Here is a 72,089-nt window from a genome sequence, read left to right as displayed (position 1 = left end):
AAGGGAACGGTGAATGCGGTTTTATATCTATCATCAGGATGAATCTGGATCTGCCAATAACCAGATTTCATATCAAATTTACTAAAAATATTTGCCTGATATAATTGTTTTAATAAATCCTTCTTATTAGGTAATGGATACCTTATCCATTTTAAGGCTGTATTTAGTGGTTTATAATTAATTACTAATCTAGGGACGCCTCTTTCTATCTCAGCATTTTTATTGACATAAAAAGCTGCACAAGACCACGGACTTCTAGATTTACTAATTAATTTTTTATTTTCTAAATCCTGAATTTCTTTTTTACAATGGTCGATGAGTTCAGGGCTCATTTGAATAGGTCGGGCTTTAGTTGTAATGGACTTTTCATCAAAATCCTTCTCATAGGGTAAATCTACTATATGTTGTTTACGATTCCAAAATGCATGTGGGTGATCTGCACATAATTTATTTTCCATAAATGTCTTTAATTTACCAATTCTAATTTGAATATCTTTATCTTCTAGTTGCTTTTTAATCCGTTGAAGATATGTATAATTTCTCAAATGATTTAAGTCTTCTTCTTTAGATTTTATTAAAGAATTAATTTCCAAAGTTTTAATAGAATGAGCTCTTAATAAATTTAAATTTTTTCTCCTAGGTTTTTCAGTAAATTCTAACCTAGCTCTACTTCCTTTTACCTTGAATTTAATGCAATCTTCTTTTACAGAATATGGTGTAATTAGGTTAATGAATGGTGTTCCTAAGATTACCATATAATTTATCTGTGGTGAAAGTAAGAATATTGTTTTAATTTCTAATCCATTATTTATAATATCTGCTTCAATTTTACCAAGAATTTCTAATTTAGATTTATTAGCTGTAGTCAGTTTTTCATGTGTTTCTGACCAAAATCTATGTGGAATTAAATCAGATTTTATACAATTTAAATCTGCTCCGGTATCAAATAAAGCTATACCATTTATTATAAAATCATGTGAAATTTGTAAATTTAATTTTACTAAATATTTTCTAGATGTTATTTCTTGTAAAAGAAAGAGAAAATGTGGATTTATGTCTTCATCTTCATTTAGCTCATTTACTCCATCTGTTATTTTATCATCTGGTTCATCCGAAGAGGAACTAGATATCAATTGAGTTTCTAAATGTTTTATTTTAGCATCATGTACTTGTGCTTGATGTTTTAATTCTTTGACTTCATGTTTTAAAATTCTAAGTTCTTTATATAGGTCTTCTAATGATATTTTTGTTTCTAATTTTTTATTCTTATTTAATATAGTAGTTAAATCATAAGTATTAGTCTGAATTTTAGGTGTGATTATTTTTACTTCTTTATTTTCTTCAAAACTTGTAATTAATTTTTTAAGAAGTTGACTTTTAAGTTCAGTATCTGTCAAGCTATGTATTACTTCTAAAAGTGTATTCTGATCTTTTGTTAACATATTTACAGATTTTTCTGAAGAACTGGTTGTTGAACCTAGTTCATCAATTTGGTTTTCACTTTCTTGTACCTCAGAATCTGATGTATCAGAAGTAAGATACAATTCATGAATTTTATTTATCACATCATCTTCTAAGTTTAATTCATGCAATTTTTTATTGAACTTGCAAAATTTAGATGTATGTCCTTTCTTACCACATTTAAAACAAGTTAAGTCTTTATATGAAATCTTATTAGTCTTTTTGTATGGTTTTTTATTTTTATTTTTCATATAATGTTTAGTTTTATCTTTACGATAGTAGTCTTCTTTACTAGGTTTAGATCTATAATGTTTTTTATAGTGTTTTTTATAGCTTGTGGGTTTAGAGCATTGACCACTACATTGCTGAGTTGGGGTTATACTATAATCAAATTGTTTACAAAAACTTCCTAATTCTTGTTTAGTCTTTTTTAACTCATATTTTAAAGTTTTTTGAAGTTTTAAATCTTGACAAATTTGTAATCCTTCTTTCTGAATTATACTTATTAATTGGCCATAAGTTAATTTATTATATGGAATTGGGTTACCATGTTGTTGTTTAATATAATTCCTAACCCTTTCGCCTAAAAAATAGGGTAAACCAGCTAAGAATTTTTCTTTCCAAAAAGCTTGATTAGAATCTTCTCTTAACATTAATCGTGTAAGAAAAGTGGTTTTATATAATTGAAATTGACCTAAGTGTTTACATTTTAAATTACTTAAAAGTTCAGCATTTTTATCTTTTATATGTGATGGATCGCCTATAAAATGTAATGAAATGGTTAATATTAAGGTTGCAACTGCATCTTGAATAGGTTCACCATTTTCATCAAATAAAGGTTGATCCTGGTCATTTACTTGAACTGCATTTAAAATATCTAATTGATCTTTTTCAGTGAGATGGTAATCCCACCATCCCTTTAATTGTCCTGTAAATCCTGCAATGAGGATTTCAGCAACGGCTTTATCAGATATAGGTGACTGGGTTTTATAGGCATTCACAGCCATGGTCATTTGTTGCAAAATACTTAAGATTTTATATTCAGATAAGCCATCAATATTCCATTCATATAATGTATTAGCATTATAATGAAATTGGGATATGTATGGAGGTTTATCAATTAATCCTAAGTCTGGGGCCCTAGAGACTATTTCTCTATGGGTTATATTATTTACAAATTGTTGAGCACTATCTGTGTCAGGTTTACTATCTTCAGAGCTAGAAGTTTCTTCTAAAAGATTTATATTTCTAGAAGCATTAGTAGAATCCTGAACTACTTGGGGAGTAGATCCTGAACTTGCCTCAAGTTGACTAAGCTGGTGTTTTAAAGTTCCTATAAATTGTGAATTTAATTCCTTTTGACTAGTTTTAGATACCTGAAATGGTTTAAACATATGTGACTTTACTAATTCTTTACCTTTAGATTGTTCAAGTACTATGGGTTTATCTTGAAGTAATTGTTCTATCTTTTTTAATTGTGTATTCAAACAAATTAAACTAGCATTACTAAAATTATTTTGCTCAATTAATTTTTTATCTGAATCATTTTCTCTAGCTACTTTATATGGTGCACAAGTAATATCATTATCTTGGTATTTAAATTTACTAATGGCTTTAGGAGGAAAATCACTTTGAATTATCCTATCATTTACTATCCATTCTGGTCTTTTATCACGAATTGTTATTGGGTTAAGACTTTTAGTTGAATTATTTTTAATTAATGAGAACCAGTCTAAAAATCTAATTCTAGTCTGAGTTTGAAATTGATATTCAATATATTCCTGTTTTAAATCTTCAAAATTATGAGTTTTTAATATTTTATTAAACTTCATTAAATTCTTTGTTTTTGTTATTTCTTTTACCAAATCTTTATTAATTTCATCTTTAGTTAAAACATTTAGTTCTCTATTTAATTCACTAACATTTTCAGTGATGGCTGAAGCTGTTGGTGACTCTGGTGAAGTGTTTACTAAATTAGATTGTTGATTTAAATAATTGTCAACAGGGTTATAAACTGCCTGAGGGACTGAATTACTATAATCAACTCCTTTCATTTTAAATGATTGACTAGATGCAGGTATATCTGAAGTAGAATACCTAGGTTTTACTAAGGTTTGAATAATTGGTTTAGGTTCATTTTCTTTATATCTTGCATAAATTACTGAAGGTATTTTCGGCTTATCATCATCTATAATCTCAGAAGATGTTGCATAGGTATAATTCAATTTGTTTATGTTTTTGATTCCTCTTGTTTAAGAAATTATATATTAACCGGAAAAAAAAATATTTCTAGATCCGCTACTCAAGGACCCATTACTTGACTTTACTCATTTAACAATAGAAGCATTAGACAATTAATATTAATTCCTCATATCTTTAAACATGAATAATCTATAATATGAATTTTAGCACAATAATAATTTTCAATTTATTTATTTTGTTATTCATCAAAACCTTACAGATTACAACCTCGAGCCAACATAATTAATATTCTTTATAATAGGATTTCTTTAATGTACCAACTAAAAAATATATTTGTTATAACAAAGATAGTTAATTTCTTGTGAAATAGTTTTTACTAATTATAATATATATTTTTAGTTTGATTCATAACTGTAATACCCCGAATTTTTATTTTCAAAACTTTCGAATTTTTATTAAATCAAAATCTTGATTTCCAACTATATGGGCTATAAACACCAAACAATCTTAACTTGAGTCCAAAGTTTTGCGAGTTGGGCCCAAGTCCAAATATATTATCGAAATTTTCGATTTGAGAACAGTTAAAATATTCGAGAAATAATATAAAACCCCAGCGATTAATATATTTACCTTAAAAACAAATCTCCTAACGAATTATAGTTTAGTTTTATTTTTAATTTTATATTTTATTTTGGTTAATGGAGGAAATGTTATGGAACTTAATTAAAATAATCAAAATAAATTGAACCGGACCTGGAAATCAAATCAATTTTTTGGAAACCACACGAATAATCTGAAAACCAAGTGAAAAATCTGCAAACCGAACAAAAATCGAGCCGAATCATTGAATTAGACCAAACCGGTTCGAATCGAACCGGAATGGTCTAAAAGCCCCAAGATTTTTTTCTTTTCTTTTCCTTCTTTTTTCTCTTTTCCCTTCTTCTTCCTTGCGCCAACGCCATGCGCACGACCTCCTCTCCCCCTATCCTCCTTTGTTTCCGGCCACCTGAGCCGACTGAACCTCCATCGTGCAACCATTGAACGGCAGCGCCTCCCTCCCTGTCCTCATTTCTGGAAACGCAGCAACTAGGCGAGCTGCGATTCTCCTCTGGCGAGCGGCGCGGCGACCTCACTGCCTCTCCTCCTCTCATTTTTTCGACCACCAGAACCAGCGCCACCTCACCGTCGCGTCACCGCCGCAGATGCTCAAGCCTCCTCCTCCTCTCTGGCGAGCGCAGCAATGGCAGAAGTCGCAGTTCTGCTCCACCGCCAGATCGCGTCTCCTGCTCGATTTCCGGCGATCTCATCGTTTTTCGGCGATCCCCCGTTAGTAAGGTGAGTCCAAAATGCCTTCTTGTTATCTTTAGATAAATAATTAATGGACAAACTGAATTTGAATGAGCCATTTGAGATGATTGAAGATTTGGGTTTTGTCAATTGATAAAATTTGGGGTTTTAGTAATTAATTGCCATATTTTGTAGATATTGATCTCAAAATTGAACTTTACCGGAAGCATTCTTTATTTTCAGTATATTGTTGTTTGATCTCAGGCCTGCTGGCCGTCCGGCCACCTGGCCTGTGGCGATGGTGGATGTTTCCGGTGACCAGAAAGTGCTAAATAGGCAGAATTTTGCACTCAACCCATAGAGTATGACTATATTATTAGATTTGCAATCTGACATTGATTGATATTCAAACTATTGTTTGACTTGAATTTATAATTAGGCTTAGAAAGTATAAGACTGCAGAAAATTGGTTAATTAAGGATATTATGCCTTAACATTAGTTAATCAAGGATATTAGCTAAATAATTACATGAATAATACCTAAGAATGATTGTTATGAATCCAAACGCGAAAGATAAATTGAAATATTTGAAATAGTAGGTTTAATTCTTGCTAGGAATAGTTAATCGGTATATTTTAAGTTGTAAGTTAGATCTCTTAGTAGATGTATTCTTTAGATTTTAATTTAATAGATGCATTTGTTCGTAATGGCTAATATAAAATTTAACAAAGGCTATAAATATGTGGTTATTATCTTTAAGCAAGAATGAAGAAATGAAAGCTTGATAAAGAGTACTATAATAGTTAGACACTACGAAACTATCAAGTGAAAGTAATTGAAATTAACTTAATGATATAAGTTTTATTCGATTATATATATATATTAAAGCTTTCATTTGTTTGGTAATTAGCTATAGAAACTAGTTATAATTATTTGAAGTAAATAGTGATCGTCATTATCATTGGAACATGATTATTGTAAATTAATGGTTGAGTGTTGACATTGTTGTTTTGGAAGGAGGATGGGGTTTTAAATTGATTGGTTGCCCGATGGATGGGCTGTGTGTATTGATTGATAAATATATATAATGTTATTGTGACATTTAAACAGGTAGATAATCCTATTTTTAGGGGAGATGCTGCCGAAATTTTGATAGAACTTAGACTAATTTTAATTAACAACATAATTAATAAGTTTATTTAGATTAGTTCTATAATTTGGTACATAATAAATATAGTGCTTTGATTATTTATTATCTTTATTATTCATTTAATTATTTACATATTTATTTATTTATTTTCATTATTATTGTTATTATTGTTATTTATTTTATTATTGTTGTTCATTGTTAATACTATTTATTTATTTATTTATTTGCATTGATTTTGGATGTTTAATTGTGCATTGCATTACGATGTCTAATTGATTAATATGTCTGCATTTGATTGCAATGTTTGATTAATTGTGTTGTGATATTGCTGTGCTTTGTTTGTGTGGAATTGGGATGAAGTGGGTCACCATGGGTTTGTGAGGACGGTCGATAAAGCATGGATCCTGATTATGATGAATTATGAAACTGGACCGTTGGCCGGGTAAATGGGAAATCGGCGCCCCCGTGTGCACCTACTGTTGTGATCTATATGATATGTAAAACCACAGGTTGGCTTCTTTATTGGGCGCACCTGATAATCTAGATTTGATCGCAGCCTGCAGGGTGGCCTCCTGTTGTGAGCGCCTGATGATCTAGATTTGATGGAGACGACCGAGTTGCCTCCTGTTGGTATGGAAAAGAAAAGAGAGAATGGAAAAACAATGAGAGGGTTGGCCAAGTGAGGATTAGACCGGTCGGCCAGAATGGGGGATCGGCTCCCTGGTGCACACATGAGAGGATGGGCCATGTGGGAGGACGGCTCATCGGGGGTTTCGGTGACGCCACAGACCAATTTCCACGTGATGTGATTATATGAAGATGTTAATGATTGTGAGTGCTAGTATGTGCCATTTGTGTGACTGGCTGCGTGAGCATATAACTAGTCGGATGACTAGATTGATATGTGTACACATTTGTGTGACTGCGTGTGTTGTGCAATAATTATTACTCCTTAGAAAACTCACATGTCTTGTTTGATTTTTCAGGAAGTAAGTTTTTCTTTAATTCGATTTAGGCTATGTTTCTTCGGCGCAGGGCAATAGAGAAATTTCTTAGTTCCATAAATATTTTGCTATGTAACTATATGTATAAAAAAAAAACAATATATACCAAATAGTTAGTGACTCCGCAGTTGTAGAATGTGTGTACAATTAGTCGTGTATTAACATAGACGATATAATTATATGAGCCCATATTTAAAAATGTGATGTATTGTTAATTGGGCCCGAACTGTGGAATGTTGTAGCTGATAAATTTGGGCCGAGATTTAATAAAATCTTGAGGTTTATTTTCCTATAAATAAGGGCTGAATGTTTAAAATTATATTGAGATAGTAAATTTTTAGTGTTTTAGGTTTACTATGGGCCTCGGGAGCCTTAAGTTTACCTGGGCCCTAGTGCCGGTCCGACCCATGAAATTGGGTCGTGACAATAACCTATCAAATTAAAAACTAATTAAAAATAATTAGTTCCACTATTGTAAATTAAAAAATTATAACATAATACTGTTAGGATAAACTTTTATTGTTTAAACATAATTATTTTTATTAAACTATTATTATTTAATTACTCGTTTAAATTAAATATTACCAAGAAATCAAATTGATTTCTTATATTCTTTACCATAGTAAAAGTACATAAATACATTTAATACAAATATAATTTTTTATTTTATCGAATTAGATTGTTTTTCTTACTATATTTAATACACCATTTTTAATATATTATATAATTTCTTATTTTATCAAATTAAATTCTTACTATATTTAATATACAATGTGGGCATTTATTATTTTGCAGTGATGACTGCATATTATATTGTGAACCTAGAAGGAAAAAAAAAAAAAAGATGCAAGAGGATATGAAAATAAGGTATTGGAGAGAGATTTTTAAAATTCAATATTTATAAATAGACATTTAACCATATCAACATTCACACTTTTTATTTCATATAATACATCAGCCACACAGTCCACGTTAGCATTGAAGATACTCTTAGTTGTTTAAAACTTCAACTCTTTGGTTTGTTTTTTTCTTTATTTCTATATATTGTTTCTCACTATTTTCATAACTATTTTAAATATGATTTTTTTGATGATGGAGAAAAAAAATAATAATGATAAGAGGGATAAAATTAGGCGTGAGCATTCAGCCAATTCACCCAGTTTGAGTAATATCTTTAATCGAAATAAATTTTTTATTTAACCAAATTTAGTTGAACTAATTTTTTAACGGAATTTATTGAATCATTTTGGCTAAATTAATTGTGATCATTAACCGCACCAAAGTTAAATAAAATAAAAATCTAATTAACCGATTGAATTTAATCAAAATTTGTGATGAACTGACTTTAATCGGAATTTTTAATCACCTCTTAATCAAATAAAATTAAAATTAAAATTTTTAATTTTTTATCTACTTAATTAAAATGACGTAGTTTTAGAAATCGGTTAATTTGATTAATTCGGTTAAATTAACTTTTAACCGAATATTTAATCGATCACCGAAAATCTAATTTTCTTTAACTGAACTTTTAACCAAATATTTATTCACTGAATCGAATTAGCTGAACCAAATATTCACCCCTAAATAAAATAGTTAAGAGTACTATTTTAACAAATTTGTTTTTGCCATTAATAAATAATGATATGTCAATAACGCTATCCATTAATATAACCAATCAAAATTAAATAATACTTATTTATTTGATCAATAAAATTAAAATCTTTAAATATATTATATTTTTACCATATTTAATATATATTTTATAGTATATAACCAATCAAAATTAGATTACCATTATTTTCTAGCCAATAAAATTAAAATCCATAAATTTAGTAAGGACATTTTTTGCGACCTCAATGTTCTTTCTCCATTCGTACTCTTATGTATACTAGTTTTTTGTATGACGTACATTGCATGTTGGCTATACTCGTTATATATTTATTTTTTTATTTACATAATATTAAAGCATAGGTTTTGTTTAGATTAAAATAAATACAAGTAGTTAATTTGTACTTCTTCCATCCCATCTTGTTTGTATAGTTTGACAAAACACGTATATTAAGAATTTAGTCAACAAAAGTTATTTTTCCTTTTTTTACCCTTAACTCATTAAGATATTAATAAAAGTCCTTCATTTAATAAACAATCATAGATGTTATTATGAGAAAAATAATTATTTACATATCTAAATTTAGAAACCTTACAAATATTTTGGATCATCTAAAAAATGAATAACAAGAAAACAAAATAAGACTGAGGGAGTTTTACATTTTATCATACGAACTACTTGCAATGTTATTTCTTATATATTTAATTCTATGTTTATATAATAAAATGGACAGAATTATGTTCAACCTAATCTCTAGACTTAATCCTTTAGTGCCTAATTTAAAAATACAGATTTTTAAAATCTTAATAGATGCCCAAAAAGAAAATCAAATTATTACTCAATCTCCAACTCTCCGTCCCAACCCCAAATCAATATCTATATACAATTATAATGAAAAATAATAATAAATTATTATTTACTGATAAGTAAAAAAAAAAAAAAAGAAAATGGATAATGGAAATCACTTTGGCTACAATTGCAGTATTACTTACCCAGTGCATCAGAGAAAGGAATATATGCTTATACACACAAATTCTTGAAATCCAAAAATAACCCAAACAGAAATATATATAGGTCTATTTTTTTTCAGTTTCCTAAACAATATTTTCTTTTAAGTCAAACAGATTTATGATATAAGAGAAAAAAATGAAGAAAATTAAAAATATTTAATCATCAATTGGCTATCTATTTTTTGCAAAAGAGATATACATCTCTTACTAAATTAAAATGATAGTAGTTATAAATTATTCAGTAACGAAAAAGAAAATAAAAAATTATTATTAAGAATAAAATTCTTCCAAAACTCACCTAAACAAAAAAAAATGTTTCAATATATATAAATATATATTAATAAAATATTATATATTTTTTTAAAATTAAAATTTTCAATTGTCTGTCGTCTCAGATTTAATTATGTAAATTCTATTTAAAAATTTACTTTTAAAAAAATATATCCGATCAAATCTTATAAACATAAAGTCAATCAGGTAGTGGTCTGGTTGGTCTTCTCATTTATGTTAAGAGTGGGAAGTTTCGAGTTCGAGTCCTCTGATCACAGTTGTTTTCACCAGTTTGGTAAGCTAAGGGGTAATGTGTAGCCCATAATGTTATTTCGGCTCATAAAGACCTCCAATGAATTTAAATCTTTCAAACATAAAAAAAAAGGAATATTAATAAAAACAATATACTCCTTTTTTTCTCTCCTAAATAAAATATTATATATATTTTATTTGAAAATTTATTTTGAAAAATATATTCAATCAAATCATACAAACATAAAAAAATATATATTTTCTTTCTTTTTTTTATCTATCCCCTAAATAAAATATTTTAAATTATAATCAAAATGAAATATAAATAAAATATTAAAAAAATTCAAATTTCTCATTATCATATATATTTATTAAAAATAAATTTAGTAAAAATAAAACTTAAAATTTTGGAATGAATAATTATTTATAGTATTTATTTATAAAATAATTTTATTTTTGATTCATTAGGAAATCTAAGGGCCTAAATAACACTGCGAGATACACAACAGAAATAATCTTCCCCTAGATGGTGAAAACACTTACGGTCGAGAGGAGTCAAACTCGAGATCTCATGGGAAGACAATCAAGCCACATATAATTGGCTACTCTTTTTGTATTGCCCACAGTATTATTTCATCTTATAAATGCCTCCAATGAATTTAAATCTTACAAATATAAAAAAGAATATTAATATATATATATATATATATATATATATATATATATATATATATATATATATTTATCTCTCCAAAATAAAATATCATATATATTTTATTTAAAAATTTATTTTTAAAAAATATATCCAATCAAATTATATAAACATAAAAAAGAATATTAATAAAAAGAATATTTCCTTTTTTTTATCTATCCCCTAAATAAAATATTTTAAATTATAATCAAAATGAAATATAAATAAAATATTAAAAAATTCAAATGTCCCATTATTATATATATTTATTAAAAATAAATTTAGTAAAAACAAAATTTAAAATTTTGAAATGCTTAATTATTTATAGTATTTATTTATAAAATAATTTTTTTTGATTCATTAGAAAATCTAAAGGCTGAAATAACACAGCAAGCTATACAATAACAAATAATCTTCTTCTAGACGGTGAAAACACTTGCGGTCGAGAGGACTCAAACTGGAGACCTCGTGAGAAGACAATCAGACCACACATTTCATCCCATAAAGGCCTTTAATGAATTTAAATCTTACAAACATAAAAAAGAATATTAATAAAAATAAAAAATATTTTTTTTCTCTCTCCAAAATAAAATATCATATATATTTTATTTAAAAATATATTTTTAAAAAATATATCCAATCAAATCATACAAACATAATAAAAGAATATTAATAAAAAGAATATATTTCCTTTCTTTTTTTTATCTGTCCCCTAAATAAAATATTTTAAATTATAATCAAAATTGAAATATAATAAAATATTAAAAAAATTCAAATGTCCCATTATCATATATATTTCTTAAAAAATAAATTTAGTAAAAATAAAACTTAAAATTTTAGAATGCTTAATTATTTATAGTATTTATTTATAAAATAATTTTTTTTTGATTCATTAGGAAAGCTAAGGGCCGAAATAATATTGTACGATACACAAAAAGGAATAATCCTACCATAGACTCACCAAATTGATAAAAACACTTGCAGTCGAAAGGACTTAAACTCGAAACTATGTAAAAAAATAATCAGACCACACATGGTTGACCTAAAGAATAATTTTTATAAATATATTCAATTTACTATTAACATTTAATTTTCTAATTGGCTATGATTAAAATTATTTTAAGATATCTTAAATTTCATCAAAAAAACTATTGGAAATCCATTGGAAATCCATTATCTCCGTTCCCACATTTATATATAATATAAATTAAAATAAAAATTAAAAATAAAATAAAATCATAGATTATACATACGTACACAAAAGCTTCGAGCACTCAAGAGTTCAGAATTATGCAAAATTAGGGCAGTGAACGTGCAAGTCAAATCCATTATTGAATTCTATATTCCTCCACCACAATAAATATGAATTCTAACATGTATACAGACATGTTCTAGCACACGTATATACATGTATACAGATACGGGCCTTAACATTGAAATTAGCTAAAAAAAGAAAATTTTGACAGATAATAGACCATGAGCACAATATCGTATCCAAAATTCATATCTAAATGGATTTGACTGGTAAAAAGAACCAAAACGGTAATCTGGCATAATTCTTTTTCCTCTGTTACATTTTTTTTTTTCTTTCTCCTTACATTTCTGCATAAGAGAATAATACACAATAGCAGCAATGCAATCAAGGGCCTGTCACCTCTGTGACTTTGACCTGAAAATGCATCTGCTACTCCAACTTTTATCAATATGTACAAACAACATATATCCACTGAGATGTGAGGCACACCCGTGTTGCTCCCACTATCAAAAACTCCTCCGGTTTGTCTGATTCATTTGAATTGAATGATACAATTGAGTTCCCAGAGAAGCATTTTAACTAGATAATATATAGGTTCTCCTTTCTTTTGTTATAAATGTAGTACAACAGCTAGGGATAGTGACATTGCCCACCGAACTATAGGAAAAGCTGCAGAAGCTGCAAAATTCTAGATATTAGTTTGCTACAGATATCAACACAAATATTATAACTCCGTGCGGTTCTAGTAATGCATGATCTTTACATAAAAGAATTTCCATAGGAAGATATAATGATGTTTGAATATACGCAACAAATTTGTAATAAACAAGTTGGCCTATGTGATGGCAAGCACGAAATAACAGAACAGATCACACAAGCATCATGGTTAATTATCAAAACATGAGCAAAACTTGAACAGAAACAACTTTTGGAAGGAATTTAATTAAAGAATTCACCTAGCATTGAGATTGAAACTGTTTTTCCCAAAAAGCACCTATTCTCTCTTTGGTTAGGACAGAAAAGCAATTACAGAAGTTGTCAGAAAGAACTGTTTGGCAATGTAGTTTGCTTCGAAACTTTTATGATCATGCGAAAAAATTTACATTAAAAGCAAACTTTAATTAATTCTAATCAAAATATCCAATGCGGTGCATTTTCTCAACCACAATGTCAAACATACCCAAGTATCAATTTCAAGCAAAAGAACATTACAAGATCATTAAATTACTCACATGAAAATGGTGATCGTGATGGTAATGGTGAACTGGTATCAGGATGCCCTTCTGATTTTGCCTTTGATGGTGGCTGAATATGAGCAAAAACAACATTTGGTAAAGGACTAGAAGCAGGAATTGTATGGGAGATTGGCACTGGTGTTGGTGACACTGCTGGTGGACCAACATAGGGTTGTGGCAAGGGAGTAGAAGCAGGAGTAGAAATGGGAGGAGAAATACTGGGTGCAACTACGGGCGTCAAAGGAGACCCCTTTCTCCCTTTCTCTGGATATCTCCTATTATGCCCAAGTTGACAACCAGGAGGCTTTGCTTTACTATTCGGATGTGCAGGTGAACTTTTCAGTGGAGCAGGTGATTTATCAAGAGGTGCAGGTGCACCTTTCTCAGTCACAGGCGCAGGCGAAATTAAAGGAGCCATATATGCATCATGGTGGTGATGATGGTGATGGTGGTGGTGGTGATGGTGGTGGTGGGAATGTGGGAGAGGTGCAGGAGAAGGTGAGGCACTGCCTTCACCACCATGGAGAGAATGTTGCAAGACAGATGAAAGACGAACTTGCTTAACTTTACCAAAAACCGTGTTATTCAGACCAAGGTTCCTTGAATGACCTGATATAGTTTGAGCCAGTTGCTTTAACCTTTCCCTCGAGGGAGTATTCCCAACAGCCAGCACAACAGATGACTGAACAGTAGTAGGGGGAGCCACTGTTGAACCTTGGGAGTTTGATAAGCGTATGTACAAGTTCTGCATGCATAAAAGAAACACATGACATGTGTAACACATACTAAGACCATAATAAATCAATTCTCTCAAAATAATTGACAAATAGAACTTTTGATAGAAAACTATTAAAATAGGAGTTTCTCTCACTATTAGAAAAACTGTTGGGACTACCTTAGTCCAAACTCCAAACCACTACTAACACATAAAATCAAGAAATTTGTGACCGACATGCAAAATGGTAGAGTTTGATTGTAAGAAATAAGGGCCTAAAGCATTTAGCTCTCTGTGCCCAATAAGGGATTTTGAGCTGGATCTGATGCTCTAACAACTCCATAAAGTTTAATTCAACTATACGTGGTAGGAATAGTAGATGTCAAGGAAAGTGCTTAACATTCCACATTTGCTAAAGATGACGGTTCAATTAAGTTCAACTACAGGTTTCAAGGTATAATGCCTTGGTCCAGTGCAGGTTTAATTCAATTTCAACCACCATTAATAGGGTGCAACAATGTGTACCATGTCAATTAGAATAAACTTTATAATGTGGATTAGGTGGTCTAACAGAGAAAATATGATTGCAGAAAACAATATTAACATGAATTATTTTTACCAAAAAAGGAAAAGAAGAATTGCCAAACCTCATAGGGCGCTAAGTGCAGGCCAGACTTGAGCTGACTTGTTAGTTCAGCAAAATTTACTTGTATTTGATAAATAGAGAAGTTCAAAGTGAAGTTGAAAAATACTTGCACTTTCTGCAAAAGAAATGCACTTTGTGGTGGAATAATAGTGATTCCTCCGGGGAATTTAAGCACCTCAAAGGAGAATGGGTCCCCAAACAAGGATTTTGTCAAGCGGAATGACTGATTTACAACCAAAAATTCAAAAGAAGCCCTAATCAAACTTTGAGCAGTGGATGATAGTTTTGAATATTTTGCATCAGGATCAACCCCAAACACAACCTTTGTCGTGTTAGGTCCTGCTGAAGGTTCCAGGGACAAGATAACCACCTGATTCAAAGGGCAAATTTATATCAAACTAGAGATCGTATAAAGCAGATAATTAAGAACAGTTGGAAGAGTTAATACTTTTGTGCTAGGAAAGCTTATCTCGTCAAAAATGTCATCCTCAAGCTGTAAGATATTGTCCTCCAGAAAGTCAGCTGACTTTCTAACACTGAAACTTGCTATTATATCATGATCTGTACACAAATTTCAACAGTCATCTAAATATTTAAACATCTGATAAATTTCAAAGCAATCTTGAATGCATATGCATGCCATCAAGATGTTAATCTTTCATATCTAAGCACTAAATTTTCTAATTTGAACCAGTGACATTATTTGGAAATACTTCAAGGAAGAAAGCAAATAACATAAGCTGCTCATCCATGAAATGAAAATAAATGTAGCAAACATTGAACAGCATGGCATGGTAACATCATATGCTCACCTAAAAGAAACTCCATTCAATCTTTGATGCTAGCATCATAGAAATCATTAATGGCAACTGGATATTCATATAATATATAACTAAATTATATAGACACTAATATCTGCAAGGGCATGGTTCCAGGCCCAAGGTAGAAAAATTGCTTCAAGTTTCAGATGCCAGATAAGGCATTGAAGGAGTACGCAACTCTCAAGATGCCTAGTGACAAAATCCCTAATGAATCAACTAAAGAAAACCTAATTTAGTTGACTGCATCTACGAGCATTAAGGTTAGTTTGGTATGATGAAACTGAACATAATCAAATGAATATATTGAACGCCACTTGCCTAAACATATAGTTAAGAACCCATCAACGCCACTTGCCTAAACATATAGTTAAGAACCATCATTACATCAAAAGCTATTATTTAAGAGAGGAGAACCACTCTGAATTTAGTCAACTACTCCATTTATTGTTCCTAGACATCATCCAAAAACTCTTTGAACCCCTTGTACTCACATCCTAGAACAAGATTCTTTTTCCCAATCCTATCCTTTCTACAAGCGTCTATTTAGCTTTCGCTAAGAAATTTCAGCAGGAAATGGGAAACAGCAATAATTAATTTTTGGAAAGTTTCATACACAAGGGTGTTAAATGGTTTGAATTACATGCTGTGCCAACAAAACAAGTCTTCCAGCCACATCATTTAGCAGGACAGAAGATGGCACTCATGCTGCTATAAGAAAACATAAGAATGTACAAAAGCTCCCGTAATGTCCAATTACAATCTGACAGTATTCACATATGCCATTCCATCCTCCATTTTGAACTCACGTTTGAGAATCATAGCACCACACAAGCAACATAATATACGATTGGTCGAACATAATATATGACCAAACAAAAGCCCCTCCATCTCAAGATCTACAGTGAAGCTAATACAAGATGCGTAGCCTAACAAACAATTTAAAGAATTTCACTCTAGAGAGAACCTTTAACTTGTGGGCAACATTAACAGCAACATATCAGTAGATAACAGAATTTCCATGTCCAATTCAAAATTAAGTGAAGAGCTCATGCAGTACATATGGGTTGAACTAACTTATCATATCACCAACAGCATAAATAACCACATACCGAATGTTGCACTTTTTATTAAAGACAATATAGTATCCCATAGTAATGCTTGTATTAGGAATTTAAGAATGTAAGGCTTTGGCATTAACAAAGAATATAAATAAACAGCAATCCATTTATCATCTGACATCATGCCTATTAATAAAGAATACAAATTCATAATCTCAGTTACTGTTGTACAAATATGCCTTAGGAGCATGTAACATAGGCAAATATGTGTTTAATAGGTTCCCTTTTCAGATATAACAGAGATATGATTTTAATAAGTTATAACATACACATTGATTGTCATACTTATTTCTATAAAATGATTTTACATTTCCAACTAGCTGTGGCAGTTCCCAAAAAAGCATATCAAACCTTATCTCAAAATACAAATGATATATGAGTCTAAAGCATCAGTTTATCTAATCATAAAAAGTGTGCATATGTAGACGATTTAAAAAGGGAAATAACTAAAAATAATCATCATCCACAGATCACTTTATAAAGTAGTATATAGTATCTCCACGTGTAGCAAATGCAATATAAAGTACACACCAAACCAACTTGCTTCTACTATTCCTAGTGGAACTTGATTTGGGTGATTAACAAACTTAAATTAAAATCTCCCTCAACAGTCAAGATTGGAATGTATAAAAGTCCTGTTGACAAGGTTGCCACTAGCAGCAACTTTAAAGAAAGGTGCACTATGTCAAATTGAAAAATGTTGTGAAATTCAAAGGAATTGGTGAAAGGTCAAGTAGTCAACTCCATGGGCTCAAAATCGTCCTATCCCCTTGCACTGCATGCAAAACCATTCTAATCGAATGGGACACCTTATATACCACAAAAACAACAAAATTATGTTCAGAACCAATTGTATGACATATGGAATTGCAAATGAATTTTTAATTACTCATTTACAAATAAGTTTTTCATGTTTGGAATGATATAACATAAAATATTCATATGACTTGCCTTTGGTACAAGTCTAGAATCAAGTTCAACATGTTTGTATTTTCCTAAAATACCCATTAACATAATTTAAACTGACACTCTAAGCTATCTTATTTTATTCTTTACTTTCAATTAACAGCATCATCTAAACAATAACACTAATTATTTTGCAAAAATCATGTAAGGAGAACTTTTTTAAAACAATCACGAAAAAAAAAAAAAAAAAAAAAAAAAAAAAAAAAAAAAAAAAAAAAAAAAAAAAAAAAAAAAAAACTTGAATTGGCATTGTAGAGCTAGCAAGAAAGGATCTAGCAATAGAGATAATTAATAGCCAGAAATCATCTTATGGACAAAGAAATCTTTAGTGGGAACGAACATGAGGTCAGAACAACAAAAACAACTAAGCCTTAGTCTCAAACTAGTTGAAGTCAGCTATATGAAATCTTTACTAGGAACCAACATGATGTCAGAAACAAGTTCTAAATTGTAGTCGTAACTTGTGATCATCATGGCCATGGGCTTGAACACCATAATTGTGTAGATGTGTCAACATATTGCCACTAAAAGATAATGGTGCACTACCATGAATCTATTTAGAAGAATTACAGGACTAACAGTGCCATTATATCACTTTTGTGTCCATTTACTGTTATGATTATGTCTATACCTAAGAACCATGGTGAGGAACCACTTAACAGTGTGGAAAAGGTTGTTCTCAAATGGGGGAGGATGAAGCAACCAGATTGTAGGTGCGAAGGAGGTAGAAGAGGTAATGGACTTCTTAGTTCATGAAGAGGACTTCACCACTTGTAGAAATTGGCTTAGTCATATTGAACCCATAAAGTTGAAATAAATTTTTTACTTCTTTTTTCCCAAATACAAAAATGTGAGATTTGTATATAACAAATTTGTATAATTCAATTGCTCCAAATTAAAATTTCACCTTAAAGTTGTTTGGTTTGAACACTAGAGGATTAGAGTCTTGTGTGGAATTGCGGCTTGGAAATGGAAAGCCATAGAGAGACATATATGCAACCATTAGGCAAGTAACTTAGTGGTTAAGTGCCTAATGTGGAAGAGAGACAAATTCAAACCCTAGCAACCCCTACCCCTTTAAGAAATTTTGATGATACAGCACACACATATCAAAATTCAGTTTAAAAGTAACTGTTTATATGGAAGAAACATAATCGATGGCATTTAGCTAAAAATAGAAATCGATAAAATTGGCAGCTCAATTTACATTTTAGAACTTCCAAAATTAAACACCAATTGCTCTTCCAGACATATGGCTTTTTTCCTTTTGCTGAGTGATTACGTACATATTTCTCAATTACAAAAAATAATTAGAAAAAAAATCAAATGTATAGAAATATAAAAATATAGACATGCTTTAAATTACTTGGCTCATCAAAAAGAATGGTTGAGTCTATTCATCCAAACTCTTCTCTAATAAACCAAACAAAATAAAATGGGATTTTAAAAGTTTACTTCTCTTTCCTCCTCGATCTAGTATCTACAACTTCTTACCAACCCAATACCCACCAAGTACCATCAGATCGTAACTGCTTTTGAAACCTTTAGCTGGGGCAACCTCCTAAAGGGGAAAAAAATGAATTGAAAGAAAATAAAAGAAAACCAATTTGGTATTCCACATTGTTTTCACTTCTCACCAAAGGTTTGCGATCATCAACCAAAAACAGTACTTAACAACCACCACCATAGGAAACCATAAAATTAAAAATTAAAAAATAAAAAATATTTCTAGATCTATCCCCGACAAAAAAATGTTCAAACACCAAAACAGTCAATCGACGCCCAATAAATTACAACTAAACAATTTGGAAAAGAAAACAAAGAAGGCACACCTTTAAATTTGGGATCCAGATCCAGATTCCCCTGATCTGCGAAGTGGAGAAAGGGAGGCAGCCAAAAGACAGCAGAGAGAAACACAGCCACAGACAAGAGAAGCACCAAAATACATCTCACCCCAATGAACCTATAAATGTGTTCAAACTTACAGCCGTAGAATCCTCTCTCTACATCTTGGTCGGAAGTATCATCACTAGTAGGCAATGCCTGCTCCTCCTCGACACCAACCTTTCCCATAAGCAAAACAAACAACAATGCAGGCAATGGCAGCACAAATCTTGTAGGTTATGGTCCTTCATATCCATCGACACAGGCTGTTTGGTGGTGAACTGGGTCTCTGTTGCTTGCTCCCATTCCCTTTTTCTTTCATGTTCTAGAGTGAGAAAGTGAACCAACAACAACCAAAACAAGAACTGCAACAAATATAACTTAAAAGAATAGTTTTCAACTTTTCCTTTTTAAACAAATTTTGAATTTGCTTATACTATGTAGTTAGGGTTTGAACTTGAGAGAGTGAAGGAGAGAGAAAGTAACTATCTGCAAATGACGGGTATGGGCTTTTTGGTGGAGAGATGGCGGTGGTTCATCTGTATTTTCTTTTTCTTTTTGCCCTTTATAATATTAGAAAAAATGTGTATTATCCGTGAACTTTTTATTGCTAATGTTAAGTCGTAAGTCTTCAACTACCAGTTGTTACTTAAAAACAAAAGAATACCTGCGGGTAGATGAGTTGGAGTGTTTCATATTTAATTTGATTTCATTCAATGAAAATTCAGGTTATATTTAAACCGATCTGGATATTGTTGGTTAATTTGAAAAAACAATTAAATCACTCAGTTTTTTTTTAAAATAAAATTGATAAAAAATTAAGAGAATATAAAAAAACGGAGTAGAAAGAATATAGAAAAGGTAATTCATATTCATTAAAAAAGTATATATTTATAGATGCAAAATATATATTAAAGGACATAACTATATATTCCAAAAAACACAACTGACCGAAAAATAACTAAATAAATATCTACACAATTATAATATTCATAACACTCTCTTGGATATCCATTACTAAGAATATGTCTCATTAAAATCTTACTAAAAACTCGGTATGAAAAAATATTAGTGAAGGAAAAAGAATATATTATTTTTTTCTAAAATACACGATAATGTACGCCCTAATTTCTAGAGTTGTGAGTGATAACATGATAGATTGATAATTAGTACTCCCTTCGTCCTAAAAAGATAGTCCATCTTTCCTTTTTGGTTTGTTTCCAAAATATAGTCCATTTTTCTTTTTTAAATTATAGTTAATCTTTAAATTGTCTATTATACCCTTGTTAAATCTTATCTTATTTTCAATAATCCTCATTAATTCATTCTTATTATTTTAATATAATAATTATTCGTGTGTTATTTCAGATGACTATAATAGAAAAGTTATATGAATAAAAATTATCTTTTAACTATAATAATTGTTATTTTATTAATTTGTGTGAAAATAGAAGGTGGATTATCTTTTTGGGACGAAGAGAGTACCAAATAAGGGTTTGATACGGTTTTCATATAAGGGTTTGGTACGATTTTCAATCTTGAGGACTGACTTCTTATATTATGTATTTTGATATGTGAATCCGCATTGCATGTAGAGTTCCACTAATTGGATATTTGAATTGAGAAATTATGATATCAATTGTTAATTTAAATTGATTAGAATTATATTTTAAAATTGACAAAAAGTTGATTTAATTTTGACCAAAGGTTTTTAATTTAATTGCTTTTGACTTAGTAAAATGACTTTGACATATACTAATTAGTTTTGCTCTATTTTAATTGTAATATGGTAAATTTTAATTGTAAAACTTGTTTTACTAAACCTAGGAACCTAAGTGTGCTATTTAGTTAATCTATCTATCTATACTCTATATAAAAGTGAGAATGAGGAGGGAATAATCAGATTTCCTACATTGTCCTTATAAAATTTAAGATACTTTAAAATAACCTTAGTTATAACTAATTAAAACATTTTAATATATATATATATATATATATATATATATATATATATATATATATATATATATATATTTGTGAAGGCATAAGTTAGTTTTACCTCTTTCTTTTAGAAATCCCTATCTCCCTCATAACCCTCAATTCTTTGTAAGAGTTCAAAGCAGAAGAAAGTTTAATTGTAAAACTCTTTGTAAGTATAAATATTGTATTTCGTTTTTTGTATTTAAATAAAATTATTTAAATTTGCTACGATCTAAGTCCGTGTTGACGGCACTCTTCTCTTCTCCCTCTACACTCTGACTTAATTCTGGGGATCCCAGGTTAAGGTTGCAGGAACCCTAAACTTTAAAATTATTTATTATATATTGAGTTGATTGATAAATATTATCTTTTGTATTGTGTTGGTTTGATTTGTGTATTTTTGTTGTTTTGCTTTAAATTAGAAGATTTATACGTTTTTCATAATCGATCCTTTGTGTTTTGTTGGTATCAGAGCCAGGTTTTTTTTACAATTGTCCTCATCGTCTTCATCTTGTTCTAATTCAATCTAAAGATTCGATGGCAAACAAACCACTGTTCATCCACAGTAAAGGCCAAAGCCACAGTAAAGGTCAAGATTCGGTGGCAGACAAACCACTGTTCATCCACAGTAAAAGCCAAAGCTACAGTAAAGGTCAAGATTCGGTGGGAGACAAACCACTGTTCATCAACAGTAAAAGCAAATAGTAAAGATTCTTAATTTTTTCTATTTAAAGGGAGCCTCTCCCCTTGTGAAGGCATAAGTTAGTTTTACCTCTTTCTTTTAGAAATCCCTCTCTCCCTCATAACCTCAGTTCTTTGTAAGAGTTCAAAGCTGAAACGACCCGAAAATTTAATTTCGTAGAATTTTCATTTAAAAACTAAATTTTTTATTTCAACCAATGAGATTATACCAGCTAGTATTTTATTATTGCTAAACTGGACCCGTAAACCAATTCGATTTTTCGAAAATCAAGCGAAAAACTCGAAAACCAAACAAATTGAGCCAAATCATAGAATTAGACCAAACCGGTTCGAATCGAACCGGAATGGTCTAGAAGCTTTAGAATTCTCTTTTCTTTTCTTTTCTTTTCTTTTTTTTTTTTTTCTTTTTCTCTTCTTCTTCTTCCAGCGGCGTCGACCTCCACCCTCTCGCTTTCCTTTCGCTTTTTCCGGTCACCTGAAGCCAGCGCCGTTCCCATCGCCTCCCGCCGCCGTTCCCCGTGCCGCTCTTTCTCTCCCTCACCTCTGTTGTCTCTGGCTAGCGCGGCTGTCACAGGAAGCCTGCGATTCGTTCGATCGGGAAGTTGCGTTGCAACTCCACTGATTTTCCGGCGACCTTGTCACCACCGAACGGTTCCAGTCCTCCCCTTCATCGACAGCGAGCTTCTCCCTCTCCTTCTTCGTCTCCGATTCTGGCGAAGCATGGAAATCACGAGCGAGTCGCGATTCCATTTCACTCGAGACAGTCGCGTAACCTGCTTTCACCTTCAAGTTTCCGACATTTTCCAGCTGAGTAAGTCAATCCCCAACCTTCATCAGTTTAATTTATGAATTCCTTGATCAAAGATGGAGGTTTTGAATCGTGAATAAAACTATTACATAAATCTAGACCCTAGCTCCTACTGTCATACATTTTTTTTAGGAAAAATTTGATTCTCTAAGTTAGTTTAAATTATTAGCTAAGTTAATGGATAAGTTTAGCATGAACAAGGGAATTTTAGTTAAGAATAAATATAGCATGATTATGACAGCAACATTATCGCTAGTACTTGATCTATTGCAGGAATTCAAAAATTTAGCTACTGTTTAGGCGAATGTGAATGGAAATTTTGAATTTTTGCTCTTGAAATCGGTATATAAATGATTCCTATATTGGGATGGTTAGATTATTGCGTTTATTATCTATATTGGGATGGTTAGATTATTGCGTTTATTATAAATCCTTGTGAAGAATTAAGCATTCTTTAGCTTAAAAACAACTAGTTAGCTATATGGTCAAGTTCTCGATATCTTAGGAAGGAGGAATTGAATTGTTTCCAATTTGAATGAGTTATAAACTGAATTTTTATTAAAAAAAAAAAATGTGCAAAACCGGGGGATATATTATGGGTACTTAATAGGAAATCTTGAAATCCTTGAGCTAGCAGTAATTATTTAGTTGATTTCTTGAATTATAGTGTTTGGGATGAATATGCGAAGTCATAAACCAAGTTCTTAATGCGATATGAGCTCAAGTTTAAGCAAAAATATATTTTTCTTGAGCGCAGTAGCTATTTCAGGTACTTCGTACCATTTTAAATAATTGGTATGGAAACAGATGTATGTAAATATATTTATATTTTCAATACTCTTATGTTGGTTAGTGTTGGTTACTGCTTGATAGCAATATTCCTGCAAATTTAACGATTCAATTGTAAAACTCTTTAGCTATATCTAGAAGTGGTATTTTTATGTTAAGACGGAGAAATTTATGAAGCTTTAGTTATATGCTAAGTTTCGAGTTGAGTTATCTAGTAGAAGAATTTATTAAATTGTAATTTAATTGAAATATTAGTTCTTACTAGTTAGTCTAGAACTTTAATAAATGTTTAATGATATTGTTTATACCTTAAGCAAAGAATTATTGATAATATTCCTAGAATAGTTGAAGGTCTTTTAATTTGTAAATTTTGGTTGATTGGTGATATATTATTGAAGGCGGATGGGTATTTGATTTGATTGATTGCCCGACGGATGGGCTGTGTGGATTGAGTTAATATTGAATGAAATTTTTGATATTTAAACAGGTGGATAGTCTCATTTTTAGGGGAAATGCTGCCGAAATTTCGATAGAACTTAGACTAGTTTTAAGTAATGACATAATTAATAAGTCTATTTAGATTAATTCTATGACTTCATAAATATTAAATAGAGTGCTCTAACTATTTAATTATTTTCATTATTATTCATCGAATTATTCAATTATTTATTTATTTCCATTATTATAATTTATTTAATTGTTTGTTTATTCTTAATATTATTTATTTATTTATTTATTTAATTGCACTTGAGAATGGTTGTCTAGTTGTGCATTGCATTACGTTGTCCAACTGATCAATATGTCTGCACTTAATTGCAATGTTTGATTAATTGTGTTGTGTTTATGCTATGCTTTGTTTGTGTGGAATTGGGATGAAGTGGACCACCATGGGTTTGTGAGGACGGTCTGTGATGTGGATCCTGAATAAGATATGATACTTGACCGTCGGCCGGGAAAATGGGAGATCGGCGCCCCCTTGTGCACCTGATGATATAGATTATATGGGGATTTACAGGATGGCTTCTTGTTGCTGCGCACCTGATAATCTAGATTTGATTGTAGCCCGCAGGGTGGCCTCCTGTTGTGAGCACTTGATGATCTAGATTGGATGGAGACCACCGGGTTACCTCCTGTCGATATGGAAAAGAAACGAGAGAGTGGAAAAAAAAAACAATGAGAGGACTGGTCAGTGAGGATTAGACCAGTTGGCCGTATGGGGGATCGGCTCCCTGGTGCACATGTACGAGAGGGCGAGCCATGTGTGAGGACGGCTCGTTGGGGTTTCAGGTGGCGCCACTGACTAATTTCCACGTGATGTGATTATATGAAGATGTTAATGATTGTGAGTGCTGGTGATGTGTCATTTGTGTGACTGGCTGCGTGAGCATATAACTAGTCGGATGACTAGATTGATATGTATATACATATGCGTGACTGCGTGTGTTGTGCAATAATTATTATTCCTTAAAAAAAAACTCACATGTCTTGTTTAATTTTTCAGGAAGTAAGTTTCTCTTTAATTCGGTATAAGCTATGTTTCTTCACCGCAGGGCTATAAAGAAATTTTCCTAGTTCTATAATTATTTTACTATGTAATTATATGTATAAAAAGCTATGTATACCAAATAGTTAGTGACTCCGCAGTTGTAAAATTTACTTACACTTAGTCGTGTATTATCATAGACGAAATGATTCTGTGAGCCTATATTAGAAATGTGATGTATTGTAAATTGGGCCCGAACTGTGGAATTTTGTAGAAGATAAATTTGGGCTAAGATGAAATAAAATCTTGAGGTTTATTTTTTTTAGTAATATGGGCTGAATATTTGAAATTTATATTGAGATAGCAAATTTTAGTGTTTCAGGCTTACTACGGGCCTCGGGAGCCTTAAGCTTACCTGGGCCCTAGTGCCGGTCCGGCCCATGGAATCGGGTCGTGACAAAGTCGGTATCAGAGCTTAGGTTAGGGTTTTAGGACACAACTGCGGAGTATAAGAACTTTCTTTATGTTGGGATCGGCCGTAACCAACATAAGGAAAGAAACTGTGTGATTTTTTTTCCTCTCTAGGGATGGTGGACGCACTAGTCCCTATGAGGTGGAAAAATCCACACCTATAGTGTAGATCAAAGATTATAGAAGGAGTAATTCAAGGTTTGAAGTGAAAGTATTAGACAGTAAGATAAATCTATCACAATGCCTGTAGGGGGCTAAAGCAGGTATCAACCCTTAGGTTAGGGAATGGAGTAATACTTGGATAGTAGTGGATTGGCCTGATCACCCAATGCATTACTTTTCATGTGAACTCTATTCCTACAGTGAATAGGATAGGGTAGAGAATAAATTGGATTTTCATTGGTGTGACAGGTTCATGGACATAGATAGTAATTTTAAGGTAATTAGGAATATGTGAACAAATATTCAGCTCAGCTACTGAATTTCTTTAGAAATTATCCAAAAATATAAAATTTCTGTCATTCTTGATTTTGAATTTAAATTGTATTATGATAAATAATTTAAAAATGACTATTCATATATAAAATTATTTTTGAGAGTTGTCTATTTTTATCACGGGGCTAGTAGAATAAGATATTTGGATGGTAAAGCGTCATTACTTTGGGGCTTAAGGAATTTTATTAGTATTGATGAATATTAGGTAAAAGGTGAATATTTAGGGCAAGTAATAAATTTTAGGTTCAAATGTTGGTGATTAGGTAATGCTTTATGTAATAGTTTTATTCACGATTCAAAACCTCCATCTTTGATCAAGGAATTCATAAATTAAACTGATGAAGGTTGGGGATTGACTTACTCAGCTGGAAAATGTCGGAAACTTGAAGGTGAAAGCAGGTTACGCGACTGTCTCGAGTGAAATGGAATCGCGACTCGCTCGTGATTTCCATGCTTCGCCAGAATCGGAGACGAAGAAGGAGAGGGAGAAGCTCGCTGTCGATGAAGGGGAGGACTGGAACCGTTCGGTGGTGACAAGGTCGCCGGAAAATCAGTGGAGTTGCAACGCAACTTCCCGATCGAACGAATCGCAGGCTTCCTGCGACAGCCGCGCTAGCCAGAGACAACAGAGGTGAGGGAGAGAAAGAGCGGCACGGGGAACGGCGGCGGGAGGCGATGGGAACGGCGCTGGCTTCAGGTGACCGGAAAAAGCGAAAGGAAAGCGAGAGGGTGGAGGTCGACGCCGCTGGAAGAAGAAGAAGAGAAAAAGAAAAAAAAAAAAAAAGAAAAGAAAAGAAAAGAAAAGAGAATTCTAAAGCTTCTAGACCATTCCGGTTCGATTCGAACCGGTTTGGTCTAATTCTATGATTTGGCTCAATTTGTTTGGTTTTCGAGTTTTTCGCTTGATTTTCGAAAAATCGAATTGGTTTACGGGTCCAGTTTAGCAATAATAAAATACTAGCTGGTATAATCTCATTGGTTGAAATAAAAAATTTAGTTTTTAAATGAAAATTCTACGAAATTAAATTTTCGGGTCGTTTCAAAAGCAGAAGAAAGTTTAATTGTAAAACTCTTTGTAAGTATTGGATTATACGTTCTTTACCATTGATTTATTTTTTGTATCAAAAGTATGTTTTATTTTTACAGAACCAGTATCTATTAGAATATTATGATAATATCCCTTAGGTTTTGAAAAATCAGTTGGAACATAATACCAATCCTCAGGGTAATAATGTTTTATAATTTGCCAAGGATTAATATTATTATATCCATCCTCAACTTCAATTTCATAATCATAAATATTTTTTACAAACCATTTATGAATACTACTTGTATTAGAATACTGAATTTTTGGCAAATCCACAACCATCAACGGATTTGATAAGTCTTTACTGTCTACTGTTTGAGACAGACTAGCCGTACCATGAGCGGATACGATCGCTTGAGTTTTAGAAATCATACTTGTATCTTCTGTGGAAGAAGATGCTATACCTTGCAAAGCCTTTAATACCTCTGGAGACTGACTGAGTTCTTCAATCCATTTTTTGAGGTCTTTAGAGGAGGTTGGTTTACTGTTTAAGGTAATGGTTTTAGTGAGATCTTCAGAATGCTCAGAAAGAGCTTTAGAGGAGGTTGGCCTTTACTTTAGGTTATTCATTATTTAAATAATTTTATTTAAATACAGAAAACGAAATACAATATTTATACTTACAAAGAGTTTTACAATTAAACTTTCTTCTGCTTTGAACTCTTACAAAGAACTGAGGGTTATGAGGGAGAGAGGGATTTCTAAGAGAAAGAGGTAAAACTAACTTATGCCTTCACAAGGGGAGAGGCTCCCTTTAAATAGAAAAAATTAAGAATCTTTACTATTTGCTTTTACTGTTGATGAACAGTGGTTTGTCTGCCACCGAATCTTGACCTTTACTGTAGCGTTGGCTTTTACTGTGGATGAATAGTGGTTTGTCTGCCACCGAATCTTGACCTTTACTGTGGCTTTGGCCTTTACTGTGGATGAACAGTGGTTTGTCTGCCACCGAATCTTTAGATTGAATCAGAACAAGATGAGGACGATGATGTGTCCTTCTTTTTCTTTTCTTTTCTTTTTATCTTCTCTTTTCTTTTTTCCTTTTGCTTTATTTTTTCTTTTTTTGCTTTTGCTTTTTTATCTGTTTTACTTTTGATTTTATTGTTGGCATTTCTTCATCACTATCATCACTTTCCCTAAATGAAGATATAGAGACTGCTGAAGATGATGATGACAATTTATTTTTTCCTTTATGACTTGGCTTGGATGAGGATTTACTGGAGGATGTGTCTCTAGTTTTACTGGATGATGGGTTTACTGGAATTTCTGAGCTGGTAGAAAGTTGTTGAAACATTTCCTGACAGATCAGTTTATATTCTGCTGGGGTTTTAGCCGCAACTAATCTAGCTTGACACTGTGCTTTTTGGATTCCAAATGTAGGGTTATCCGGAGTGGCTAGTGTACTAGCATAGGTTAATGCTGGCATGGAAGACCTGGCTGTTTTAGTACGGATCCATTGACTGATTTTTATTTCAGTAGTGGTATTTTTGAAAGATCCCCACCATTTTATTTTGTGTCTTTTTACTAACATAGGAATTTGAGTTCCTGGGACATATTGATAATCAAAATACCATTGATATACCCAAGGGGTGAAGAAAGTCATACAATAATACATCAAGGATGGGATATGGACTTCTCCAGGATTAGGTTTATAATGGGATTTAAAATACTGATATAAAGAAATGATCTCAGAAGGAATAATATCCTCAGAGATACCTCTGGATTGCCACCACTTTTTAAACCAATTTGGGATTTTTAAATCGGTTCTAATATGTTGATCAAAATACACTAACCATGAATGGGTAGTAGTTGGATTTTGAATACAAAAAACTTTTTCCCAAGCTTCTTTGTAGTCAAAATAATTATATGTAGTATTATGTTTATGTAAAACTTTAAATCTTACTGGAGTATATAGGGAAGATACGGGCCAATCCTTGGGATGAATAACCCTTTTTATTTGAATAGAAGAATAAGAAATTACTGATTTATTTTTTGTATCAAAAGTATGTTTTATTTTTACAGAACCAGTATCTATTAGAATATTATGATAATATTCCTTAGGTTTTGAAAAATCAGTTGGAACATAATACCAATCCTCAGGGTAATAATGTTTTATAATTTGCCAAGGATTAATATTATTATATCCATCCTCATCCTCAACTTCAATTTCATAATCATAAATATTTTTTACAAACCATTTATGAATACTACTTGTATTAGAATACTGGATTTTTGGCAAATCCACAGCCATCAACGGATTTGATAAGTCTTTACTGTCTACTGTTTGAGACAGACTAGCCGTACCATGAGCGGATACGATCGCTTGAGTTTTAGAAATCATACCTGTATCTTCTGTGGAAGAAGATGCTATACCTTGCAAAGCCTTTAATACTTCTGGAGACTGACTGAGTTCTTCAATCTATTTTTTGAGGTCTTTAGAGGAGGTTGGTTTACTGTTTAAGGTAATGGTTTTAGTGAGATCTTCAGAATGCTCAGAAAGAGCTTTAGTGGGTGAATCTGATTCTTTCGTAGATTCTTTGCCCTTATCCTTCTTCCTTCCCATTGTTCTGTAAGAATTCTCGTGTCAGAAAGTCTGGGATATTATTAGTATTGCCTTTAATATACTCAATATCAAATTCAAAAATACTTAAGAGTGCTTGCCATCGAGCAAAGATTTGTTTAGAGGCAAGGTTTTGAACATCTTTTTGCAAAACATCTTTTGCAGATTTACAATCAATTCTGAGTAAAAACTTTTGATTTAGTAAATCCGATTGAAATTTATTTATACATATAACTATGCTTAAAATTTCTTTTTTAATAGTAGAATAATTTATTTGTGTCTGGTTCCAATGTCCAGATGTGTATTGGATTATACGTTCTTTACCATTGATTTTTTGTTTTAAAATACCTCCATAACCTATATTAGATGCATCTGTTTCTACAATTTTAAATGCAGTTGGATTAGGGATATATAAATAAGGGATTTCTTTTACCAGTGATTTAATATTTTTTACCAATTGTGTATGCTTGGTGGTCCAGGGACCAGCATTATTTCTAAGTCTATCATGTAAAGGTTTAATCATACAATTTAAATTAGGATAAAAATCAATGACATAATTTAAACAACCAAGAAATCTCTGGAGTTGTGTTTTATTAGTGATTTCATCATGAAACTTTTCTCCAAATACCATAGTTCTTTCTATAAGTTGAATCATTCCTTGTTCAATATAATGTCCTAAAAACCTGATTTTAGTTTTAAATAAATCCATTTTTGTTTTACTAAGTGCTAAACCATTCTTTTCTATAATCATACAAAAAGTTTTTAAATGTTTAAAATGGTTTTCAATAGTTTGACTGAATACTAATACATCATCAATATAAACTATACAAAATTTGGAATAAGGGTTAAACATATCATTCATTATTCTTTGAAATTCTGAAGGTGCGTTTTTTAATCCAAAGGGCATTACATTCCATTCATATTGACCAAAAGGAACTGTAAATGCTGTTTTATATCTGTCCTTAGGATGAATTTGTATTTGCCAATATCCTGATTTCATGTCAAATTTACTAAAAATATTAGCATTGTATAATTTCTTTAAAAGATCTTTTTTATTTGGAATTGGGTATCTTATCCATTTTAATGCTGCATTTAGTGGTTTATAGTTTATTACCAATCTTGGTACTCCTCTTTCTATTTCTGCATTTTTATTAACATAAAATGCCGCACATGACCATGGGCTTCTTGATTTACAAATTAATTTTTTAGTTTCTAATTCTTTGATTTCATTTTTACAATGTTCTATCAATTCAGGATTCATTTGAATTGGTCTGGCTTTAGTTGTAATAGTTTTTTCATCAAAATTAGGTTCATATGGTAAATCAATTATGTGCTGTTTACGATTCCAAAAAGCATTTGGGTGATCTGCACAAAGTTTTTTCTCCATATAATCTTTTAGGTTTTTTATTTTATTTTGTATAAATTCTGTTTCTAGTTGTTCTTTAATTCTTTTTAAACACATATTATTCTTTAAATCTTTTAAGTCTTCTTCCTTAGAATTTATTAATGAATTGATTTCTAATGTCCTAATAGAATGAGCTTTTGGTAAATTTAAATTCTTTCTTTTAGGTTTCTCTGTAAATTCTAGTCTAACCGTTTTATTTCTTATTTTGAATTTAATACAATCTTCTTTAACTGAATAAGGTGTTATTATATTTATAAAAGGTGTTCCTAAAATAACCATATAATTTAATTGGGGAGAAATTAAAAACATTGTTTTTATTTCTAAATCTTGATTTATAATTAATGCTTCTACTTTGCCTACTATATCTAATTTAGTTTTATTTGTTGTGCTTAATTTTTCTTTAGTGTTTAACCAATATCTTTTAGGTACTATATCAGATTTTATACAATTTTAATCTGCTCCTGTATCAAATAATGCTATTGCATCTATAATAAAATCATTTGCTATTTTAAGGTTTATTTTTACTAAATATTTTCTTGAAGTAATTTCTTGCAAGAGAAATAGAAAATTAGGATTTACTTCTGTTTCTTCTTCTGAGTGGTTTATTTCTTCAATTTTGTCATCATCTGGTTCTTCAGAAGAAGAACTAGATATGAGTTGAGATTCTAATAGCTTTATTTCCTTAGTATGTTGTTGGAATTGTCCTTTTAATTCATTGACTTCATGCTTTAGATTTCTAATTTCTTTTTGTAATTCTTTAGTGGAGATTTCCATTTCTACTTTTTTATTTTTATTTAATATAGTAGTCAAATCATATGTGTTAGTTTGGAGTTTAGGAGTTATTTCTTTGACTTCTTTTTCTTCATCAAAACTTTTTATTAATTTTTTAAGAAGTTGGGTTTTTGTTTCAATATTAGTTATATTATTTACTACTTCTAAAAGTGTACTTTGATCTTTAGTAAGCATGTTTATGGATTGTTCTGAGGAACTGGTTGATGTACCTAATTCATCAATTTGATTTTCACTTTCTAGTATTTCTGATTCTGAGGTGTCTGAATCGAGATACAATTCATGAATTTTATTTAAGATTTCTTCTTCTAAATTTAATGCATTTAATTTTTTATTGAATCTACAAAATTTTGACGTATGTCCTTTCTTACCACAATTATAACAAGTTAAATCTTTATAAGAAGTTTTATTTGAAGGTTTATATGGTTGCTTCCTTTTATATTTCTTATGAGATTTTGGTTTTTCTTTCTGATAGTATCTATCTTGGCTTGGTTTAGACTTGTATTGTTTTTTATAAGACTTGTGTTTATAATGTTTTTTAGGTTTAGGTGGTTCAGAACATTGACCTCTACATTGTTGGGTAGATGTCATGCCATAATCCAACTGTTTACAAAAAGATCTTAATTCTTGTTTAGTTTTATGTAACTCGTATTTTAAAATTCTTTGAAGTTTTAAGTCTTGACAAATTTGTAAACCTTCTTTTTGAATAATACTGATTAATTGTCCATATGTCAATTTATTATAAGGGATTGGGTTACCAAATTGCTGTTTTATATAATTTCTAACTTTTTCTCCTAAGAAGAAAGGTAGTCCAGCTAAGAACTTTTCTTTCCAAAAAGCTTGGTTGGAATCCTCTCTTAACATTAATCGAGTAAGAAAAGTAGTTTTATAATATTGAAAATCACTTAATTTTTTACATTTTAGATTGCTTAATAATTCTGCATTTTTATCTTTTAAATGGGATGGATCTCCTATAAAATGTAATGAAATAGTGAGAATTAATGTTGATACTGCATCTTGAATAGGTTCACCATTTTCATTATAGATTGGTTCTCCTTCATCATTTACTTGAATAGAATTTAATATTTCTAAATGTTGTTGGTCAGTTAGGTGATAATCCCACCAACCTTTTAATTGTCCTATAAAACCTGCTATAATTATTTCTGCTATAGCCCTATCTGATATAATTGACTGAGTTTTATAAGCATTAGCCGCCATAGTCATTTGTTGTAATATACTTAAGATATTATATTCAGATAATCCATCTATATTCTATTCATAAATTGTAGTAGCATTATATTTAAATTGAGATATATAATTTGGTTTATCTATTAAGCCTAAATCTGGTGCTCTATTTACTATTTCTCTATGTAATATGGGGTTAACTTCAAATTGTTTTAGATCTCCTGATTCAGGTTCACTGATTTCAGATTGAGAGTGTTCTTCAATTATATTTATATTTCTAGATGTTTGAGGGGTTTCAGGTGCTACTTGTTGGGTAGATCCTGAAAGTAATTCAAGTTTACTGAGTTGATCTTTTAATGTTCCCAAAAATTTATCTTTGAATTCCTTTTGACTAGATTGAGAAATTTGATATGGTTTAAAAGTATGAGATTTTATTTTTTCTTTACCCTTTACTTGATTTACTTGATTATCTATAAGGGGTTTTTCTTCTAACAAGTTTTCGATTCTTTTAATTGTGTATTTAAACAAATTAAACTTGCATTATTAAAATTATTTTGTTCTATTAATTTTTTATCTGTATCATTATCTCTACCTATTTTATATGGGGCACAAACAATTTCATTATCTTGATATTTTAATTTACTAATTGTTTTAGGGGGAAAATCACTTTGTATAATTCTATCATTTACAATCCATTCAGGTCTTTTATCTCTAACAGTAATAGGATTTAGACTTTTATTGGAACCATTTTCTTTAGTTAGTGCAAACCAATCAAAGAATTTAATTTTAGTTTGAGTTGTGAGTTTATAATTTAAATATTCATCTTTTAAATCCTCAAATGTATGAGTTTTTAGTATTCTATTTAATTTCATCAAATTTTTAGTTTTGGTTATTTCTTTTATGAGTCCTTTCTCAATATCTTCTTTACTAAGTACATTTAGTTCTCTATTTAGCTCATGAATATTTTCAGTTATAGTTGAAGCTGTTGGTGATTCAGGTGATGAAGGTGCTAAGTTTGATTGCTGATTAACATAATTTTCTATTGGATTATATACTGCCTGTGGAATTGAAGAACTATAATCAACTCCTTTCATTTTAAGAGACTGACCGAAATTTGGGATATCAGAAGTAGAATACCTGGGTTTGACTAATGTTTGAAGAATAGGTTTAGGTTCAGTTTCTTTATATTTTGCATAAATGACTGAAGGTATGTTTGAAGAGGGTTTTTCATTATCATCTGTGACTACAGAAGATGATGACCCTGTGTATCTTGAACTTTGACTTCTATTAAATTTTAATGTTACTTTACCATCTTCATATTGTTCAATCTTTTGTAAATTTATATTTGGTTTTACTTTTTCTGGAATTGGAGGAGGCACTATACCTTCTAAAATCCTTTCTTCTGGTAATGTGATATCTTTCCATTGAATAGTTTTAGGAATTACTGTATTAGTTTTAGTCAAATCTGTTTGCAGGAATCTTGTTTCTTCTACTTTAGGTTGTAACTTATATTTAGTACCAAAAGCTGAGTTCATTGCTTTATGATGAATTTTATATATTAATGCTATAGGAATTGATCCTTGTTTCATTTTATAATTATGGGTTTTAATTTCTAAGACCATGCTTTCTAAAATGTTTAAATCATTTAGTGAGATAGTCATATTTGGGTATACTTCAAAGGATATGGCTCCTTCACTTAAACTAGTTTCAACTGATCCTAACAAAGAATCTTGAAAGTTTACAAATCTAGCATCTCTTACTACTGCTAATATACTTATATTTAATCCTTCTCGAGTTAAAGGTTTTATACCTACTTGGATTAATCCTATATGACTATACTTATATTTTTTAGCTTTATGTTGTTGTAATGTTTTAGAAGAAAGAAGTGTAATTCTTTCAAATGGTTTACTTAATTGAAAATCTCGTTCTTCGGTTTTTATTACATAATCAGTTTTCCATAAATTAAATTTAGAAACTTTATATATTTGTTCTTTATCTACTTTAGGTATTTCCCATTCATCAATTGCTTTACTAAAATCTTGTAAGATTAATTCATTTCTATTAATTACTCTTTTAATTTCTGAAGATTCAGAATCATCTGATTTAACACTACTAGCCGATCTACATAATAAAGGATCCATTTTAGAATATCAACAAGTTGCGGTCACTGCCTGTTATACCCTTTCTCAGCCCAACACATTGGCTATTCACGGGTTCAGTGGCATACCCAAAACTCTCTATGATATTTTTAAATGGATTACTTTCATATGAAGCCTACCAGTATTGTTCAAATCATTGGCTCTGATACCAACAAAACTAATACAGAAACAAGATTACTTATATATATATATATAAAATTTGATTGGATGTTTTTAAATTCTTTTAATAGATAAATACATACAGATAACTAAAGTATTTAAAAATTTAAAATTTTACTATTATTATCTTATTATGTCTAATTACTATTCTTTCTATACTCAAAAAAAAAAAAAAAATCTTTCTATTAAGAAATATAATTTTATTAAGAACTTTTTTAAATGATTTTATGATTTTGATCCTAAAAAAATAAAAATGAAAATATTATTATTTGTAAATATTTAATTTGATTTATTACATTAGTTTCTCATTTTATTGTTAAAATATATTTATTTACTAAAAGAGATTATAGTGAAAATTACTAACAAAACATATAGGTTAATTATAAAACGTAAAATGAAAGGTATAAGATGATTGTTATAAATCAATTTGGTACTTAAACAAAAAATAAAAGCAACTAGCGTGTAATAGAAAACTATATGAACCAGTATGTTAAAGAGAATATAAAAAACATATTTCATATTTAAATTGCTATTTTACAAAGAGAAACAAATATATTAATTTTTTTTAATGAGATAAGACAGGGCAAGACATATAACTAAAAAAACTATTTTACTGTATATATAAAAATCACTATGTTTATTGCAATCTAAATAAGAATTTATACTTTAATTATATAAATTAAAAAAGTTAAACGAGTATAAAAAATGAGCACACAACGAGTATAGTCAACGTGCATCGCACGTCATAAAAAGAAGTAGTAAATAAAAAAAAGAAAAAAAGAAGAAAACAAAACCTAGCCTAGCGTTAAAAAGGAGAAGAGGCGTAGCCTCCTTATGCATTTGATAAAAAAAAAAAAAAAAAATTGGAAAGGCCAAACCTCTCCTTCCACATTCTTGCTTTGATCCTTCATTTTCATAAAGAAAGACTAAAATCAATTCATAGAATAGTAATTTTGACCACTAGAATGTGGTGCATTTGCAATCAATTGAAGCTAATCAAATATTTTGGTGCATCAAAATCAAGTCAGTAGCATTTGATCAAGTTTTCGCAATTTCTAGATTCATGTCTTTAATTGATTTTGAAACTAATTAGTTTAGTATTAGCATCTAGTTGCATGAATACAATATTAGATTGTAATTTTGATGGTGTGATTTAATTTAATTGCAATTAGAAAATGTTGAACCTTCAAAGCTTGATAAATGCAAGGAGAAGGTCTAATTGAGTGCAATTGATTGCAGAATTATGCAGTTGAAGGTTAGTACTTAACATATGTGAGTTCAATTTCAATTTTTATCAATTGTGAAATTTGGGGTTTTCCATGATTTTAATTGTTTAATGTGAAATTGGTGTGATATTTGTATTTTAGTATATTAGTTGTGATCATGGTATGAAGAAATTGGTGAAGGTAAACTCCTAGCTATGAACACTAGGAGAGACCACCTATGGGGAGCCTAAATTATGCATGTTATATTTAGTTCATGAATTCTTGTTAAGTGATGTTAGGATGAAAGATCGATGATTTATATTGTTTGTTATGGTCAAATTATGTTGGAAGTCTCTAAATTGGTAAGAGGTCGAATTATAATGCACCAATGTTTGATATTTGTGTTTAGATTATAAGTATTGAGTTTTGGCTAATAATATTTACTAATTAGTGAGTTGAATAATGTGTTTAATTGGAAAGAATAAGTTTTAATGCTTATAATGGTATATTGGCTGAACCATATAAGTGACCATATTGTCATGTGTAATCTGTGATTATTGAGTAATATCTGATAATTAACTAAGGCTAGAGTCCAAGTAATTGTATGTGAAACTTGATTAAGTATAATTATAAAACCAGAATCATGTTATGACTTAGTAAAGGGATTTATGTCTAATTGAACTTGATTAGGTATTAAAAGGTGTAATTGGTTTAGTTGATGAATCAATTGAGTGATACGATGTCTAATTGCATGAAAAGACTTTCATCAACTTTATTACTCTAAGAGGCTGAACCTACATTGATGTCTATTAAGGCTGTAACTATAACATATGCATGGCTTACGTATAATGTTTAATTGGTCAATTATACTTAAATTCAGTAATAGTAGCAGAATATGGATTTTTGAGGAGCTAATTAATTTGAATAGGGGAATTCTAATGAATTAAGTGCAATTTTGTAAATTGAATGTATGATTATGTAATTAGAAGGATGTAAAGTTGTTGTGGTCTCTAAATTATCAGCACCTTTTCCACAACTATTTTTGATTTCCATAACTAAGCTGTGAAAATCTATGAGTTGTTTTGGTCTCGAAATTGTCAGCACCTTTTCCATAGCCATTTTTGATTTCCACAATTAAGTTTTCAAAATCTTTGAGTTGTTTTGGTCTCAAAACTGCTAGCACCTTTGCCATAATCATTTTTTATTTCCATAACTAGGTTATGAAAATCTTTAGACTCCAAGCTCTTTTCTCCATATCCTATCAATATATCTCCAAGCCTGCATAACCATTAAAATACCTCAAAGAATGAGGGAAAAGAGATGGTTAATTAAAATGAATAAAACACCCTAGGTCAATTATAAGGCATGTTTGATCAATAACTTAATTGACTTTATATGTGGTTAATTGGAGGTAGAGTCAATTAAGGTTTCTAATTTAGTGATGAAGCATGATTTGGTGGTTTAGGGTCAAACCTACCCTATGTTAACAATTGATGCAAAAATATAGTTAAATGGCTCAGGATGATGTCTCTTGTGTTAATTGGATCTGGTAAAATCTAGGTTACTTAGAGGATTAAATGTTTGTATCCTTGTAACACCCATTTTTCAATCGCACAAGACTAGACAAGGGATGCCACACTGTAGTGCCAAAAGCACTAAAGCACAATTATCAAAACTTAATTAATTACTATTAATAACAAAGTTAATGACAAAGTTTATACGTAGCTTCTACATTTACTGTGAACCCTTATTACTTAGAAAATAGTTAGGGTAAATTCTACAGAAAAATTGCAAGAGTTTTCCCTGTTTTTGGGATATTTGTAATGTTAAAATTCCTGTTTATTATTTGCTGGTTAATCTTAACAGAAGAAATATATATATAACCCAAAAGGTTATGCTCAAGTCCAAATTTCTCAAATCATCACATATAACTAGAAATATTAAAAACAATATTAATAATACCCAAATAGTCCTTAAATTCTTAAATTCGTTAAAACTCTGAAACCAATAAAATAACTAAAATCTTAAATTTATTACAAATCCCAAAATAAAATTTGAGTCTCAAACTCATAACTGTTACATGTCCAAAGTAAATTCAAACATAAACTCTAATAGTCCATACTTTGAAATGCAAGACTGTGAACTCCTTCCTCTGACTATGAGATCTCAAAGTCCAACTAGCACCTTCAAGCTGAAACCTAAGGGAGATAAACAAAATCTCGTGCTGAGTATAAAACTTGGTGATGTTAATCACATCATCTAATCACGGTGTTTGAACCATGCACAAATAGTATCATACAATCTCATATAGATACAAGTAAGATTCTCAACAAACATGGTTATAACTCGCAATCATTTTACACTCCGGTAACAAAATTATGTATGTTTCCAAATCCAGACAGTTAATCAAGATCCCATGCATAATTTAGATACTTATCCAAAAAAAGTAAATACCAAATTATTACAGAAATACATATTCACAATATGTAACATAAGATAAGCTTAGTCCCCCATCAAATATCAACTAGACAAGAATAACCCAATGCTTGTTTTTAAATCATCACCCAAATACTCATTTTAGATTATATCCATTTCATTTTAAGGCCTTATTAGTAACTTAGATAGAACGGAAGCAAAACGGATATCACGTCAACTAACAGATAGTAGAGCCCTTTGGGATTACTAATTGTTTTTATCACACAAGTATAAGCCTTTCAATTCAGTAGAGTGCGTCCGCTCGCTCATAAGACACCCATGTGTCTAGTATATGATCATAGCTCCAATATCCAAATGTGTATCAATAGCAATGCTATTATTACCCTTTGGGATTCATGCTTAAATCATGCTCAGTTTCACAATCAAGTAATCATATTTCAGAACCATTCACCTAAGTACATAATATATGCTCGATTATTCATAATTCTTAATCAATTTCATTTATGCTCAATTGATCTTACATTTAACAATTCACACTTCAATTACATAATTTGCTCATCAAGACATCATAACATTCTTAACATACTGAAACACCCCGTAATTTTATTTTCAAAACTTTCAAATTTTATTAAATCAAAAATCTCAATTTTCGACTCTATGGGCTATAAACACCAAACAATCTTGATTTGAGTCTAAAGTTTTGCGAGTTGGGCCCAAGCCCAAATATACTGTCGGAATTTGCGATTTGAGAACAATTAAAATTTTCAAGAAAAAAAATATAAAACTCCAGCAATTTAATCTATTATGAATATATATAAATTAATTATCCTAAAATCAAATATCATAACTATTAATATTTTTTTTTATTATTGGTAAATGGAGAAAATGTTACGGAACCTAACTAAAATAATCAAAATAAATCGAACCGGACTCGGAAATAAAATTGATTTTTCGAAAACCACACGAATAACCTGAAAACCAAATGAAAAACCAGCAAACCCAGCAAAATCGAGCCAAATCATTGAATCAGACCAAATCGGTTCGAATTGAACCAAAATGATTTAGAAACCGACTTAGTTTCTTCTTTTCTTCCTCTCTTCTTCTTCTTCTACGCGTGCGATAGCCTCTTCCTCCTCCCTTTCCTTCTTGTTTTCGGCCACCGCTTAACGAAAATAAGGTGGCAGTCGGCTCGTCTGGTGCTGGTGGTCGTGTTTCCAGCCTCCTTTCGCGCAAAAAGAGCTTTAATGGGAGCGAGACGGAGCTATTCTCCTTGACAGCTCGTGTTAACCAATTTCCAGTGATCCACACCGATTCCGGCAGCTTGAGGTCGAGGGACATGCTTCGATCGACTTCCCTCTTCCCGGAGATCTTTTTCCCCCATCAATTCCGGTGATAAAGCTCGGATGACGGAACTGCCATGAATGGCAGTGGCGAAGCCACTATCAGGGCCATCTCCGGCCAAAATAGGCACACCCAGTTCAAATGGAACACGCAATCAGAGTCCCCATAAGATTTCGAGCATTTTGTTATAAATATTGTTCAATTTCGGCCACAGTCGATTTTTCGGCCACCGTGGACGGCGGTGGTCCGGCGACCAGCTGGCGAGCCTCCGGCGAGGCACCAAGGGACAGAATTTTCCTCTCTTCGCGAGGATTGTGGAATCGTTGCTCAAATTTCAATTAGCACGCTCTAAGACTCAATTCTCAATTTTTGTATATAAAGCATTAATTAATTAATGAATTTACTTGAGTAATTAAGTAAATTAAATTGAATAACAAGAAATTAGGTTATTGGAATAGCCTAAATATATATAGAACATTTTTAGTCTTTTGTGAATAGATTAAATTAATTAGTATGCGGAAACTGTGATAGAAGGATATGTTTAGTTAATCGGTTTAGGATTTTAGAATAATGTAATTGCAAATTAGTTTAGAATATTGTCAAATAAATTACATGGACTATAATTATAATTAGAAGATTTGACATGGAAATAAAAATTTTTAGTTATTATTTATGTGAATTAAATTGAGTTGATTATTTGTTGATGGAAGAGCTCATTGAATGTTGAGTTACGAAGGTGGCGGATGGGGTATGATTGGTGATTATGGATATGGCGGATGGGAGGTGTTGATGTGAATTACTCGACGGATGAGCTTTGATATTATATTGATGAATCGTGATTTAGTCAAAATTTTAGGGGAGGTTTTGCCGAAATTTTGATAGAACTAGGCTAGTCTTAATTAATAATATTATTAATAGGTTTAATTAGATTAATTCTTTATCTCTACTTATATCATTATTATTATTAATATTCATTTATTTATTTAATTATTTATCTATTTTCATCATTATTGTTTATTGTTGTTATTATCTATTTTATTATTGTTGTTTATTGTTAATACTATTTATTTGTTTATTTGCATTTGAATGGGGATGTCTAATTGTGCATTGCATTACGATGTTTAATTGATTAATATCCTTGCATTTAATTGCAATACTTGATTAATTGTGTTGTGATAATGCTATGCCTTGTATGTGTGGAGTTGGGATGAAGTGGGTCACCATGGGTTTGTGAGGGCGGTCCACGAGACCGTTGGCCGTATGGGAGATCGGCACCCCGTGTGCATCTGATGATATGATACGGATAATCTGGTTAAATCTATCATACATTCTCCAATCCCATGTTGCCCATTACATCTGTCATAAACTTGCATAATAGAATTTACAGGATTTGTAGTTAATAGGTCCAATTTTCTTACCATATTATCTACCTTGGCATTGAGTGCTGTAATGGCATCTATTTCATAAACTCCTACAGTCTTCTTCCTTTCAGAGTTGTTTTGATAATGGCTATTGCTTGCCATCTCCTCTATCAAGTCATATGCTTCACCAATCCATTTTCTCTCAAAAGATCCACCTGCAGCTGCATCTAGAGTGATTTTAATGTTAGGAGATAATGCATTATAGAAAGTCTGTACCTGCAACCATTTAGGCAAACTGTGATGTGGGCACTTTCTCAACAAGTCTTTGAATCTTTCCCAAGCTTCGTACAAGCTTTCTTGATCATGGTGGGCGAATGTCATTATCTCATTGCGCAGTTTTGTGGTTTTTGAAGATAGAAAGAATTTTGATAAAAACTTTTGGGCTAATTCTTCCCATGTTGTAAAACTTCCAGCAGGGCAAGATTGTAACTAAGATCGTGCTTTGTCCCTAAGAGTGAAAGGGAAAAGTCTCAGTTTTATGGCATCTTCGGAAACACCATTCTGTTTGAAGATATTGTAAATTTCTAGGAAATTTGTGATATGAGCGTTAGGATCTTCACTAGGTAAACCTCCATATTGAATTGAGGTGGAAAGCATTTGGATAATTGCAGGTTTAATTTCAAAATTGTTAGCTTCCACCCGAGGTCTTGTGATACTTGAGGTTGTCCCATTAAGAGTAGGTGTTGTGTAGTCTCGCAAAGTGCGGACCGGATGTTGAGGAGGAGGTCCATTTTCTATTTCGTCTTCGTTGACCATGTTTGCTTGCTGTTCGGGTTTGCTTTCACGTGTTCTTCTTGCGGCGTTGTTCCTGCAACAAGTTTTTTTAATTTCTGGATCAAAGTTAGGGGTTCAGTCCTACCTGATCTTCTTTGCATAAACACCTGAAATAATTCCTAAAAGAGAATTAAATAAAACAAAAAGAATGTCTAAATTAGTAATAGGGTAATTAGTATTGATATTGATAATGTCAATCCCCGACAATGGCGCCAAAAACTTGACGGTGATTTTCGCAAGTATACGAAATCGCAACAAGTAATAAAGAGTGAAAGAGTATCGTATCCATAGGGATTGTATATCAAGTACCAAAATTGTGTTAACCTATTATTATTTAAACGACAATAAGAGAGATTTGTTGTAAGAAAAGTAAATTTTAAAAATAAAACAGAAAGGAATCAAACAGTCAATATTTAGACGAGAAGAAATCAAGGATTTTAAAACTATTAGAGATTTTGATTTCACTTAATTCTATCCAATTTATTTTATTAGTTTGTTAATCAATTTTAATTGTTCAAGTAGGGGAAATAACCCTAAAATCACTAACAAGCTCTCCCAATGTATTGTTAGCTATTCTAATCCGATCTAATTACCTATCTTCCGATAGCGCAATCAAACATGAATTAAATCATTAAGTTTTATGGTTTGTTTTGTGAATTCATAACCTAAGGTAATTAACTTATGAAAACCCCCCCCCATTAGCTTCCGCATCAAGTTATTATTCTCATGTAATTTATTACCTTTTTCATATCAAAAACCCTTCTCCCGATAGTGATTAATGAAATAAATCAATCCAGGGGAGAAACTCTACCTGGAAGCATTAAGTTCAATAATAAATTATATTATGAACAAGGAAAAGAAAATCTAATATTATAAATTGGAATCAAATTAAGCTACATCAAATCCCTAGTATAAGAGTTTTAGTTCGACATAGTAATTAAATAAAAATCAATAATAATTGAATAAAACTTCATAATCAATAATGAATAATGCAAAGAAAAACAAGATTAAGAATTTAGAAATAAAAACTAGACAACAGATACGTGGATGGCTTCCTTGAATCTTGGCACAAATCTTGGATGCTTGAAATCTTTGAGAGAGAGAGAGAGAATTATGTAGAAAAATACTAGAACTCGAGATGCCTCGACAATGAATGGTTCCTCTCTTTATATAGACCTCCTGGGAGAAAATCTGACTCTGTTTAGGAAATAGAATCCTTATTAAGTACGAAATCTTCTTTGGAGATCAATAACTGTTTGGGCTTTGGATTTCTTCTTAATTAGGACTCTTCTCTCTTCCTAAATAGGCTTAGATCTTGTTTTGCACGTCAGGAAAATATCTGAGGTGGGCCCATGTAAGTTAAAAAGACTGGCTTGAGTTTAGTTCAAGACAGCTTTGCCTTCGTAGCACGGGCGTGACATCTAGCACGGCTTGGGTGTGCTAGAGTCTGAGTCTGTGAATGATTCAGCACGGGCCGTGCTCTGCAACACGCTCAGAGAAGTACTTGTGGCATGGGCGTGCGCCATAGCACGAGCAGGGCATGCTAGGCTTTGACTTTCCAAGATAAATTGCATCACGGGCTTGCTAGCCTGAGGTCCTTTTCAGCACGGGTGTGCCAGATAGCACGGGCTAGCCGTGCTAGAGTCTGAGTCTCCACTTGATTTCCCTTAAGTTTAGCACGGGCGTGCTAAAGTGCACGGGATGGGTGTGCTAGAGCCTGAGTGTTTTGCTTTATAATGCTCTTTTCTGTGCCAAAACCTTGCAAATTTCTTTAAGATCAAGTGGATTATGATTCAAGGAAGCTTTGAACAAAATTATAATTAAAACGAAATAAAAATTAATTAAAGTGATAAAATTTACTAAAATTCCGAATAAAAACTATATTAAAAATACTGTAAAAATGACACCTATCAAAATTCCCCAAACTTAAACCATTGCTTGTCCTCAAGCAACAAAACTAAAAACAAAAGAAAAACACAAACTGCCAAAACTAGCTCACTATGGTTGGAGATAATTATTCACAAGTTCAAAAGATATCACAATTGTTAAAATATGAATAAATCAATTGTTTTCTATGCTAATTATATCTAAGCGAAAATTAAATTTTTTGATAAAACACGTTCCTTGATTTAAACATAAGTTAAAAAGATTTTCAACACCAATAATTATTCAGCCTATGACAAATAGAATATGAATTTTCACAAAAGTTATTTAACCTTTAAATAAGATGTTTAACAATATAAGTTTAACATTCCCATATGCAAAATTAGTCATCCCTTATCCACAATTGCAATGCATACAATTTAAAAGATCAAAAGTCTTTATTTAGGTTGTAATGAGGTTTTCGAGGTATAGATTTAGCTAATCAAAGAAAAAGGATAAAAAGATAGACAAGGAGTACAAAAGAATGTATATGAAACACCCCGAATTTTTATTTTCGAAACCTTTGAATTTTTATTAAATCAAAAATCAGAAATTTTGATTGTGTGGGCTGCAAGAATAATAAAATCTCAATTCAAACCCAAGTTTGCGAGTTGGGCCTAAGCCCAAATATACCATCGGAATTTTCGATTTGAGAACAGTTAGAATTTTCGAGAAATCACTAGGATTAAGTCACTACAAATATTCTCCAATTAAATTCCTTCAAAATATTCTTTATCTCCACAAAACTTTCTAATTTACTCCATAAAAAAAAATTTCTCAAATTTCCTTACTTAATATAACACCATAATTCACTATTCACAAATTCTCTAAATTCTCCAAAAATATTCCTTACTTACTTTCTACACATAAAAACCATGCATACATGCTCCAAAAATGTTAAATAAAATATAAAACATAAGTAGTAATTTTTCCGTACCAAAAATAATACAAACTTTCAGACCGGTGGTACTATTCATAGACCGGTAAACTACTATTGAAACACAGAAAAAACGGGGCGTTACAGCTCTCTCCCCTTAAAGAATTTCGTCCTCGAAATTCACCTGAATTAAACAACTGAGGATGCTGTTGTCTCATAATATCTTCACTTTCCCATGTAGCTTCTTCGGTCTTATGGTTTCTCCAAAGAACCTTTACCAAAGGAATTCTCTTATTTCTTAGTTCCTTGATTTCTTTAGCAAGTATCCTCACTGGTTCTTCCTCATAAGTTAAATCTGGCTCTATAGTCACAGATTCCACTGATATTACATGTGATGGGTCAGACCGATACCTCCTCAACATAGATACGTGGAAAATATTATGTATCCTATCCAGGTCTGGTGGTAAAGCTAGTCTATAGGCTAATGGACCCACACGCTCAATGATCTCATATGGACCAATGAACCTAGGACTAAGCTTCCCCTTTCTTCCAAATCTCAATATCTTTTTCCATGGAGATACCTTAAGGAAAACCTTATCTCCCACTGCATACTCTATATCTTTCCTCTTCAAATCCGCATAAGATTTCTGACGATCTGAAGCTGCTTTCAATCTATCTCTGATAATTCTGACCTTTTCCTCTGTATCCCGAATCAAATCCGGACCTACCATCTTGCCCTCACTCAATTCTGACCAACACAGTGGAGTCCTACATCTCCTACCATATAGTGCTTCAAAAGGGGCCATCTGAATACTCGACTGATAACTGTTATTATAGGCAAATTTTACAAGTCGAATGTACTTCTCCCAACTGCCCTCAAACTCAATAGCACAAGCTCTTAACATATCCTCCAAACTCCGAATAACCCGCTCTGACTGACCATCAGTTTGAGGATGAAAAGCTGTGCTGAAATTCAGCTTAGTACCCAGGGCCTCATGCAGCTTCTTCCAAAATCTAGAAGTAAATCTCGGATCTCTATCCGAAATGATGGAAGAAGGAATCCCGTGTAATCTCACTACCTCATCTATATAAAGCTCTGCATATTGCTCCATGGTGAAGTCGGTCCTAACAGGAAGAAAGTGTGCCAGCTTAGTTAATCTGTCAACTATTACCCATACAACATCTTTCTTTTTAGGAGTTAAAGGCAATCCAGTCACAAATCCATAGTAACCTTATCCCATTTTCACTCTGGAATAGAAGTAGGGTGTAACAAACCAGAAGGAAACTGATGCTCTACTTTCACTTGCTGGCACGTCAAACACTTCGACACATAATCTGTGATATCCCTCTTCATCGTCAGCCATCAATACTGTGATTTAAAATCCTTACACATCTTATTACTGCCAGGATGCATAGCATAGGGACTACTATGAGCTTCCTTTAAGATACTCTTTCTCAACTCTGAAATTTTAGGCACACAAATCCGATCCCCAAAGTATAAGCAGTCGTCATCTTTAATCATAAATCTCTTTTTCTCACCCTTTCTGACTAGGCCTTTCCATAAGGTAATAGTCTCATCACCCTGTTGTGCATCTCTAATCTGTTGTAGTAGGCTAGGTTTCACCATAAGCTTTGCTACAAGAGCACCATCTCTAGTCACAGATAAGCATGCATTCATAGCACGAAGAGCAACTAATGCCTTTCTACTGAGTGCATCTACCACTACATTAGCTCTACCCGGGTGGTAATCAAATGGTGAAATCATAGTCCTTAAGTAGCTCTAACCATCTACGCTGCCTCAAGTTAAGCTCTCTCTGCATAAGCAGATACTTAAGGCTCTTATGATCCGTATACAAGTGGCATTTCTCACCATATAAATAATGCCTCCAAATCTTCAAAGCGAAGACTATAGCTGCTAACTCCAAATCATGAGTAGGGTAGTTCTTCTCGTGTGGTTTAAGTTGTCGAGAAGCACAAGCAATCACCTTGCCCTCCTGCATAAGCACACAACCCAAACCATGATGCGAAGCATCACTATAAACATCATATGGTCTGCCTGGAGCTGGCTGTGTCAAAACTGGAGCCTCAGTAAGCATCGCCTTAAGCTTCTCAAAGCTACTCTGGCATCTATCAGTCCACTCAAAATGGACATCCTTACGGAGAAGTCTGGTCAAAGGAGCCGCAATGAGAGAAAATCCCTTGACAAATCTTCTATAATAACCAGCCAATCCTAAGAAACTTCGAATCTCTGTAACATTCGTAGGTGGCTTCCAATCAACCACTGCCTCAATCTTCTTCGGGTCCACGCGAATACCCTCTGCAGAAACAACATGCCCTAAGAAAGCAATCTCAATCAACCAAAATTCACACTTACTGAGCTTGGCATATAACTGTCGATCTCTCAAGGTCTGCAGAACTGTTCGTAGGTGGTGATCATGATCCTCTCTAGTCGGAGAGTACACCAAAATCTCATCAATAAAAACCACCACGAACTGATCCAAATAAGGATGGAAGATCCAGTTCATCAGGTCCATAAACACTGCTGGGGCATTAGTCAACCCAAATGGCATCACTAAAAACTCATAGTGACCGTAGCATGTCCTGAAAGCAGTCTTAGGTACATCTGATGCCTTCACCCTTAGCTGATGATAACTTGATCTCAGATCTATCTTCGAGAATACACTAGCTCCTCTCAACTGATCAAACAAATCATCTATCTGAGGCAATGGATACTGATTCTTCACAGTAACTTTGTTAAGTTGTCTGTAATCAATACACAATCTAAGTGAGCCATCCTTCTTCTTTACAAACAATACTGGAGCACCCCATGGAGATACACTAGGACGAATAAAACCCTTATCAAGCAACTCCTGAATCTGTATCTTTAACTCTTTCAACTCAGCAGCCATCCGATACGGAGCAATGGATATCAGTGCACTACCAGGCACAACCTCAATACCAAACTCAACCTCTCTCTCAGGAGGTAAACCAAGCAACTCCTTTGGAAACACATCCGAAAAATCACATACTGTGGGTATATCATGGGCACTAGGAGATTCTGACTCTGGAGCAAGTACATAGGCTAAGTAAGCCTCACAACCATGCTGGATCAGTCTTCTAGTAGTAGAAGCAGAAATAACATTAGAGAGGTAATCCGACCTCTCACCCACAACTACAATTTCCTCACCAGATGAAGTCTGGAGTGTAATGCTCTTAAGTCTACAATCAACAATGACCCCATGTCTAGACAACCAATCCATACCCAATATCACATCGTACTCCCGAAAAGGCAACTCTATCAAATCACCCGGAAATACATACTCATGAATGACTAAAGGGCAATCTCTATACACCCGATCAACTACTACACTCTGACCCAAAGGGCTAGTAACCTCAACACTGTGCTCTAATGTATCAGCATGCATACTACCCAATCTACCCACATGTATGCATATGTATGAATGCGTGGAGTTCAGATCAATGAAAGCAAGTACAAAAGTGTCAAAGATAGAGAAGGTACCTGCGATGACATCCGGCGCATCCCGCTGCTCCCTGGTCCTGATGGCATAAGCCCTCGCCTGTGCTCTTGTGAACCCCTCCCCAAAATATCATAGGCATGTGAATGCATGTGACTAAGGAAGAAATGCACGTGATGTGTGAGTCGCCACCTTGTTTAATTATTTTAGGGTAAACTAGGAAAAAACCCTAAGTGACTCCAATTTTTTAATTAACCTAAATGCTAGATTAATTAACCCAAAGTTAAGGCATGGTCTACGAACTCGAGGTGGATCCCGAGACTATGTCATGCTAATGAACTAACCATGAATGAATGCTTTGCAGGGTAATTAATGTGATTTAGACCAATGAAATGTGTTTATGTGATTTTGACTTGCCGCCCGGGGTTAAATCCCAAAAGTGCCTACGTACTTCCGTTTGAATGGAAGATCAAAGTCGACGTAGTTCGATAAGCCTTTTTTAAAGGGCTTTGAATGGGTATGCTTAATGCATGAGTGTGTGTATGTTTTGTGCATTTTGTTTAGGCATTTTGCCAAAGATTGATTGATTTTTTTAGGCATTTGATGCCAAAATGTGGATTTTAATGGCTTTTAGCCAAAAAGATTGATTGAGACAATTGTTGCCAAAAATGTTGATTTTAATGGCTTTTAGCCAAAATGATTTGATTTAGGCAAATGTTGCCAAAAATTGTTGATTTTAATGGCTTTTAGCCAAAATGATTTGATTTAGGCAAATGTTGCCAAAAAATTGGTTATTCTTACTTATAGGCAATTTGTTTGCCTAAAGTAATTAAATGAACTGCAATGTAGGCAATTTAATGCCAAAAGAAGGTGATTAACTAAGGCCTTTTAGTCACAATTATTGATTAATTGGACTTAAGCCGAAAATTGTTCGAAATAAAGGCAATCATACCATAGCCATTGATAGACTAGATATTTTAAGCCAATATTGTCGGATTTAAGCTTTAATACCACGATTATTAATTAACCGGGCATTTAGCTTAACCGTATTTTAATTGAGGCAATTTACTTGCCTATTTGATGATATGAATGCATTTATGCAGTTGTAGAATTATTAGGAGTAGAAGAGAAGCATGCATGAAGTGCTAAAATTAAATAGGTAGAGTTTAACTTACGTACCTGATTTAATCGTCGACCGCTCCTTAACTCCAGGTTAAGCTCCTTGTTAAGGGAATTTTAATTAATTTAATTTTAGTGACCACTTAACAAAGCAAGAAAGCGATAAAACTAAATTAAAATGCAAGAAAGCAGTAAAGAATCGCAAGGAGCGTAGGAGAGAAGGAGCGTCCGTCAACACAGACTGAGTGAGGAAAACAGAAGACCCGGGGTCACTATTTATAACAAAAAAAAGAGGACTGTTTCGGCGGCCAGGCTGCCGGGGATCGGCGGCTCGGGCCGCCAGTGGCCGGCGGCTCAGGCCGCCTGTGGCCGGTCGGCTGGGTCGCCTGAGCTCGGCGGCTCGGGCCGCCGGTGCTCGGTGGCTCGGGCCATAAGTTCTCGGTGGCTGGGCCACCGGAAGCCAGCGGCTGGACCGCCGTGCCTGGTGGTTTTGCTACTTTAATGCTCCGGGGGCTTTTTCGGGAGTTTCGGACCTCCAAAAAATATTCTGGGACCAGTTCCGCGATCCTCGCGACGTCCCGGACGTTTCAAGTACCATATTGGCATACTTTCGGTAAACTTTCAAAATGGCCTTCGGTCCGGCCGGACTGCTTGCAGTCCGGGAAAGCTGGCTCTTTGAGCCTCAAAATTTAGGTATTCACAGTTGCCCCCCACTGGCAACCATAAAAAATATTTTATGGGCGTCGGTGGTTGTCTGAAAACCAAATTTTGTAGGCGAGAATCAGACGCGTCCAGAGGACCCTCCTTTTAGCCTCTTGATTGGAAATTTTTGGGCCTTAGGGGCCAAAAATGTGAATTTTTGGGCCTTAGGGGCCCATATGTGAACTTTTGGGCCTTAGGGGCCAAAATGTGAATTTTTGGGCCTTAGAGGCCAAATTGGGAATTTTTGGGCCTTAGGGGCCAAAATGTGAATTCTTGGGCCTTAGGGACCAGAATGTGAATTTATGTGAATTTTTGGGCCTTAGGGGCTAAAATTTGAATTTTGGGCCTTAAGGGCCAAAATGTGAATTTTTGGGCCTTAGGGGCCCAGATGTGAACTTTTGGGCCTTAAGGGCCAAAATGTGAATTTTTGGGCCTTAGGGGCCCAGATGTGAACTTTTGGGCCTTAGGGGCCAAAATGTGAATTTTTGTTTTCTTACCTGTATTTCGGTACTGAACTTTGACTGTACCTGCACTTGGTTAGTACTGAAAACATGTATGCATGATTATCAAATTTGAAAGAAAATAGGATTTTGTTTCAGCCCATTTTATGGAAAATATATATATATATATATATTTTTTCATATTCCTCATCTTTTCTCTAAAATCAAGCCAAAAGGCACTTTTCAGCTTTTTCTTCTCTCATTCTCCTTTTCTTTCTTTTTTTTTTTCTTTTAAAGATGAACCATAGCATGCACAGCTGGACTAGGAGTCTCTCCAAAGTCGAAAAGATCAATTTGGGGAGGTACGATCTTTCTCCTGTCATTACTCTTCGGGGTGTAGTAGTTGATTGGGATTTTTTACGGGCCTGTATTAAACTTTGGGACCCTGAAACCCACGTTTTCCGATTTGGGGCGACGATGGAGGAAATGTGCCCTCTCTTTGAGGAGTTTTGTGCCATTATAGGGTGTGACCCCAATGCCCCTTTGGTCAAGCATGAGGTAAAAATTGGGTATGTTAGGTCGTTTGAAACCCTGTTTCAGTTCAGCCGACCCCAAACTAGGGCTATGATTGTTGATGACCAGAAGGCAATTCTGTTGCCCCTGATTGATGAATTTTCAGAGGCTTGCCCAAACGATCCAGACCGAATGAGGCTGAGGATGCGGGCCTTAGTTTTCTGTTTATTGGCTGGCTTCTTGTTTAACCAGGACCCATGCTTTGGGGATTTGCGTCTTTGTCCCATGGTTCTACAAATGGAGGATATGGGTTGTATTGGCAGCATTGTGCTGGCCGAAACCATTAGGAGCCTTGACAGGGCTGCTTTAGGGTTCGACGACTGGACAGTTTCTCCCATCATTCTCCAGGTATTTCTCCTTATTATCTCTCTTATCTTTTTTTCTCTTTTTTACTTTATCCCCTTGTAATAGAAAGGATCCATTACTCAGGTCTGGTTGAAGTACCACCTTCAAGTGGTTGCTACTCCTACTCTCTTGCCCTATAATCCCACTCAGTATCGTATGCGGAGGATTTTGACCACCCACCCATCTACTGATTCATGGACTTCATGGCTAATTGAGTTGGGTCCAGATGAGATACTGTGGTTCATCTCATGGTACAAGATCACCTGCTTCATCCAGGTCAGCTTTCGCCATTCTCGGGTTTACCTTTTAGGCCTCACACACTGTACTTGGTACTGCACTTCACGCGTTTTGAGGCAAATGGGGATAGACCAGACTGTTCCGATTATGGATGACTTTTTAGCTGATTTAGCCATTACTCGGGGGGTTACCCGAGCCGTTCTTAGGGCTTGGGTTAGAGATCATCGTATGGTTAGGCCTTTACCTAATCCTGCCAGTGTTCAGACTTCTCCTGAGTATCGGGCTTGGTTCATTACTACTGTCTGGCCGATTGAGAGACCAAGGAGGACTGCACTGCTGAGTGTTCTCGAAGGTTGGGTTCAAGCTAACACTGATGATGAGGTTGGGACAGGTGAGGAGATTGTGTTGGCTCCTCGGACAGGTGAGGCTGGATAGAGTTTAACACCTAGGGAAGACTCAGAAGATGTTGCCCCGCGGAGGAGACGGGACACCTAGACTCTTATAGGCTTTTACTATTTTGACTTTTATTTTGGCGTTTTGGAGTTTTTTTTTTGGATGTATTTTTTGGACTTGGATTTAGACTTCATTATTTGTTTGGACTCTTTGGCTTTCCGCCTGACTTTGGGCTGCTATTGGAATGAGATTTGACCTTTTTTTTTTTTGCTTAAATTGAGAAAAACCATTTAGCTTTCCAAGCATTTTCCAACTTTATTTATTTCAAGCTCTAATTTTTGCCTAAGCCGCCCCTTCGGGTTTTCAACTTAGCGAGCTTACCCATTTTTGTCTAAGCTGCCCTTTTTGGGTTCTTAGCTTAGCGGGCCCCAACTTTTGCCTAAGCCACCCTTTCGGGTTTTCAACTTAGCGGGTTTTTTTTTTTTTTGTTTTTTTGTTTTTTTTTTTGGCAAAGAAGAATGAAATTATGAAATGATTTTTTTTATTAATGTTTAGACCGTGCCCAAAGAGGGTTGCCTACATATCTCCGATATATAATTTCTTTTTTCCAAAGAGAATCAAGTCTGATGTAGTTCATCATACATTATGCCATGACTACAATTACACAAAATATCTTTTTAACTGATCTAAATTACATGGATTAGTGAATTCCAAACCATCCAAATCAGTCAAAATAACGGCTCCGCCTGACAATATCTTCTTCAACACATAGGGTCCAGCCCAATGAGGACGAAACTTCCCACATGGATCTATGATTGGCTGTCTAATCTCCTTCAGAACCAAACAACCTTCTTCCAGTTTCCGGTCTTTGACCTTCTTATTGAAATGCCGCGCTATTCTTCTTTGATAAACTTGAGTTTGGTGGATTGCTTGCAATCGCTTTTCATCCATACCCAAGAGTTGCAAATGATAACTCTTGGCCCAATTTGCTTCGCTGATCTGGCTTTCCCGGATAACCCTCGCCGACTGAACTTCCAGCTCAATAGGCAATACTGCTTCCATGCCATATACTAGGGAATACGGGGTTGCCCCAGTAGGTGCTCTGATTGAAGTCCTGTATCCCCACAAGGCATTTGGCAATTGTTCGTGCCACGCTCTATGCTTTTGAACTGTCTTCTGCAAAATGACCTTTATAGCCTTGTTTACAGCCTCTACGGCCCCATTTGTCTGTGGGCGATAGGGTGAAGACTTGTGATGCTGAATCTTCTTTCGCTTCAGTAGGTCCGAAAATTCACTTTGAAAGTGAGATCCATTATCAGTAATGATCTCAAATGGTGTTCCATACCGACAAAGGATGTTGGTACGAACGAACTGTGCTGCCTTCTTGGCATTCAAGACCGAATAGGAGGCTGCCTCAATCCACTTGGTGAAATAATCAACAGCAACCAGGATGAATTGATGGCCATTGGAAGCCTTTGGATGGATCTTTCCGATCACGTCTATGCCCCAAGTTGCGAAAGGCCATGGTGAAGTAATGGGATTCAGATTGACCGGAGGCTGCTTTTGCAGTTTAGCAAAAATTTGACATTCATGGCACTTCTGCGCGTGCCTTACGCAATCTGCATTCATGGTTGACCAATAATAACCTAGGTTCATGATTTTTCGAGCCAAGGCTATCCCGTGCATATGTGGACCGGACTCCCCATTATGTAGGGAATTCATGATGTTTTGAGCTTCTCCTTCATCAACGCACCTTAGGTGCAGACCATTCCAACTCCTTTTATACAGGGCTCCCCCAGTAAGGAAATATCTAGATGCTAACTGTCTCAATGTCCGTTGATCAGTCTTGTTGGATCCCTCCGGGTAGGCTTCATTCTGAAGGTAATTCTGTATATCCCAAAACCACGGCTTGTCATCGACTATATTCATGACATGCGCTGGCTGTTTCTGCAGCCGAACCGTCAGAGGTCGAATGACTTGATCTCCCCCTACATTAACCATGGAAGCCAAGGTTGCTAAAGCATCTGCAAACTGATTTTTGGCGCGCGGCAGGTAGTGGAAAGATAGTTCCTCAAACTGTTGGGCAATTCGTCCAAACGTTGTAGGTAAGGAACCAAACGCTCTTCCTTAATTTTCCATTTCCTTAGAGCTTGCGAGACTATCAGGTTGGAATCTCCAAAAACCCTAAGGATTTTTATTTCTTTTTCCAGGGCCGCTTCTAACCCCTTGATGCAAGCTTCATACTCGGCTTCGTTGTTGGTACAGTCGAAATCTAGTTTGACTGCAATTGGGACGTATTCTCCACAAGGAGTTTTGAATACGACTCCAACCCCGTTTCTATGGTAGTTTGAAGCTCCATCGAAGTACATCTCCCAGACCTCACTTTCCAAGCTCAACAAGTCTTCATCAGGAAATTCTACTTCCGGCATTTGGTCTTCGACCGGCAATTCTGCTAATTGATCAGCCAAGGCTCCGCCTTTCACTGCCTTCCGTTGTACAAATTTTAAGTCATAGGTTGTGAGCACCGACACCCACTTAGCCATTTTACAGTCAAGAACCGGCCTCTCCATAAGGAATTTTAAGGGGTTTGATTCAGAAATCACATATGTAGTGTAAGATGAGAGGTAGTGCTGTAGCTTTGTACAGGCCCAAACTAGAGCCAGGCACAACTTCTCTATCTTATTGTATTTTAGATCATATTCCAGAATCCTCTTGCTAAGGTAATACACGGCGTTTTCTACCCTCGTATCTTCAGCTTGTTGAGCTAGCATCGCACCCATCGCTTCTTCTGTCACCGATAGGTATAATAACAAAGGCTTTCCTAGCCTTGGTGGCTGTAACATTGGCGGGGATAGCAGATATTGCTTGACTTGGTCGAAAGCTTTCTGGCAATCCTCATTCCATTTAACTGTTACTCCTTTCCTGAGTAATTTGAAGATTGGACCACAAGTATCGGCCAACTGATTAATGAACCGGCTGATGTACTGTAGCCTTCCTAGGAAACCCCGAACTTCTTTTTCCGTCCTTGGTGCTGGCATTTCTAAAATGGCCTTGGCTTTTGAAGGGTCAATCTCTATGCCCTTCCGACTGACCATGTGCCCTAGAAATACTCCGGATGTAGCTCCAAATAGACATTTAGCCGGGTTGAGCTTTAAGTTGTACTTTCGAAGTCTAAGGAAGAACTTCTCAAGTGCTGTTGTATGTTCTTCAACTGTTTTTGATTTGACAACCATGTCGTCCACATACACTTCGACTTCTTTGTGAATCATGTCATGGAAGATGGTTGTCGCCATTCTTTGATAGGTTGCCCCGACATTTTTGAGCCCAAAAGGCATGACCCTATAGTAGTAAGTTCCCCATTCTGTGATGAACGCCGTCTTCTCTTTATCTGGCAGATGCATCATTATTTGATTGTACCCGACAGCGAGATCGGTCAAAGAGACCATCTCGTGTCCTGCCATTCGGTCCACTAACAAGTCAATATGCGGTAGGGGGAAGTCGTCCTTCGGACATGCTTTATTCAAATCCCGATAATCCACACACATTCTGACTTTTCCATCCTTCTTAGGAACTGGCACAATGTTTGCTAACCATGTCAGGTAAGCAATGGGTTCTATGAATTTGTTCTCTAGTTGCTTGGCAACTTCCTCCTTGATTTCAAGGACCATTCTGTTTTCAGCCTTCTAAGCTTCTGTTTCACTGGCTTAGCCTCAGGATATACCGGAATCTTATGTACTACTATTGCTGGGTCGATTCCCATGATGTCACTTGACTTCCACATGAAGCAATCAGTAAATTTCTTCAAACATTCACTGACTCGTCCCCTGTTCATACAATCAGATGCAATGTATGTATGTTCATTTTCTTCTTTGCCAATCATTATTTTTTCCTTTTCATTTTTTATTTCATTTATTTGATTATTTTTGCTTGGAAAGATAAACACGCAGGGTAGTCAAGAATTTGCAAGCCTTTATTGATTATGACGGAATCGTCTTCAAAAATTACATCGAATTTGAAATCTGGATCTTCTAGATCCGACACAGACGACTCAGAACTAGAACTGGACTCTGACTCGGTTTCAGACTCGGGGTCAGACTCGAATTCAGTACAGGACTTTGTTACAGATTTTGACTCTTGGTTGGACTCGGGAGGGGGTTTATCAGCAGCGCGCTCCTCCTCGGCGTACCAGTTGGTGAGAGGCCCTTCGTTCGGCTTGATTAGGTTGAGCAGGTCTTGATTCCCTTCATTTCCTGTGATAACTGCAATCTCATCAAGGAGACTAGGCTGCATGAAGTCTTCCACTTCCAGCTCGGTTGTTACCTCTTTGGATAAGTCATTCAGGTCCAGGACACAGGTGTCATTCATTTTTAGGAATAGCTCGAAAGGATCGATCAATTCCTGGTCAAAAACAATAGCATTTATCCCGTGATTTGGTAAGGGATTAGTGCTAATGTTTGACTCACTTCTTGGGATGATTGAACCGTCGTCCACCAGGTCTTGGATGCGGTTCTTAAGCGTCCAGCACGCTTCAGTCTCGTGCCCATGACCCTGATGATATTCACAGTATTCACTGGTTTGGTAGTTTCTTGGTAAAGGGTTGGGTGGCGGCCTTGCTTCCAAGGGCTTGATGTAGTTGGCTTTGACAGCCTCTCGGAAAACCAAAAGGATTGGCATCCCAAGATCAGTATATGTCCTTCTTGACCGATTGCCATTTCTCATATTGCCCACACGTAAAGGATTCATGGGGGTGATGCTTGCCACTTCACAGACTTTGCCAGCTTGGCCAGGCTTCTCGTATTTTGAGGAACCCGAGTCTTCTTTCAGTTGCCCCATTTGAATTAAATCCTCTACCTTTATAGCAGCGGCAATGAGCGACTGGAAGGTTGGTAAGTATTGGATTTGTAACTGTTGTTGGTAGACAGGCTGCAGGTTCTTTATGATTATGTCTACCTGTTCTTGCTCAGAAGGCCGGTTGATCATTTGGGCGACCTTGGTCCTTTTCCTCGTGAGGAATGAGGAAAGGGTTCATTGTTTTTCTGTTTGGCGGTTTCCAGTTTTTTTCTCGTTTTCTGAGCTTCCGGCTCAGAAGCAGTTTTGGAAGGCACGTCATCCAGGTTAAGGGCAGGGTTTGTCGGTTCAACAGTAGGTCCCTGATTGGAGGTAGCCGGTCCACTCCCTTCGGCGGAAGCCCTATTTCCATTACCATTACCATTACCCAATTCAGCTATCAGGGCAATCCTTTGGGCAGCCAATGCCTCATTCATTCTGGCCTCCATTCTGGCCTCGAGTTGTTCAATGAGGGTTTGGATGTCAGCAAGTGATGCCATTGGTGCAGGTAGGGTTGTTGGAGTTGTAGGTGAGATTGGTGTAGTTGGTGAAACCGGTGAAGCTGGTGATAGCACCGTAGGTGTGATCGGCACTTGGGTAGGTACTCGGATTATAGGTACCTATAAGGATAAGGGTAGCTGGATTAGGTACAGTGGTGGGTGTGTCAGGGTAACTAATGTAGATCGACTCTTTTGTCCAATTGTGCATGAATGAGAAGGGTATTTCATGCTCTCTTTGTGTTTACCCTATGTTTATGATATGTCGTGAATGCGCATAACAACATGTCATAATCTATTTAATGGTATGGTTCACATCATTGGGTGCATACAGTCCTAAAGGATAGGTTCTATAGGCTATGACTCGAATAGAGAATTGGTTTATAAGGGACCCTTGAACCTTGAGTATGAATATACCTAACCACATGTGAAACAAAGAGTTTCGCGTGGGTCCAACAGTACGCATACTCATGGGCCACCCCCAAAAGGATTAGGGGCGGTTTGCGGTAACAGGGAGGACGCTTTGGCTGTCCGTCGACATAATCAATGAGACCTGCCGATCAGCGCTACTTGCTATCCAGACTCAGAAGTTTGAACAGAGAGAGAGCAAATTCATTTGAAATTCATTTTTTTATGCAATGGAGAAAAGGATTCTCAATCGTGCAAATAAATTAACAAATTAAAAATGTTTTAATTTAGTTGTACAATCAAGTTCAAATTCTCCTTATCCCGTATTCTTAAAGAAAGAATACTGGATTGTTTTCTGTTGGGGTACCCTGCAAAACAAAGCATAGTAAAAAATACCCTAAAGAAGGGGAGGTTAGTTTACACAACAATTGTAGTCCTCTTTATGCAAAAAGATTGCATAAGTCCCCAGTGAAGTCGCCAAACTGTGAACCCCTCCCCAAAATATCATAGGCATGTGAATGCATGTGACTAAGGAAGAAATGCACGTGATGTGTGAGTCGCCACCTTGTTTAATTATTTTAGGGTAAACTAGGAAAAAACCCTACGTGACTCCAATTTTTTAATTAACCTAAATGCTAGATTAATTAACCCAAAGTTAAGGCATGGTCTACGAACCCGAGGTGGATCCCGAGACTATGTCATGCTGATGAACTAACCATGAATGAATGCTTTGCAGGGTAATTAATGTGATTTAGACCAATGAAATGTGTTTATGTGATTTTGACTTGCCGCCCGGGGTTAAATCCCAAACGTGCCTACGTACTTCTGTTTGAATGAAAGATCAAAGTCGACGTAGTTCGATAAGCCTTTTTTAAAGGGCTTTGAATGGGTATGCTTAATTCATGAGTGTGTGTATGCTTTGTGCATTTTGTTTAGGCATTTTGCCAAAGATTGATTGATTTTTTTAGGCATTTGATGCCAAAATGTGGATTTTAATGGCTTTTAGCCAAAAATATTGATTTAGGCAATTGTTGCCAAAAATGTTGATTTTAATGGCTTTTAGCCAAAATGATTTGATTTAGGCAAATGTTGCCAAAAATTGTTGATTTTAAGGCTTTTAGCCAAAATGATTTAATTTAGGCAAATGTTGCCAAAAATGTTGATTTTAATGGCTTTTAGCCAAAATGATTTGATTTAGGCAAATGTTGCCAAAAATGTTGATTTTAATGGCTTTTAGCCAAAATGATTTGATTTAGGCAAATGTTGCCAAAAAATTGGTTTTTCTTACTTATAGGCAATTTGTTTGCCTAAAGTAATTAAATGAACTGCAATGTAGGCAATTTAATGCCAAAAGAAGGTGATTAACTAAGGCCTTTTAGTCACAATTATTGATTAATTGGACTTAAGCCGAAAATTGTTCGAAATAAAGGCAATCATACCATAGCCATTGATAGACTAGATATTTTAAGCCAATATTGTCGGATTTAAGCTTTAATACCACGATTATTAATTAACCGGGCATTTAGCTTAACCGTATTTTAATTGAGGCAATTTACTTGCCTATTTGATGATATGAATGCATTTATGTAGTTGTAGAATTATTAGGAGTAGAAGAGAAGCATGCATGAAGTGCTAAAATTAAATAGGTAGAGTTTAACTTACGTACCTGATTTAATCGTCGACCGCTCCTTAACTCCAGGTTAAGCTCCGTGTTAAGGGAATTTTAATTAATTTAATTTTAGTGACCACTTAACAAAGCAAGAAAGCGATAAAACTAAATTAAAATGCAAGAAAGCAGTAAAGAATCGTAAGGAGCGTAGGGGAGAAGGAGCGTCCGTCAACACAGACTGAGTGAGGAAAACAGAAGACCCGGGGCCACTATTTATAACAAAAAAAAGAGGACTGTTTTGGCGGCCGGGCCGCCGGGGCTCGGCGGCCGGGCTGCCGGGGATCGGTGGCTCGAGCCGCCGGGGCTCGGCTGGTGTCCGGCGGCCGGGGATCGGCGGCTAGGGCCGTCGGTTCTCGGGGGCTCAGGCCGCCGATGGCCGATCGGCTGGGCCGCCTGAGCTCGGCGGCTCAGGCCGCCGGTGCTCGGCAGCTGGGCCGCCGAGGCTCGGCGGCTCGGGCCGCAGGTTCTCGGTGGCTGGGCCACCGGAAGCCAGCGGCTGGACCGCCGTGCTTGGTGGTTTTGCTACTTTAACGCTCCGGGGGCTTTTTTGGGAGTTCCGGACCTCCAAAAAATATTCTGGGACCAGTTCCGCAATCCTCGTGACGTCCCAGACGTTTCAAATACCATATTGGCATACTTTCGGTAAACTTCCAAAATGGCCTTCGGTCCGGCCGGACTGCTTGCAGTCCGGGAAAGCTGGCTCTTTGAGCGTCAAAATTTAGGTATTCACAGCTCTAGCCTCTGGTCTCTCCACAGTCTCAAAAACTGGTCTCTCACTCCTCGTACCTGATCCCTCACTACGGCCTCTACCTCTGCCTCTTTGAACATAGGGAGCTGGCCTCCCAATCTGGTGAGCTGGATTAGTCACTGTCATAGGACAATCCCTGATCATATGCTCAGTGGATCCACATCTAAAGCAAGGTCTCGTAGCACCCCAACACACTCCAACATGTCTCCTACCACACTGAATGCAAATTGGTAGACCTGGCCATGCAGCACCCCCACCACTAGCAACAAATGTAGCCGGAGGAGTTGATCTCGTAAATATACCCTGACCAACTGTCTAGCCTGGTCTGCCCCCATTTGCGGTCTGCCTCTAAATCTCTTGCTACTAGATTGGACCCCTGAAGTCTGTCCAGACGTAGCACTCTGCAATCTCTTATACTGACTGCTTTGCTGGGTCCTCTGATCTCTGGCCTGTCTCTCATTCCGAATAATCTCAAGCTCTGAAGCAACCTGCACCAAACCAGATAATGTGGTGTGGGGCTGGGATGTCAAGTGCATCCTATACTCATCTAGTAACCCCTTCCGGAACCGCTTACACCGATCTGCCTCAGTAGGGACCAACTTAGAAGCATACCTACTTAACCGCAAAAACTCCCGCTCATACTCGGAGACAGTCATCCGTCCCTGCCTAAGCTCAAGGAACTTTACTATCCTCTGATTCGTGTATAACTCCCCCACATATTTCTCCCGAAACGCAGAGAGAAAGAAATCCTAAGTAACATCCTCAGCTCTCGCTGTCTTAACCATAGACTCCCACCATAGGTAAGCCTCTTCCTTCAGCAAGGAAACAGCACAAATCATTCTATCTGGAGGAGTACACTGCATCTGGTCCAAGATCCTCTCTATAGCGCGGAGCCAGAATTCTGCTGTAGAAGGATCATCATCCCTCCGACCCATAAAATCCTCAACACGATACTTCCTCAATCTCTCTACCGGGGAATGAACTGGAACAGTGGCTGGTGCGACTGGAGCCTGGGGAACAGCTCTCGCAGCCTGCCTTAATGCAGCTACCAATTGCTGTACCAAATCACCCTGATTAGGCGCCGCAGGACCCACAGTAGCCTGTCCTACAGCCGAGGCACACTCTGCATCGGAACCTAGAATGCCACCAGTGACACCACCGGCTGGCATACCACCCTCTAACATAGCACCCTCTGGAGGGGCATAACTGTCCACCTCCTCATCCGGTAGGTGCTGAGACATCACTAAATACCTACAAAGACCAGCAGATTCGCATCAGAGAGAAATTCCCAACACAGACTAATATGGCATGTATTTAACTTAAATCACTTATATCATTACTCCAAATCGGATACACTCTCATACCAAATCATATATCCTAGAATCGGCTAAACCTATGCTCTGATACCACAAAATGTAATACCTGCCGCCCGATCCCGAAAGACCCGACGATTGATGCCACATTCGGTGCCGGAGGCATCGTCCTAACCTACATAGAAATCATACAATCATATTATGAATTAGAAGTGACTTAATATTCACAAGTTTAGCAAGCAATAATATTTTGTTTTGAAAATGCTTTGGGAGAGTCCTACAGAAAAACTGCAAGAGTTTTTCCTAAAAATAGAAGTTGCCAAACATATGAATACAAAGCACTCCCAAATTCAAACTCCAAACCCCATCAAACTCCAATAACAACACAATAGCACTTCTATAATTTCATAACTACATAAGTCCTCAATAACATTTTAATATTCATCAATTCAATACATTCATGTAAACATATTAACTTCTAATGTTCTAACCATTAAATAAGTTCCAAGTTTATCTCCCAATATATATATATATATACCAACATAATTTACAATAACATGCTTAAGTCATAAATTAAATAATATAGTCTCCAAAAATGTAATATTTATCCATGCCATAATTCTTAGTTACATAAAATACTAATCAACTACCAAAATATCTCTTCAGCTCTGATGCTACTCTTCAGGTCTTTAAGCAGCAAGCACAATCTCCAACCTGCGCGTGATAAAAATCAACGCGCTGAGTGGATGACTCAGTGGTGCTAAATAACCAACAATTAAAATAACAAGAAATAGCCAAGGCAAATCTCGCAAGTGCTTTAATTATATAAATACTGAAATTGCATTAATGTAGTGAAAACACTGTGAAAGCAATAAGAAGATTATAAGTACAAATATGTCGTCATTCTTTTATAGCAAAACTAAAATTTCACTCTTTTTAGTTAAGGCTCGTACTAATACAGAATGAATATAAACAGATTTGATCATGGCCTATGTTAGCGCCACCCCCATCACACAATCGTAGCCTATGAAAGCGTCACCCCCATCACACAATTGTGACCTATGAAAGCGCCACCCCCATCACACAAATAAGCACGTCCGCCTATTTATAAGGGCTGATAACCCTAGCATATGATCATAGCTTTGTATAACCAAATCAATCTCATCATACCACATTTCAATCATGCATAGTAGAGCCCAAATCAAAATCATTCTTTCACAAAGGACTTTATTACTTATTCAAAATTCTTAATCAAAACACTTCATTACTTAATACCCATCATTTCAAAATATCTCAACTTAAAACTTACAAAAATTACCACATTCTTCAAAAGAAATATTTCAAATAGATAAATATACTTAATATAGTATAAAAGTACATATATCGAGAAATTTTCAGCATTTTTATAAACTTGACCTTTGTTGGGTTTGTAAAACATAGCTTGAGGTATGGGTCTCCAAATTGACTGAAATCAGATTCATTAGAAAGCTAAGAGAAGATGCTACAAATGTTATGAAGGGACCACAGCCCAAATCCATCGATAAGATAGCAAACAAAAGCTCAGAACATAGACCAACAGATTAGACCTGATTCAGCAGAACCAAGTCCAATGTTTATTGAATTCCTATTTAACCAATGTTGACGCGTGTCTTTATGCCCCCACCTAACCCAGTGATGATACAAGGACACAGAATGAAGGGTCACGGCTGTTCGGAAGTCTTTTAATCTAAGGACTTAATTTAGACCAATTTAAGGGTGTCTGATTTGCATTAGAGTTGCGTCACACAGCTATTAGGTGCGTGACGGCACTGACAGTTGTGTCACGCAACTCCAATCAAGATGATGTCACCATGAATGCCGATATAACTGTTTTTCATTCCGTTTGATTACGTGGCAACGGTCCAAAAAGTGAGCTGCGTCACGCAGCTATCGGGTCCGTCACGTAGCCGTCAGTTGCGTGATGCAGCTATCCCCTGTTGCCCTACCTCTATAAATACAGCGTTTATCTCTTATTCGGGACAAGAATTGAAGGGCATAAAAATACACACTTGCGGCTAGGTTTTCTGCAAAAACTCTTCTGAGTTCCTTTGAAGAAAAACAGCCTTTAGACAATGATTAGGTTAAAACGAAAATCAAACAAAAAAGAGGGAGAAAGAAAAAGAAAAACAAAAAAGGTGAGTGTTGAAACCTTGTGAACAAAGCTTCTGGAACCCTGAAATTTCATTCTCTAAGACGTTCAGATTGTTTACAATCTTCAGTCTGAGGGTTAGGTAATTCTCCTAAACTTTTCTTTGTCTTTTTAGTGGTTAATTCATTGTTATTTGTTTTATCGTTACTTTAGTAGTTTAATCTTTGTTAAACAGTATTCTGCTCACTTTTGGGTGTTTTTAGACTTTATTAAAGAATGTTTAAGTAAAAGAAAAATGTAAAAAGGGTTGTCTGAAAAGTAAATACGGACCACAGCAGTTGTGTCACGCAGCCAGTAGTTCCGTCACGGACGTGGCAGTTGCGTGACGGAACTGTTCATGTCCAAAACACAGTTGCTTTACCCAGATTAGTTGCGTCCCGTAGCTATTAGATCCGTAACGAATCTAAGGGTTGCGTGCGGAGCTGTTCATACTCATAATTGTATTTTCTGTTTAATATTATAATTTTTAATTATGGATTTGAAATAAACGGTTGACGGATCTGGAAGTTTTCCAAATTATGAACAGCTGCGTCACGCAGCTATTGGATCCATCACGCATCTGTTCTTCCACAGAACAGCTGCGTGACGCGACTGTTCTAGGGTTCCAGAAGCAATTTTTGTTCTTTTAAAAAAAAAACTTAATGAATTTTGTACAAAAAATAAAATTTAATTCTTAAAATAAATCTGAAGACAACCAATTATGGGCAGATTGCAATTTAGCTAAGTTTAGAACATTAAAGGATAATTATGCATGATTTTAGGGTTTTGGTTGTTGGGTTTAATATTTTCAGGGTAGAATGTATTTCTTAGGTCTGGTTTGTGGCCCACCTTTAACCATAAGGCAAGAGCGGATCTTTTGTTTATTTTGATTTAACTACTTTGGGTCGAATGGTTTGAATGGTTTGAATGATTATGGATGCAATGAATGAACTTGTTTGGGACGATTAAATAATTTTCCATATAGGGGTTCGCCTTATTTGGGTTGGGTTTGAATAAATGAATTGGCTTTTCTAACTAAAATAAATTAGAAATAGTAGGTTAAAAGAGGCCGATTTTTCCGGGCGTCAGCTTCCAATGGGCCGGTGTACCCAATTCCCTTACTCAGAATCGCACTTGGTGCGCCTGACCAGTTTTCGAGATAATTTGGCCTTAAATAAAACGGGGTTTAAATGGAGTCATTTTTATAAAATAAAATTGGAAACTGTCCCATTGCCAAAAAATGCGTGGTGACTTGTGAACCCTTACCCCAAATATATCATCGGCATATGAATGCATGTGACTAAAGGCAGAAATGCACGTGAATGTATGAGTCGCCACCTTGTTTAATTATTTTCGGGTAAACTAGGAAAAATCCTAAGTTGACTCCAATTTTAATTAACCTAATTATTAGATTAATTATCCCAATGTTTAAGGCATGATCTATGAACCCGAGGTGGATCCCGAGACTATGTCATGCTGATGAACTAACCAAAACAGTGAATGCTTTGCAGGGTAAATGATGCAATTGGACCAATAAAAATTTTACGTGATTTTGACTTGCCGCTCGGGGTTAAATCCCAAACGTGCCTACGTACTTCCGTTTGAATGGAAGATCAAAGTCAACGTAGTTCGACAGGCCTCTTTTAGAGGGCTTTGAATGGGGATGCTCTATGCATGAGTGTGTGTATGCTTCGTGCATTTTTAGGCATTTTGCCAAAGAATTGATTGATTTTTAGGCATTTGATGCCAAAAATGTTGATTTTAATGGCTTTTAGCCAAAAGATTAATTTAGGCAATTGTTGCCAAAAATTGATGTGATTTAGGCAATTTATTGCCAAAAATTGGTTAGGCGATTTGTCGCCAAAGTGATTAAGGCATTTGTGCCAAAAGTTGGTATTGGAAGGCGTTTAGCCAAAAGATTTAGGCAATTTGTTTGCCAAAAGTGATTATTCGGGCATTTGTCGCCAAAATGACTGATTTAAGGCTTTTGGCGAAAATGAATTGATTTAGGCAATTTTTGCCAAAAGTTGATGTGATTTAGGCGATTGTCGCCAAAATGATTGTTTGAAGGCTTTTAGCCAAAAGATTGATTAATTCTAAGGCATTTTGCCAAAGCTTCTGATTTAAGCGATTTGCCGCTAAAAAGTGGTTAATCTAATTTATAGGCAATTTGTTTGCCAAAAATTGATTGAACCGTGGGCAATTTGTTGCCAAAATGTGGTTGATTTAATTGTAGGCAACTTGTTGCCAAAACGTGATTGATTAAGGCTTTTTAGCCACAATTATTGATTAATTGGACTTAAGCCGGACTGTTCGAAATAAAGGCAATTAAACTGTAGTTATTAATTAACTAGGCTTTTTAGCCAATATTGTCGGATTTAGCATTAATACCACGATTATTAATTAACCGGGTATTTAAGCTTAATCATATTTGATTGAGGCAGTTTATTTGCCTAATTGATGACATGAATGTGTTTATGCAGTTGTAGAGTTATTAGGAGTAGAAGAGAAATATGCATGAAGTGCTAAAATTAAATGAGCAGAGTTTTGTTTATTTACCTGAGTTAACCGGTGACTGCTTCTTAGCTTCAGCTTGAAAAACTCCGGATTAAGCTCCTCGTTTGGGGAATATTAATTTAGAATTAATTTAATTTAAGTGGCCAAATATTAAAGCAAGAAAGCAATAAAAGCTAAATTAAAAATGCAGAAAAGCAGTAAAAGAAAACGCAAGGAGCGTAGGGGAGAAGGAGCGTCCGTTAACACAGACTGAGTCAGTAAAACTGAGGGCCTCGGGGCCAATTTATAGGCAAAACAGACTGTTTTGGCGGCCTGGGCCGCCGGGGCTCGGCGGCTAGGCCGCCGGATCTCGGCGGTCCGGCGGCCCACCGGATCTCGGCGGCTTAGGCCGCCGGGTTCGGCGGCCCGAGCTACCGAGGCCGGTGGTTCTGCTACTCTTCGCTCCGGAGGTTTTTCCGGGAGTTTCGGACCTTCAAAAAATATTCCGGGACCATTTTCGTTATCCTCGCGATGTCCCGGACGTTTTAAGTACTATATTGATACACTTCCGGTGAACTTTCCGAATGGCCTCCGGCCCGGCCGGACTGTTTGCAGTCCGGGAAAACTGGCTCTTTGAGCCTCAAAATTTGGGTATTCACACCGTGAAGGGTGACCGTAGCCGCTGTCGCCGGCGGCTGCCGCCGCCGCGGTCGGCGGACTTTCTAGTTTTTCGTCCCGGAGGCTTTTTCGAGAGTTTCGGACCTCCAAAAAATATTCCGGAACCAGTTTCGTGATCCTCGCGACATGTCGGACGTTTTAAGTACCATATTGATACACTTCCGGTGAACTTTTCGAATGCCCTCCGGTCCGGCCGGACTGTTTGCAATCCGAAAAAACTGGCTTTTTGAGCCTCAAAATTTGAGTATTCACATGACTCAAAATGTTTTATAAGACCGATTTATCGGCATCGCACCCAAAATGTTTTGTCACCATTATTCAAAATGAAAATCACTTTTTCCCACCAAAAATAAAAAGGGCACGTTTTTCGGGTCGCTCGGGGGCGGTCGGTGAAAACAGATTGGCGACTCTGCTGGGGAGTTGCAACCACTAATCCTCGGTTATTTTTAGTAACTAGATGGTTGCAATTAGGAATTGACTCTAAACTTACATTTTCTGAATAAAATTGATTAGAAAGCCGTTGGAAAATTCTTTAATCGTCCTTGTGTGTTTATTTTCTTTCCTTTATTTTGCTAGGATCTTGCATTCATACTGCATTTCTTTCTTCTCACCACTTTCTACCTATATTACCGTTCGGTATCATTGTTAATTTCAAAGGTGGATCTAGCCTAAACCTCGCGTTTTAGGTACATCCACCCGAGAATTAGCAATTTTACCAACCGCAAGCCTAGTACCTTTAAAGGTGCGTAAAAAGGAGTAGGCCCATGAAAAAGCCTGAATCCTGTTTGCGGAACCCGGACTTTATAAGCCCAAGTGGACTAAAGCCCATGCATATAGTTGAAAGCCTTAGTTACTTCCCCTAAGGAAAACCTGATGTTGTTTGCTGTTGTTCTGTTGCATTCATTCTGAGAGCTTATATCGTCAATCTCAAAACCCTCTGCTAGTTGTTGAGATTAGACCAAATCCTAAGGATCAGATGTCGGAATTTTTACCAACTGAACTCATGTGTGGGAGAGATAAGGTTGGAAGGCATTGTGAACCCCTTCCCCAAAATATCATAGCAAATGAATGCATATGATAAAGGATAGGAATGCATGTGAATGTATGAGTCGTCACCTTGTTTAATTATTTTAGGGTAAACTAGGAAAAAAAACCCTAAGTGACTCCAATTTTAATTAACCTAATTACTAGATTAATTAACCCAAAGTTTAAGGCATGGTGTGCAAACCCGAGATGGATCCCGAGACTATGTCATGCTGACAAAACTAACCATGAATGAATACCTTGCCAAGAGATTAATGTAATTTGAACCAATTTTAAGTGATTGCGACTTGCCGCTCGGGGTTAAATCCCAAACATGCCTACGTACTTCCGTTTGAATGGAAGATCAAAGTCAACGTAGTTCGATAGGCCTTCTTTGAAGGGCTTTGAAGGGAATGCTTTATGCATGGGTGTGTGTATGCTTTGTGCATTTTGTTTAGGCATTTTGCCTGAAAATTGATTTTTAGGCATTTGATGCCAAAAGTGTTGATTTAAGGCTTTTAGCCAAAAAGAATGATTTAGGCAAATTGTTGCCAAAAGATTTATGTGATTTAGGCGATTGTCGCCAAAATGCTTGATTTTAAGGCTTTTAGCAAAAAAGAATGATTAATTTAAAGGCTTTTAGCCAAAGAAGGTTGATTTAGGCAATCTGTTTAGCCAAAATAAGTTGATTAATTTAAGGCATTTTGCCAAAAAATTGATTTAAGCGATTTGTCGCTGAAAGTAGTTAATCTATTTTATAGGCAATGTGTTTGCCAAAAATTGACTAACTGGATTGTAATGTAGGCAATTTTATTGCCAATAAAAACGTGTTTGAATTAAAGCTTTTTAGCCACAATTATTGATTAATTGGACTTAAGCCAGATTTGTTCGAAATAAAGGCGATTATACCATAGCTATTAATTAACTAGGTATTTTAAGCCAATATTATCGGATTTAGGCTTTAATACCATGATTATTTATTAACCGGGCATTTAGCCTAAACTTATTTATTTGAGGCAATTCATTTGCCTAAAGATGTCATGAATGCATTTATGCAGTTATAGAATTATTAGGAGTAGAAGAGAAGAATGTAATGAAATGCTAAAATTAAATAGGTAGAGTTTAGTTCATGTACCTGATTTAATCGACGACCACTTCTTAACTCCAGATTAAGCTCCTCGTTAAGGAAATATTAATTAATTTGATTTTAAATGACCAAATAACAAAGCAAGAAAATAATAAAGCTAAATAAAAATGCAGAAAAGTAGTAAAGAATCGCAAGGAGCGTAAGGGAGAAGGAGCGTCCGTCAACACAGACTGAGTGAGGAAAACAGAAGGCCCGGGGCTGCTTTTATAGGCAAAAAAACGGACTGTTTCGGCGGCTGGCCGCCGGAGGCAGGCGGCCTGGGCCGCCGGAGGCTGGCGGCCTTGGCTGCCGGGTCTGGTGGCTATGCTGGAGGTAGGCGGCCTTGGCCGCCGGGTCTGGTGGCTATGCTACTTTTTGTTCCGGAGGCTTTTCCGGGAGTTCCGGACCTCCAAAAAATATTCCAGGACCAGTTCTGCGATCCTCGTAATTTTTCGGACGTTTCAAGTACCATATTGGCATACTTCCGGTAAACTTTCCGAATGGCCTCCGGCTCGGCCAGGCTGTTTGCAGTCCAGGACAACTGGCTCTTGGAGCCTCAAAATTTGGGTGTTCACAGTTGCCCCCCACCGGCAACCATAAAAATGATTTATGGGAGTCGGTGGTTGTCTGAAACACAAATTTTGGAGGCGAAAATCTGACGCGTCTAGAAGACCCGCCTTTTGGCTATTTGCTTATAAATAGCTTGAACTTCACCATTTCATTCATTACTCACTCTCCACTTTAGAGAGCTCTCTCAAATCCTCTCAAGTTTCAAAGCTACAAGACCACCTTCCTCTATGGCTCTTCCAAGCTACAGCAGCGACGAGGATTTCCTTGGGTCTCTAGGGATTTCTCTCGACGAGGTCGATCTTATGGCAGACGCAGATACTCACGCCTCCATGACCGGCATCTTCGCCCAGGTGAGTTCCCTTTCACTTTTATGCGTGCATATTATTTATTATTTGGGCCTTAGGCCGAATTGTGAATTTTTGGGCCTTAGGCCAGATTGTGATTTTTAGAAAATTTCCTGTGCTTACTGTTTTTATTAGTATGCATGCTAGGGTAGAACTAAGATATTACCCTTAGTAAGGAACCGAGGAGTAACTCTTAGGTTGATTTACCTTTTAGGACTCCCGTATCAAATTGGATGTGGGTGAGAGTTTTGTGGTTGGAATTCCGCTCAAAATATTCGATCCAAATAGCCCGGTTGGCGCGATCATCCGTCCATCTTACCTGGGCTATCTGAGGCATTTTGACATGGGTCGGAGTAACTACAAGGAGTTATTGTGTGCCTTGGCTGAGAGGTGGTGGGACACCACCAATACTTTCCACTTCTCTTGGGGCGATTGACAATGACCCCTACAGACTTTTCTGTGATCTCCGGGATCCCTTTCGGGATTCGGCCGATCGAGCTATATGATGACTGGAGGATTGATATCTCATCCGACCGGATGGTGGAGCTGATTGGGATAGACCTGCCTCGGTTGGTCGAGCCAGGTTCTGCTACCCTTGCTTTGAGCATTTCCAGACGCTGGGTATCCCTCCAGGCCCCTAGCATCTATGTTAGATACGGGCGGGGAGAGTTGACGGCTACTCAGGTGGCCCGATTCACTTTGTTGTTGTTGTTTGCTTCGACCTTTTGGTCCAACAGGAAAGAGAAGTTTAACCCTTCTATCTTGAAGAGTTTCGAGAATTTGGCCCTTTTAGAGGAGTATGACTGGGCCGGTGCTATTCTGAGCCACATGTATGACGATATGTGTGACCTGAGTCGAGGCCATGGCAAGCTTAGCGGGACCTTCTACTTCTAGGAGGTAATGTAAAGAACATTCTCCCTTTCTATGTTTTTCTGTTTATCTTGATTTTTCTTTCTCACTGATTCTTTTTTCCGTTCTGCAGACTTGGGCATTCGAGTACTTTCCTTACACTCGCCCAGAGTTACTCCAGACTGATCCCGGATCAGGACTGGCGCCTTCGGCTTGGAGATGGTACAAGTCAAACCTTCATCCCGTCCAGCGCAATAAGTCGCTGAAGGAGCTGAGAGCCTTTTTTGATACTTGCCCTCTGGAGCAGGTATATGCTTAGTATTTTTGGATATCTTAAAAAAAAAGATTTATTAACATATTTACACATCTTTTATAGGCCGAAGTGGGGCTGATGCCTGCCCGTTTACAGGGCTGGATTCAGGCTGATCCTGATTTCCAGCGGTCAGATGCCTTGTCTCAGCAG

The 72,089-nt window shown here is 35.1% G+C and overlaps 1 protein-coding gene and 1 non-coding gene across 2 annotated transcripts; one reads left to right on the top strand and one right to left on the bottom strand.

Annotated features, from left to right (window-relative positions):
- Nucleotides 1–12,428: 12,428 nt before the first annotated feature.
- On the bottom strand, nt 12,429–20,153 carry LOC105648153 (hypothetical protein). Its single transcript, XM_012234456.4, has 5 exons — nt 19,526–20,153; nt 15,237–15,349; nt 14,790–15,158; nt 13,425–14,172; nt 12,429–12,870 (listed from the first exon to the last, which is right to left on the bottom strand). The coding sequence occupies exons 1-5, from the start codon at nt 19,764–19,766 to the stop codon at nt 12,803–12,805; spliced, it is 1,539 nt and encodes a 512-aa protein (XP_012089846.1). The 5' UTR covers nt 19,767–20,153; the 3' UTR covers nt 12,429–12,802.
- Nucleotides 20,154–42,284: 22,131 nt separating this feature from the next.
- Nucleotides 42,285–42,391, top strand: LOC119370930 (small nucleolar RNA R71). Its single transcript, XR_005178486.1, has one exon. It is a non-coding gene; the product is annotated as a small nucleolar RNA R71 (small nucleolar RNA).
- The last annotated feature ends 29,698 nt before the right edge of the window (nt 42,392–72,089 follow it).

The sequence above is a fragment of the Jatropha curcas genome, chromosome 2, assembly GCF_041381405.1.
Source record: "Jatropha curcas cultivar XTBG-Jc1 chromosome 2, XTBG_Jcur_1.0, whole genome shotgun sequence".
NCBI lineage: Eukaryota > Viridiplantae > Streptophyta > Magnoliopsida > Malpighiales > Euphorbiaceae > Jatropha > Jatropha curcas.
This window is presented reverse-complemented; position numbering and strand designations above follow the sequence as displayed.

Excerpts from the sequence above, each read along its gene's own strand:
- LOC105648153 (XM_012234456.4), bottom strand. The coding sequence starts at position 19,766 with ATGGGAAAGGTTGGTGTCGAGGAGGAGCAGGCATTGCCTACTAGTGAT. Across the intron at positions 15,350-19,525 it reads TCTGGATCCCAAATTTAAAG|ATCATGATATAATAGCAAGT; the intron begins GTGTGCCTTCTT and ends ATTTGTGTACAG. Across the intron at positions 12,871-13,424 it reads ATCACGATCACCATTTTCAT|CTTCTGCAGCTTTTCCTATA; the intron begins GTGAGTAATTTA and ends AGAATTTTGCAG.